Source organism: Nuphar pumila, chromosome 12, assembly GCF_984573655.1.
Source record: "Nuphar pumila chromosome 12, dmNupPumi1.hap1.1, whole genome shotgun sequence".
NCBI lineage: Eukaryota > Viridiplantae > Streptophyta > Magnoliopsida > Nymphaeales > Nymphaeaceae > Nuphar > Nuphar pumila.
This window is the reverse complement of record NC_143260.1, coordinates 7627447-7699535: the sequence shown is the minus strand read 5'-3', so window position 1 is coordinate 7699535 and position 72089 is coordinate 7627447. Positions and strand designations below refer to the sequence as shown.

Here is a 72089-nt window from a genome sequence, read left to right as displayed (position 1 = left end):
GATGTTGGGTACCAAGTTTAACTATAAAGTTGATTGAAAATTTTGGAAAGGAGAGAGAGAGAGAGAGAGAGAGAGTGTTTAGCTATAAAGTTGGATTGAAAATTTTGAAAAGAAGAGAGAGAGAGAGAGAGTTTAGCTATAAAGTTGGATTGAAAATTTTGAAAAGAAGAGAGAGAGAGAGAGTTTAGCTATAAAGTTGGATTGAAAATTTTGAAAAGAAGAGAGAGAGAGAGAGAGAGAAGATGGGTACCAAGTTTAACTATAAAGTCGATTGAAAATTTTGGAAAGGCAAGGTAGAAGTCACTATAGAATTGCCCTGTATAACTATTAAAAGTGAAGTGTGACTAAGTGGCAATAGGGTGGAAAGTGATTAATGGTGCTGCACCCACTATCTAAGCAGTGCCGTTGGGGTGATCAGCTCCGTTCCCATGTTGGTAAAATTTTAAGTTGCTCCCTGGATTCCTTTGTCCTTGATAGCCCCATTTTGTCTGAAGTCTCTCAAGATTTTCTGCATGCATGGAACCATGGATGCCGTGTTACTTATGATAGGTGGACATCCTAATAACTACTAATTTGCCTGCCCTACTTATATATGGTCACTGTCCTGAAAGAGTAAAACTCCATGGGCCTACAAACACGTTACTTGAAATTTGGAAATCCATTCTTTCCTATATCATATATCTTTGTATCTTTGGTTCATTAAAATGTTGAAAATCATACCCTAATTGCAATTCTCCTTTTGTTTTAATATATTTCTTTATAAAAAATGCTAAAATATTTTATAACTGGGTCAGCGGTCCATTGGATGACGACAATACGACCTGATTGAAACATAGAGCTTCATAGACACACCCTTGTTGGGATGTAAACGGATCGGATTTGGGTCTGACATAGCCTTTACTAATTAAGTCTTTATCTAACTGGATTTTGGCTAATTGTATTGGGATTCGAACAAACCAAATCTGACTTATTAGACATAATTGAGTGACGATATCCATTGCATATGAATGGAAAATCCCCAATCAGATCCAAATCCGTGTCTGATTGGATTTTGCTTTACCAAATTTTACTAATGGGAGTCGAATATAGGATAACACCTGATCCATTGACATCTTGCATATTCAAGCTAATATCACAAAATTTCATTGTTGGAGAAAACTAGCAAGGGAAAATCTCATGATATATTGAAAAATTAAAAAAAGAAACATGGTGTGTATAAAAAATTGCATGATATAAAAATCTATAAAAAAATATTATAAATTGTAAAATAAACAGTGTTTAATTGCATTAATTATCATGATAAAATAATATAGGCTTCTCAAAATATCATGATGTATCATTGGCACTTGACACATCTCAAAAGGTGAAAAAGTTTGCAACAAAATTGGGAGTCCCAAATCTCTTTGTGGAAACTCATAGCTGCAAGTAATGTGGATCAAATCTGACCCCATATATTTGTTGGACGTGGTCATTAGATCTGATATTAATCTTAGATCATATTTTTTTTATGTAAAAACATGATTTTTTGAGACAAAATTTTAGTACTTTGTCAATCATGCAAATTTCATGATATTTTGAGAATGGCAATGGACCCAAAAGGAAACGGGTCCCATCCTACCTCGTCCCGTTTGGACCGAGAATGAAGGCAGGGATGAAGGTTAAAATTAAAACCCGAAGATAAAGGAAAGGATTTGGAGACGGGGCTAGCGTGGAGACCTTGTCTCCCACTCTCGCCCTGTCTACTGCCATCCCTAGGGGTGCGGGTAGCTTTCAGAGGTAGATAGGGTAAAGCATGGTGGTAGTTGGGGCTTCTCGGGTAGTTTTTCTAGCTTTGGAGAGGCTTCTTAGTCATAAAAAACAGTTCGAAAAAAAAAATTCTCATATGCTTATTATGTTTAGAAATTGAGACAGTTTATCAACGGAGGCTCGGGTTGTCTGGTAGGTGCATTAAGTGCACATCGGTTGGTTCTTTGCAAGTTCAAATCCCAACGGCTGGTGGTGGGGTCTAAAAAAACTATTTTGAGGCCAGCTTTACTCTTATTTTGAATTTGTGCTGAGGAAAAAACTCATTTGGGTGGGGCCCAGTATGCCACAAATGAATTAATTTTTGTTAGTTGGCAAAATATTAATAGTACTATTTAACACACTAAACAAACAAAGAAAAATACATTTCTCTATTGAAGCCAAATTATAGCCGGATTGGTAACTAGCAAAGCACAAAAAACAAAGCAGAACTCGATTTTTTATCGATTAAAAGATTGCAAAACGGGGCCAAGCTAAATTAAAAATTATTTATTGTTGAAAAAGAAATCGTATAAAATTAGACCATACCCCACGGCAACCCAAGGGGTACAGAAGCCCTCATGAGAGAGAGAGAGAGAGAGAACAAATTAAGCGAGAATGAGAGAGAGAGCAAGTTAGGAGAGGGTTAAAAAACTGCCTTCCATCCGTTTCTTCCCCTGCCGCCATCCATTCGTTTGTTTTCTGTCGTCTCTATCTCTCTCTCTCTTTTCAAGCTTTATTTTTTGTGGGTCGTCCTCTATTTTATCTCCAAAACATTCTGTTGCTCCCTATGATAAATCTGGGGCTGCTTCTGACAGATTTAGAGGTACCCATCTACTGGGATTTGGTGAAGGGGACGAGGGTTCTTCCAAAATCTCCGATTTGGGGTATGTTTCTAGCCCATTCTTTACGCTTCTTTCCATTGATCTCCCTCCTTTTCTTCCTTTCTCTTGTTATTTTCTTTTGTTTCCTACGGATCTGAGGCGTGAATCACACCTGCATTCGTTGATATTTCGTTCATATCTTCGAAACGTATCGCTTTTGATTGTTGTCTAGCGCGTTACATAGTCGTTTCTTACTTGTATGTGGAAAAACAGAGTTGGATAGTTTCCTGTTTTGCACGTTATTGGCATCTCGTTAAGGTTGAAGCTCACCCATTTGGCTGTTTTCTTCTATTTTGCTTCTTTGTTTCACTCTCTCATCCATCTTTCTTTTTTTTTTCTTCCTTTTGGAATGGGGAGGTGGCAGGGTTTTGGTGTCTTGGAAGGGTTTTTTCTTGGGGAGATTGAAGATTGACATTTTTTTTTACATTAGCGTAATAACATCAGCATTACATCTTATGCTTATTTTCCTTTTTGGTTACTGTTTTCATTTTTTCCCGATCTGGATTTTGTTTCGGGGTTTCTTTTTCAATGGAAAATGGATTTATGGGTGGTTTCAGTTGCTCCACTTTGTTGTGATCTGATTAGTTCTTGGTCTTGCTTCTTTCTTTATTTGTGCTGTTCTTAATTAATTTTTGTGATCTGGATTTTTTTTATGATTCTTTTGTATTCTGTTTCTAGGGTTTGTTTCTTAGGATACATAGATGGAGGGGGAGACATCTTGGGAAACTAGCCGTTTCAAGGAAATAGGAAGAGAAGTGTGGGCCAATGAATCATTCTCAGAAAGCAATGATGATGGTGAGGATGATGATTCTCTTGTCTCTCTTAATTTTCTCTTGCCAGATGAGTTACTAGAACGGGTTCTGGCTTGCTTGCCCATAGCTGTCATTTTTAGGGCAGGGTCTGTCTGTAAGAGGTGGAATCAGATAATCAATTCAGACAGGTTCCTGTGGCATTTCTCTAACATTTTGTCACAGAAGCCTTGGTATTTTATGTTCACTAGCAATGATGATCCAACAGGATTTGCCTATGATCCGATTCTTAAGAAATGGTACAATATAGACCTCCCCTGCATCAAAGCACCCAACTGGTTCATTGCTTCTTCGTGCGGGTTAGTCTGTTTCATGGATAACAACAGCAGGAACCAGCTCTACGTCTGTAATCCTGTTACCAAGGTTTCTAGGCAGATAGAGGTATCTCCTGAGCTGAAACAATCAGATTATAGCGCTCTTTCTATATCCGTGAACATTAAATCAAATGCCTACACAGTTGCAGTTGCAAAATCTAAGCAGGTCCCTGATGATTTCCTTCAATGGAATTTGTCAATCCAAGTTTATGATTCCAAGACGAAATCTTGGGCTACATCAGTAAAGGAAGTGTTGAGGGGATGGAGGGGAGGAGACGACAGCGTGATCTGCAATGGGATTTTCTATTGCTTGATTTACTCAACCAGCGTCATGGGGACCTCTGAGAACCGACATGGATTGATAATGTATGATCTTGCAAGTAGATCTTCCCATGTGTCTTTGATAAGGAACTTGATTCCTGTACCTTGTTCTCTAACTTGTGGAAGGCTGATGAATCTCAAGGATAAGTTGGTGATGGTTGGTGGGATTGGTAAACAAGATAGATCTGATATAATCAAGGGGATTGGGATCTGGGTACTAAACAAGACTGAGTGGCAAGAGGTGGCTCGGATGCCCCAGAAGTTCTTTCAAGGATTTGGAGAGTTTGATGATGTTTTCTCCAGCAGTGGAACCGATGACCTTATATACATCCAGAGCTATGGTGCACCTGCCCTGCTTGTTTTTGACATGAGCCAGCAGCAATGGAAGTGGGCGCAGAAGTGTCCGGTGAGTAAGCGTTTCCCTTTGCAGCTTTTCACAGGTTTTTGCTTTGAACCCAGGTTTGAAGTTGTTCCTTGATCCCACTTTGTTTGTTTTTAATCGAGTTCGAAGTTGTTCTTTGGTTGGTGCTATCGATGTCAAAGCAGATGGAATGGAAATTTACAGAGTACTGCACTGAAGTACTGAATCTGTTCAAAATTTTGTGAATGGTGAGACGTCATTCCTTGCTTCATTTTGTAACACAGCTCATCAATATAGAATTGTAAGATCACACGTCAAGCTGCAAAGATGCCTGGCGTTTTTTGGATTCTTATATCTAGAGAGTTTTTTTCCCTTTTCTGCCTAATATGCAATGCTTTGATGTTGTGTATCAAATTTTTTTGTTCCTTTACAAAATATAGTGTTTGTCTGCTTTTACTTTCTATACCTTGTAGTATCAATGTGACTGTCTTTGGTTGCATGTGATGCTTGCTTAATGTATAAGCAATCATGAAAGCTTCTTGTATGCGACCATGAATGTAATGAAAAGCAATACCTTTTTGTTTTGTTTATAGGGATACGAAATAATGTGACTTTTTGGCTTTCCCAACTTGTGCTATAAGACTCTTTGGAGGGGAGAGACATCGCTTCATTGATAAGGCTCTACGCTAGAGAAATGCATCCTAGTGCTCTGCACTAGGCAACTTCTTGCTTTATCCTAGAATGGAGTCTCCAAAATAAGACTCGTTGGAGGGGAGAGACATCGCTTCATTGATAAGGCTCTGCACTAGAGAAATGCATCCTAGTGCTCTGCACTAGGCACTTCTTGCTTTATCCTAGAATGGAATCTCCAAATAACCCACTTCTTGTATCATGGTTGATTGATCCAAGGTCTGGTTATTAACGTGTTTTAACTTTCAAAACATGCATATAATTGCACCTTTTGGTCTGGCTAGCTATTAACTCAGCCCTCCCAAGGTGAGCTCGTGGAGTTGCTTTTGTGTTAATTCAATTAACTGAACATTTATAAAAAAATTGAGGCTGAAAGCGAGCAGCAACACTTTACAGTTTAGGCTGAACAACTACTGCACGTGAGAGAGAGAGAGAGAGAGCTCTGTTGAGCATATCCAGTTCCACTTTTCCTGTTTTTGACGTGTCGAGAGAGAGAGACTGGGCATCTTTGGTCTTTTTGTTTCTAGATATGCATGCCATCACTTGCCTAATCTGTTATGCTCTGCCTTATCCATCCACCTTTAGCTTAACTGTTTCTTCTCTCAGCATTGCGAGCCATCTTGTCTCCTTCAAAAATATTATGTTAGCTCACAGTCTCACCTTTGAGTTTAGCTCACAGTCTCACCTTTTAGTCATCTACCAGTCTGTACTTTAATTCTTCCCTCTTCCCTACCTAAAGCCCACAAATCACCTCTCTCTCTCTCTCTTTGATGTGAAAGTCACAGGCATAATCTCTGTACGTTGTCTTTTTATGACACCAAGTGATTTTTATGGCTTTACTTGTTTTTATCTTTTCTCTTTCTGATAATACAATCCTTCACCGTATTTATAACCCTGATATTCAACTAATCTACATTACAAGTTGAGAGAGCTGACACTTTATTTCATTTATGGGATAACTTGATTCTGAAATTGAGGATTTTGTCTTTTGCTAAAGGGCTATCAGAAATGGTTACATCATATGATGAAGATGGCTAGATGAATTGGTTACTCCACAATGGAAAAATCTGGTTGTTGGAATCCACAGATGGACACAAGCACCAAGTTGGTACTGGATGAATGGGACATGGATATATTTGAAATGGAAACATGATCCTGGAGACTCACCCAATACATGGTGAAGCAGTGGCCTCGTCCTATGATAGTGACACGAGATGGCCACCTGCCCAATAATTCTCTGTACCAGATTTTAATAGAATTTATGATAAGGCCTGCAATGAATGAACCCAAATATGAGAGAGTCAGAGAACATAATTAAAGATATTTGTTTGATGCTTTGTTATAACCTAATCATTTCTCTATTCATAGAAAGACTGCTTTATCTTAAGTGCTGCACGTAACATGGTCAACTTAGGTCCTTTAAGCCAATGATTCCAAGAGCAAATCAGGTCAGGGGTGCGCCTGATGGATCACTGTCAGCGATCTCTCTCATGCCGTTCATCCATGTCACGAACGACATCGGCAACACCATGGCTGTGTTGCTTGTGTCCTAGATGGGCCCCACAATTTTTTTTTCAGAGCCGTTGATGCTCTAGATGATCGGCATCTAAAACAAAGCCAAAACAGAGGTGTCTCTTGCCGTTCATCTCATGGATGAACAGAATCAAAGGGTAGTCCTGACTTGATCTGCTCTCAAGGATTCTGGCATGAGAAAGGGCTACCACTTTCATGGTTATGGATAAGTAGACCTGCCTGTGTGGATTTTTATGTTTTTTGAAAGGCAAGCTGGGGTTAGGCAGACCCCCACCAGTTATTCAATAAGGATGGCAGTGGATTGGGGCGGGGGGCAGGGGTGTCTCCTCCCCTGCCCCAGCCCCGTCTCAAAATCCTGCCCTTCATACCCGCCTCCATCCCCACACAGGTTTTGATTTTAACTTCCATCCCCCGCCTCCATCCTCGTTTCATGTCCTCCATCCCCGGTCCAAATCGGGCGAGATGGGGGTTCCATTTCCCCTTGGTCCACTGCCATCCTTAATGAAGGATCGAGGACGGGGCAGGGCAGGAAAAAGCGTAAGTGCATCTCACACAGGTTTTGATTTTAACCTCCATTCATGTCTTCATCCCCGGTCCAAATGGGATGAGGAGGGGTGGGTCCCCGTTTTCCCCCAGTCCACTGTTGTCTCTATTATTCAATGTACCACTGGGTTTTGAACCTGCAACGTCCCTCTACAAGGAGACTTGCACTAAGGGCTCCTACATGAAATACTAGGTTTAAACTTTAAAGTCAGTTGGACATCACAGAGGAACTTAGTGAGGGGACTTGAATGTGCCATCCAAGTCATTGTGAAAATATGGAGCTTGATAGCAAAACCTAGATTCACATTCTTCGATTTTGAGAGTTTTTCTTTATTATAGTTTTACCTAATTTTCTTTCTTTATTTATATATATATGCCAAGATTCGCATTCTTCCATAAAAACAAATTTCTGAAATTTATCCCAAGGTTCCCCCTTCCCGTGCCCACATTTGTGACTGTGGTGGTCAGTCGTTTGCAGACATCAACTAAGGAATACTTTGCCTGAGAATAGGAGTTCTTGGCATCTGCAAGTTGGTAATGGTTATAGTAAACACATCTTTCTGTTTTTTTGGGATAAAACCTCCTTTCACTGGCTGCACATTGGCAGCTTCCAGTTGGTAAAACCTTTGAAGTCCATCCTCCCTTCCCCTCTCCACCGTGGATTACGCTCAGCTTCAACCTTGCAGCAAAGGACGCTCCTCGTGACATCCTGTATCAAGTTAGTGACATTCACAAGTCGCCTCTACCAGATGAACTGAGCCCATGTGGGCGTTATAGTTGACCACAATGCAGATCTTGTGGCCTGAAGCTTGGTTTAGAACATGTCTTCTCACCACTTCTTTTGTTGAGGTGGACTGAATCCTTGCATACTTATTTGTCCACATAAATATGGGATTGAATGCGACTATTTTGAGGTAAAAGACGGTTTCAATGTGGATGTAGGTGCAACCATCAAATTTTTTGATTTAATGCCTGAGCAAGGGAAGCAAAATTTCAAAGTTTTTTGTGATTTTTTTTCCGAGAAATCTCGGGATAATACTTGTATACCTAAAATACATAAATTATATAAAGTATACATAAAAAAATGAATAATATTAAAGGTAATAGCTATTTTAATTGTGCTAATATCATTCTAAAATGTGATGTTTTCAGAATAAGTGATATTATGAAAAATATCGTTTTTTTTTTCCATTATATCAGCCCATAAAGTATCATGATAAGAACATAATATTTTTAAAATATGTAGAAGAGGCCAGATCTATAAGGGAGAGTTGCCACTTATCTATGAAGACATCTGTTTCAAAATTGATGTACATCTTAAAGTAGACACACTGATTAAGTCCCTATGTTTAGATCCTGATTTGATTAGGGCCAGTGTTGTTAAAAGTGTGCCTTGAGGTGAGGCCTTCTGCGCCTCAAGGCTTCAGCCTAAGAAGAAGAAGAAGAAGAAGAAGAAGAAGAAGTTTTTATAGCTTTACGGTCACGTTGTTTCATCAATAAAGCATTTTTTTTAATTTATATTTTTAGATATTTTTAATAGTTTTTTTAAAGTTTTCAATTTTTTTTTTTGAGGATTATGCCTCACCTCATTTTTTTGGTGGAGCGTCTCTCTACTCCACAACGCTTTTCACAACATTGATTAGGGCTTTCCTTATCCATGGTCATGCTTGGGTCTCAACTCTCAACAGAAAAAGGGATTGCCGTTGTTGCCTGAGTAGGCTGATAAACAGGCTGACCAAACCAAACAGGGGGTGATTGAGCTCGGTTTGTTCTTATGGTGAGCCAAGCCAAGCTTGAGCTAGCTCATTTACAAATAATATATACATATATATTTTTAAAAAACAAAAGAATTTAAACTCTAAACCTACTAAGTCAGGCTCAAACTAGCTCATTTACAAAATAATTAGGTTGTTTCAAAGCTGTAAGCAATAGAATTTGAACTCTAAAACTTATTGCTTGCCAGCCAAACACTTAAACCATCTACACTCTGTGATGTAAAATGTAGATACAAATAAGTTTCTTACTAGTTAAGGAACCCATATGAGCTGAGCCGAGCTGAACACCCCTTGTTCATCGAGCCTGAATAGGCTCTTTATGAGCTGAACACGAGCCCAGTCATTAATAGTTCCTCTCGTTTCTGAGCCCTAAGTCTGAGCCAGGTCAAACTAAACTTAGGCTATGACTGTGTATGCAATTCAGTGATACATGCTTGGTCCAAAGCCAAGTTTGCATCCCAAGATACAAAATTCAAAAGAGTCAGTTCCCTCGTTGTAGTACAAAATTATTTTTTAATATGGTTCATAAAATAGAATCTAAATGTGTTTATGGGCAGCATTTAGACTTGTATGGTTGGGTAAGTTTCTCTTTTCTTTTGATTTTCTGGATCTGCAATTTTTGTTAGATTTATAATATGACAGGAATCAAAATATGATCCCTTCATACATTTTACATGAAAGTACATTCTTCATATTTTTTTTATTAACCGGATCTGGTAGTATGATATGTATAAAGTTTGGATCCAGCATCAGATTAGTCATGATCCAGCCTATATTAAACAAACTGTTTGAGATGGGGAAATATCCTATGCCGCTTCACGTTAATATTTAGGGCAAAATGCCTGCTCCCTTCAGTGTATGGCATCACAAGATCCTACTTGTATACATAGTGATAGATGAACAAAAAGGCAATTAATATACCAACCCCATGTAAGAAATTAAAATATTTTGTTTTTTTTGGATTTTTATTGGCAAAATATCAGCAAAATAATATATATGGAAATTAGGAATTGTGAACAGAAAAAAATGAAAAATAAAAGAGCATGCACAACATGTCAATTTTATCCCCCATATATTGTCAATAAATGGATAATATTGGCTACACTCGTGGGTTCTAAACCCGCGAGTAAAAAGCTCTCTGTTTTTTTTTAACACATCTAACCTTCTAGAATGATCTACATGTGTGGTTTAGTAGAAACCAGCCCTTGGATCATGTTTCTCTGATGTTTATATCAGATTTTCCATGGGTTGGAAAATCAACGGCCTGCAATATGTCAAATTTTCATCTCTCAAAATGAAGGCTTTGCCGGCCCCACTTTTTTTTTTTTTGATCGGCAAGCTGGGATTAATTAAGCAGACCCCTACCAGTTACACTAGAGAAAATTCTTTACATATATCTGGGTTGGGAAACCAATCTGGAGGTTTATCTTTCCAAACCCGATCCCTTCGCACCAAACACAACTTCGCCAGACCTCTAGCTGCGAAATTACTCTCCTTAGGAACAAATCTGCATTGAGCTCACTCATACTTCCAAAGTTTATGAACCACCTCAGATTTCAAGCTGGGGATAGGCAGACCCTTACCAGTTATACAACTATACCATTGGGTTTTGAACCTGCAACATCCCAACACAAGGCATGCACTAGCTGCTCCTACCAGACGTTAACCGGAGCCCCCGTTGGTACCTCAGAATTAATATGACAACTAGAGCCACGTCCTTCTAAAACCTTATTAGAAATTATAAGTACCTTTGATGAAAAATATAGATCTGTCCACCTTTTGTGAATTAGAACTTTAGATGCCGTTCATCTTCGAGATGAACGACACACAAAAACCTCCCGATTGAATGGCCTTCATGTGGTTGGGCTCCACAAAACTTCTCTATAGATGAACGGCGTCCATGGCTACAAAATGAACACCTATGTTGCACCCATCATTTTGTATGTTGTCCTAAGACACGACACTTGTATAGCATGCACTTGTAAGCCTGCTCCACGATTGACCGCAATGATGCCATATCACTGATGAATGGCGATATGGCAAATCACCTGGCCTGTGCTCAGCGGGAATCACCTGCCTTGGTTTTGCAACATTATTATTGGATTACAAACAGGAATTAAGTAATCTCTCAACTTTTTTGAGTTTGAAGCTTCAAAAGTACGTACATAGGGTTCGAAACTCTTAGATTCTATTAGCACGTTACAACGGCCTGTCTATATATCTGGGTTTTAGATAAACAAGTTTATATTAAAAAAAATTGTTATGACAAAAATATAATTAATAAACAATATATAACTCTAAAATGATATATTTTTTGTTAAAAATGTATATAGAAAAAATATTGAAGACAAAATTAACAATTTTATGGCACTTGTAATTGAGTAAAATAAGTTATCACAATTTAATGGCAAATTGACAATTGAAAATATTAAGGGAAGAGAGAGAGAGAGAGAGAGGTTTTGAGTATATACCAACATTCCCTATATGAAAAAGTAACTCCTATTTTTGTGCAAAAAATTACGCAAGTGCCATGTAAGTTTTTTGAAATGGCCAAAGAAATCTATAATTTCATTTAAGAAAGACATGATAAAAATGTCCTTTCAGGAAAAGCTATAAGGTAGACACATTTTGGCCTTCATTACCAATGTTTCAGTTTTTATAATGTTTATGATCAAGAACGATACAAATCTTATGGATGTTTAAGGGATAATATTTGGTAATAGCGGCATGAGGTACAAATGCTTATTTTTTCTTGTAGCTTATAGATGTGAGCTATGTGATCAGAAAGTACGAGGGATCATTCATCATCATCAAGAGAGTGGGCAAACTGGACCTGCCCCCGGACTTCAAGGTGCACCCGGTGTTTCACGTATGCAACCTAAAACTGTTCTATACAGATAAAGAGGATCCAAAATGTAACGTGCCACAACGCGCTCCTATCTTGTAGAGGGTCGTGGCAACACAACGGGCTGACAAGCGCCTCAACAAGATCCTTCGTCACAAGGTCAACTACTTGGGCAAAGTAAAAAAGTATTTTGTGTAATAGGAGGAGACAACTGAACCGACGTGGGAGCCAACATTCTGGATAAAGAGCAACTATCTAGATAAAGTCAGGGCTTACCATGAAACAGAAGGCGCCGAGGGCGACACATGATTTGAAGGGGGGTGCATGTTTCCTTTTGACCTACTTTGTACAGTTGTGTCTAAAGTTTGTTTTGCTTTGGTTGAGTCATGATGTAAGTGTTTAGTCACTTGTAATTTTCAACGAGCTACCTTGGTACTTTGGTTCAGGTTGATCAATACCCTGAAGGATTAGCCCCCGTAGATCTGAACTGTAATTAGTCTGCGTGCAAAATAGTGAATGAATGCAAATGCGTTGACTTTCTTTATTTACCCTCGTTGTGATTACCTTCAAGTGATTGCAATTTTTCTTCTTTTATTCTCTTTCGCTCTCTTGCACTCTCTATACTCAAAGCTTCTGCAGTGGTAAGCGAGTGATCGGATAAGTTTGCGGTGGTAATGGAGGGCCATCACGCCACATTGGCCTGTTGAAGAAATAGCCCTATGACATCAATAAAGGCTTAAAAGTACGGAAAAAAACATGTGATTTCACATTTTTTTAATAAACAGCTTGCCATATTCTCAAAGTCGTGGACACGTGCTAGTTGGAGACCCTGTTTACAAGAGATCTGGTCTGGGGCCTCTGAACTCTCGTGGGTGCCTCCTAGAATGGAGAACCTCATCTGCAAGGGTGGATCAGGTGCAATCACGTTGCACACTTTCGGTGTGCCGCTGCACCTGACTGCCCTTGTTAGCTGTGGAGTCCAACAGCAAAAGGAGGGCGGTCAGTACACTCAAAGTGTGCAATGTGATTATACCTGATTCCCCCTCCTCAACCCCAACGGCTGATTTAGCACTTTCAATATTAGATTAATAGGAAGTTGCTCTGTCAATACCAACGGGGCTCCGCTTGGTTGGTAGGAGCTGTATGTGCACGTCTTCTTGTGGCAGGACGTTGCGGGTTCAAAACCCAATGGTAGGTTGAATAATAACTGGTGGGATCTGGCTAACCCTAACTTGACTTAAAAAAAAACAGTTGCTCTGTCAATGGTTTGTAAAGTTTTTAATAACTTTAGTCCAAAAAACATGTCCATTTTTTTTCCAAAGTTAAATCAACAAAGTTAATTTCTTGCAAGGCTTCTATCCAAGGTTGCCGTATAAATGCAGTTTCATTAATCATTTTCTCTTATTCTCAAAAAAAGAAGAAGAGTTTTCTTTCTCAGACTCTTCTATCAGCTTGGCCCAATGAATCAAACTAGTTGAGTCAAACATGAAGCTTGCCACCCAGAATTAGAAGTTTAAGCTCAATCTAGTACGGGCTAGACTTTAGTGGGCTCGTTCAACATGGTGCAAGTAGGGGCGTCAATGGGTCAGATCTGGTTCAGACCCAGGTAGGCCTAAACCTGGATCTGACTTGAGGTGCTGGTACCAGTTCCAGACCCGACTCCAAATGGGTCTACTATAAGAAAACCATACTCGGGTTCTATAAAGATTACATGAATCAGATCTGGTAAAATAATAATTTTTTAACTCTCTTACATTGAAAAACCACTGATCTTAATCGGAACTTGAGTCAGGCTCAATCTGGTATGAAATTTTCACATGCCACGCCAGGCTCCGTATGCGTATACTAATCGGGACCTCTTTCCTTATTACCAAACCCTGGTCCTATAGTGTTTGATACAGTTCGGGTTCGGGCTATACCCCGACCCATTGACACCCCTAGGCGTAAGCATTACTTGAATGAGTGTTGCTTAGGCCAAACTAAACTAATCAAGCTTGGTTTGGCCATTACCTTCATGTCCTCGTTTGTGGCAACAGGAAAGGCACACCCTTCTAACAAAGGATACCCTTCTAGAAAGAGGGTGCCTGGCTGGTTTTCCTAGGGAACACCTTTTCACAGGAGGAAGGTGTGAATGAACTTTCATATGAGTGATGGAAAAACTGGGGCCCAAAGACGCTGGTGCAGAGGTGAAGACTTTTTTCCCGTCTTTCACGTACGTGGATTGTTGCGCAGATGATGAGAAAAGCTGGGGCTCACTCTGCTAGCTTGAACTTTTCGTATGAAAAGGGGCCATATTCTCGAGCACCAAACGGGCTTTAAGGTGTTTTTCCCCATCAAACCATCATTTGATTGAAAATGTGTTCTTTTTATACTACAATGAAGCAGAAAACGAGCCAGACTAAAAAAGCACAGTAAAATATTTAAATCAACGTCCGACTGTCGGAGAGCAGATTAAGTGATCTAGAAAAGTGATTTGGCATCCTCACCGTCCACAATGTACACATGGTCCTTGCGGGATGAAGCAATGAACGACGAAGATGTCAAATCACTTTCTTAAAGTGATTTGACAGATCACCTGATCTGCTCTGGGCACCAGTCAGTTAGGCTGCAAGGTCAGCCCGCTATGGGCCCGGCATGGGCTTTCATTTTAGACCGAACCTCGGCCTGAACCATGCTTGTGGCCCAGCCCATCTGTATGTGTGAATCTATAGATATACATATATAAGAAAAACACACACATATAATTTCATGAGCTAGGCCTCTCCAGCCCGGCCTAATTAGGCTCACCAGCCTAACAGGCAGGCGGACATTCAGTAACAGGCTGGCCTCAATCGTGCCTAAGCCCGGCCCATTAAATGATGGACTGGGCTTGACCAGGTCCAGCCCGATCAAGGGCAGGTTGCCCACCTCTCGTCACATGAGCCAACTCAACTCTTCTTTCCTGTGGGTATGTTCGCTACATTGTAGAATTGCCCACACTCATCAAATTTTTTTTTTATAAAAAGGATGTCAAAAGCTGAAAAGCATTGCCTTGATTTGCAAGATCAGATGGTCCAAAAAGTTTAAACAGGTTGGGCTCGAGTCGGATCTAGGCAATACCCAGTTCAACCTGACCGGATTCAGAGTCAAATAGAATTAGCTACAACTGAAACATATCCGACTGACTTAAGATCCAACATTTATATTTATATATATATATATATTCAGATTCGGATTCTAGTTGGATTCAAATGCAGAATCCAATACCGAATTCAAATCCAATTATTAATCCAATCTTACTTTACCTAACCGATCCAACTATGGATTCAACTAATCAGATTCAGATTCTGGTCGAATGTCGGATAATATCCGATCCGTTGACATCCTAGTTCCATATCTGTTTAAGCAGCCTTAGGGGTATCAATGGGTCAGGTTTACTCAAACCCGACCTGGGCCAAACCCTATAGGGTCCGGGTATGGTAACAAATAAGAAGACCTGATTAAGACCCGGGTCCAGACCCAAAGATCTGATTAATACATGGACCCAGGTATAATTTGTGAAATTTTATACCAGACTCAGGCTCGACCCGAGTTTCGATTAAGACTCACAATTTTTTAATGTAAAAATGATAAAAAATATTATTTTATTGGATATGATCTGGGTCTGGTTAATGTAGTTCTTATCGGTCCGGGTATGGCTTTTTTTATAGTAGACCCGATTAGATTCACATCCGAACCCGATACTATACCCGAAAATCTGGTTCAAGTATGGTTGTACCTGGGTCTGAATTAAACCCGACCCGTTGACACCCTAGGCAGCTTAGGTGGTCATTATTGCGCATGACCCAATTATGTTATAATTTAAAGCACATAAAACAAGCTTTGACTATGACTAGACCAATATTCCATATCTCAAAATGCCAAAACACCCTTTAATATTTACTCTTTTGTTTTTCTAGTTTTGTTTGGACAATCGCATCACATGAGAAATTACTGGTCCGCTGGACTGCACTCTCGCTTCGTAAAAGCGCTCTCATTAATAATAAAAAGCCCCCAACAACCAACACACACACTCTCTCTCTGCTGAAATTGTGTTTTCTTTTTTGTGCTCTGTGCTGAAATTGTGTTTTCTTTTTGTGCTTTTCTAGAGAGAGAGAGAGAGAGAGTCTAAAAAGGAGTCCACAGAAAGCAAAAGGCCCGGGTTTCCTGAGGAATGGAGGAGGAAGAGGAGGAGTGGGTGAGGAGTGATGGGTTTGGTCAATTAAAGGTGGGTGGTGGGGAAGGCAAAGGGGTGGTTGGGGTGGGATCCGAAAAGCAGGAGTTCTTAGGCATAAAGTTGAGGAAGGGGATCTTATTAGGCAGGAAAGGGGGGCCCTTGACTCCTGTTCCCACATGGAAAATGGAGTTGAATGATGAAAAGATTGGGGGTGAGATTTATTGCGGGGATAACGTGAAGGGCCTCAGAGAGTCTGCTAGGAAACTTGGTGCTAATCTTTGGGATCTCCATAGGATTGTACTCCCACCAACGCCACCACCACCACCTTCAGATTCTACTAAGAAAATGAAGAAGGGTGTCAGGAAAGTTGGGCAGAGTAGGGAGAAAGGCCTTGATCTTCCTCCTCATTTGGCTGGTCCTTCTCACAGTCCACCTCACTATCAGGTAAACTCTCTTCTCTGCTCTTTTCTTCTTTCTTCAATGGTTTTTTATTTTTTTCTTGTATTGATGTTTGGGTTGGTGTTTTCTTTTCTGGGTTTTGTTGGGGCGATGGATTTTGCATTGTGGTCACTCTTGATCTTGTTGTTTTTTTATGTTAATTGTTGTTTTTTGTTGGGTTTATAGAATTTTTGTCTTTTTTCTTTTTTACCATGTTGAGAATTCATACTGATTTTTAGCATATAGTACAATACACGTGCCACCATTGCTTTCTTTGTGTATGTTTTTTATCTTATGCTTAGGTGAATTGTTATTTGCTTCTGTTTTCTCTGTGTTTCTGGCTCGACTTTTCTTTTTTTCTCCAGAAAAGTGTTCTCTCTCTCTCTCTCTCGTTGTGTTTGTTTTGATTACATTAATTTCAGGTCTTTCTGTTTTTTCACCTTGTCCTTTTTTTTTCTGGTTCTTCTGATAATATGATGATCCAATTGTGGTCTTTCGTCTTATTGTACTACTGTTTTCTTTGTGTGGTTACTTTTTATTTCAGGTTCTTCTTATTGTACTGATTTACGATAGTTACTTGTTGATCTATGAGAATGATCTTTTACGTGTAATACACGATTTTTTGTAATATAGCCTTTTATATGTATATGCTATAATTAAATATTTCCCTTCCTTTATGTTTTCTGTATTCTTTTCAAGTAATGCTGTCGCATTCTTGTTGGTAACAGTATTTTTTTTTCAGTCTCTCTCTTTTCTGCGTTCTTGCTTGCTAAATCAATTCATTAACTTTTCCTTAGTTCTTTGAAAAATGCTCGATATGGAGTTGGGACTGAATTTTGTGTATTCATTTCTGTAAGGGTAAGTTCATGGATACAGATATCACTATAACTCTGAAAAGTCTAGCTTTCAAATTGGATGGATGCTAGTTTTAAACTAGTTTTTGCCTAGCGTTTTTAGCTTAATATTCAGCAACTCTGTTCTTTGTCTTGGCATCATTTGCTATCGAACTCAGCCTTTAATATCTGCAGCACTGCATCTTTCTTGGCATTCTTTGTGGCAATATTTAATCCATGTACTGTTTCAGTCTTTAATTTGTGCAGCACTGCATTTGTTTGGCATTCACTGTGGCAATATTTAAACCATTCTTAGGATTTTAGTTTCTCTGAACTGCTTCCTTTTTCTCAGAATTATATTATGTGTTGAAGTCTTGGTGCCTATATTTGTGTACTTTCATTTCTATGTACATCATACTTATGTCTTAGGGGAAAAAAAGTTATCTTGCAATGCTTATTGCACACTTAATACTCACCTCTGATTTGAACATAATGTTTTAATTTTCCTAATATTGGAACCTTGATTCCGTGCAGCCACCAAGTACTGGTAGTTTGAGGAGGCAAGTTTCAGCATCATTGATTGGACATCACAAGTTGGTTGATGGGAATGGCCAGGCTCTGCATCCTGTATCTCCCATGAGTTTTGGTAGTTCAATGGAGGTAGGCATCATGTCTGTTTGTGTTGTTTTCCTTGTGGAGCAACAGAGTTTATTTACTGCTTGAATCTTATGGCTTGCAGAGTTCATAATCCAATTTTCATTCTTTGTTTAGCTTGATAAAATTTCTTCCATTTATGTTTTTTGTTTAACATCCTTGGTGATGAACAAGATCATTGCTGAGAGTTTGTTTCTGGTGCACTGGTTGCTGTTCTTAAGTTCATGGACAGTCCCAACTGCATCATATAGAAAACAAGTTTTAACTTTCTAATGTTTAATCTTTAAAGATTACAGCATATAATCAGGCTATTACTCCAACTAGTTCGTTGGACATCAACGACAGGCCTGGAGAACTGGGTTACAATCTTAAAACATCCACAGAGTTATTGAAAGTATTAAACCGAATTTGGATCCTGGAAGAACAACATGCATCCAATTTATCAAAGATTAAGACACTGAAACTAGAGAGAGATCGTGCACGGGCTCGGGTTCAAGAACTGATACAAATGCAGCAAGAAGATCGTCAAGAAATAGATGACCTCATTAAACAACTTGCAGAGGAAAAGCTATTCAGGAAGAGTAAAGAGCATGAAAGGATTATCACAGCAGTTCAGTCAGTAAGGGAAGAGCTTGATGATGAGAGGAAGTTGAGGAGAAGATCAGAGAGCCTACACCGTAAGCTGGCAAGAGAGTTAGCTGATGTGAAGCTGGCTCTTTCAAAGGCCATAAAAGAGTTGGAAAGAGAGAGAAAAACGAGATTGCTTCTGGAAGATCTTTGTGATGAATTTGCAAGGGGAGTAGGAAATTATGAACAAGAGGTTCGTGGTCTGAAACAGAAGTACGAGAAAGAACGGGCTGAAAGTGCTGACAGATTTATACTGCATATTGCTGAAGCATGGCTGGATGAGAGGGTACAGATGAAGCTGGCAGAGACAAATCATGATCCACTAGAAAATAACACGATAGTGGACAGATTACAGTGTGAAATTGAAGCATTCATTAGAACTAAACAATCCAGTGGCTCAAAGGTTGACACTTATGTCCAGGATGTGAAGGACAATTGTCTCCACCGCCGCTCGGTTGAATCTGTTCCTTTGAATGAGGCTGCTAGCGGGTTTCAATATGCTGGGGATGAAGATTCAATGGCTAGTGACTTGCATTTCTTTAACATAAACAATGATAGTGAAGATGTTGGAAAAAGTGACCAAAAAAATGCTTATGGAAGCAAAACTATTGCTGACCTGGACGTGGAGATTAAACCTAATTGTCCTAAGCCGAAAGTGGTTTCTCGAGAATGGGTCAAGCATCAAAATTCTTGTAGTTTTCAAGTACAATTTGAGGACAAGATAAGTAGTTCCAAATCAGGAAGCAGAGGCTATTTTGTAGATAATATGGTAGTTGCTACTCATACTAACAATGTAGATGAAGATGAAGTCGACAAATCCAACCAGATTGAAATCTCCATTCATCAAAAGTCTGAGAACTGTGAAACACAAGACAGCTCACAAGACTGGAAATTTACACGCAATGCCAACCGGAACACAGACCATGCAAGTGATAACCTGGTCAGAAGCCAGTCACTGCTTTCTGATGGCAGCAGGGTCCGGTCTGAAATCAATCACAGGGAAGACGCTTGTTCATGTAAGGCTCATTCTGTTATGGGTACTAGAGACAAAGCTTTAGGCAGCGTGCATGAGATAGCAAGCCCTGTGCAGAAGTGGGGTTGTCATCAAAAGTCGCCAGATCTGGATTTAACTGAGGGTTCAACAAAGTTGCCATGGACCGTAAAGGAGAACACACTCAAGGCTAAATTGCTTGAAGCAAGGCTAGAAGGACAGCAGTCTCGGTTAAGAAGATTAACAAAAGGCTCATGAATTGCAGGTGCATTTGCCTCATATTTGATGGAGTTAAATAGTTCTTATTTCATCCGCTATAGCTTGTGCAGTGCAGGTTGTAGACCTAGGTATTTTACAATGGCAACAGAGGTTGCACAATCTGTAAAAGCATTTTGTGATGTTTGGAATAAGCTGGAGTTTGTAAATAAGGAGCTGTGAGTTCAATATTTTTGTTTTTGCTTTTTTTTTTATACAAGCATAAAATGATCATAACTGCACGTATTTGCATGTCTATTGCTTTCTTTTTGTTGTTTCCTTCACTGGAATGAGTGTCTTCTGAACCAGTTCTGGAGATTTGTATTCAGGCTGCCACAGGAAGAACTCCAGTGTTTTAGCACCTGAAAGCTGAATTTAGTTTTGGATATATTTCATCCAAGTATGGGTGTATAAGCCTTTCATACCAAACTCTGTCACAACTATCACCATTATTTTGAAAACATTGTGATATTTTCACAAAGACCTTTTAAACCACGAGTGCTCAAGGTTGTCCTGATCCTTTCATATTATGATTAGAAACTAAATTTCTTGTTCTCCCATTTTTATTTTTTGGTGTTCCTTTTTACTTGAACTTCGATGAGAAATTTCCAAGATTTTCTTGAGAGAAACAAACTTTCTGGAATCTCCTGAGCTGTTCAATTCCAAGTTGTATAGGCACAAGTTGATATGGGGCCCTAGATAGATTGAAAGCAATATGATTCCTGGCTCAGGTTACAGGTTTTAAGCAATATTTTCTCTGTTGTCACCATTGTGGATCGGCTGAATCATATTGTATCGGCCAGAAATCGATATGAAACCAAGCTGATTCAGTTTATTTTTAAATGTTTCTTAAAAATGGTTTAAAATATTTTTGTGTCGTGTCGTTTGCTGGTTAAAAATTAGCCCAGAATCGGAATCGGTTGATTCTCCTTAATCGTTTTCAAAACGATTCATTGTCCGGTACAATTCTGACAACATTGAAGCAAACCACCGATACAATTCTGACAACATTAAAGCAAACCACAGAGATATTGAGAAGAGAAACAAAGAGGAGAGAAGCTGCTTTTGGAAGCTCATTGTTTCTGCTCTTTCTCTTGGCTATCTAAACGTCACCAAACTGTAACGAACTCTCTCTAATTTGGCCTTCTAGGTAAAATCTCTTCACAAAAAAAGAAATGTTTAGAAGAAATATTCTCTCATTGTCCAAAAGAAGTGGTCAGCCCATTGAAGCAGCATCCGTCATTTATCTTGGTGTGAAACTTTTGGTGTAAAAATTATCTTCATAAATAAGTCATAGCCATGTGTTACTAGGGGCCAACTTCTTTTCTTTCTCTGCTGGATCAAATCCCGTTAGTGCACGAATGTGTCCATAGCTTTCCGAGATGGGCCATGTAAGGCAGAGTGGTCGTGGGGTCCCACTCAGTTTTTTTCTTGCTACATCCAAGGTTCCTCACTCGTCAAAAAAAAAAAAAAAATCTTTCTCCCGTTGTGATCTATTCATAAGGGCCTGTTTGGAATGATTTTTATTGTATTTATTGCATTTTCCAATCGTAAAAGGTGTAGATTTTAAAGCAAATCCAAATAATCAGAGCCGGGTTAAGGTTGGACTGCTGACATCCCTACCCTGTTTCCTCAAAAGTATGGTTTTACACAATGTTGTCAGTATCGGTGTGTCGGCCTGAATCTGCCGATACTTATCGTAAATCGATAAGATGCTGACTTGAATCGGCTATTTTTTGTTAAATATAAAAAACAGCTTAAGATTAATTTTTAATATTATTTCAATGGCTTTAACATATGTCACGTTCTGATTGACACATAATATTTTTTAATTATGTTTTGGTCGATTCAGAATGATTCACTTGAAAATCGGTATCTGCCGATTCACCTGAATGGTTGGCCAAACGATACAGGTCCGATTCAGAAACTGACAACATTGGTTTTACATGAAAACTATTCAATAATGTATTTTTATAAGTTAAATATTTTAAGACACTTGTGTACCTATGTCTTAGGCCGTGTTTGAAAGCTTCGGATATCAAATCTGAGGATTTGAAGACAGACCCCCCTCCCCTTCCAATCTTAGATAAAAGAATCTGCCCTTTATCTCCTTTTATATTAGGGATCTTAGATTCTTGATATGAGATATCTTGTTTGAATAACCTCTTATCTTGTCATGACTGTGCACCACATCAGTGTGCTCCATGCCACCCCAAATCCTTGGATCTAAAATCCGATTTCTCTTATCCAAATCCATATGGTGTCCCTTTCTACGTCCTCCTTCCAATGGAGCTTGATTGAGTCTGATATGGACCTAGTCTGGGTCTTATTGGACTGTGACATTTGTTTTTTTTATAATCCAAGGGAAAAAAACCCTTATTACTGACCACACATGGGCTGGCCTCTGGTTGGTAAAACCATAATTGCATAGAAACCATATTTCACCCTAACCAATACCTGATACTGGTACAAAACTGGTTTCCAGTTTTAGAAACACCAAGAACCCCATTTCTAAATGCATATGAAACTCGCCCCCTAGAATGTAGGAAATCAGTTTCTTATATAAGTGGAACCAGTACTAAACTTGGTTTCATGTACAAATGCATATGAAACTTGTCCCTAAAAATATATATAGGAAACCAGTTTCTTATATAAGTGAAACCAAAACCAAACTTGATTATTATATAAGTGAAACCAAAACCAAATTTGATTTCATGTATGGTGGTGGCAATAATTGTATCCCTCTCAAAGAAGGTAAGACATGAGATAATAGGATCTCTTGCACCTTTCTTATACGTGTGGATCTAGCTTACTTTCATTAAAGCCATTAGCGGGCTTCTCTCACTTCCATTGAAGTTACCACTGGAGGTTATTTCTTTTTCTTTAATCTAAATATATTTTTTATACTTTTATATTGATTTCATGAATAAGATTTGAGAAGACATTTAAGAAGTCATTCAAATAATTGCATACACTTTTCATAAATTCTTGTAAGAGGCAACCCTTATATCATTAGCTTGAGATTGTTATGTGTTTTTTCTATTTAGTTATTATCTTAAAAATTTTTGCTTTCAATATTTGGACTTTACGTGTTGCTTGAGAGATTGGCTCATTGTTGTAGCTATACATAGTGAAATTAGGTGATCTTTTTATTTTTAGTGCTTTTGCTTTTCTTAGCATTTCTTTTGTCATAATATATATCATGGTATTATTCTTATAACATAAATGATGAGATGTAATTTTCAAAAACTAGTATGGTCATCAAGGAAACCAGGTACCAAAATCTAGTATCAATGTCTATTAGAAACTAGTAACAAAACTTTTAAATACAACGTTTCAATAAAAATGTATCAAAAACTTTTAAGGGCCTTGCGTACCCATACCCGTCTCTGGCAACTATGGGTAAAACCCTTTATATTCTCAATAAGGAGTAAGGGGTGCCACATGTAGGTTTCGAAATTTGTGACATCGTGTCAACTTGGTGACATTCACAAGTTGCCCCAACCAAATGAGTGAAGCCCTTGAGGGCATATATTAGCCGGTGGTACCGAGGTGGTATCCCATGTGGTAAGAAGGGTATTGTGCCAAGCTGAAGGCCTTGGTTCGAATCCCTCAACCACATGAGGCTTAATAAATTTGTGGTAGGGGTCTGCCTAACCCCAGTTAGCCTTTCAAAAAATAAAAATAAAATTTTATATATATATATATATATATATATATATATATATATATATATATATATATATATATATATATATATATATATTAGCTTGGCTCTAGTAATCAATCTAGGGCTTGTAAATGAGTGGAAAAAACTGAACGTGTTAGCCAAGCTTGAGCTCATGAAAAGCCCGAGCTAAACGAGATGAACACAAGCAATTGCTCATTTAAAAAAATATTATATTTTTTAAAAGTTTAAAACAATAAAATTTGGACCCTAAACCTACTAAGCCAAGTTTAAACTAGCTCATTTTACAAAATAAAACTTATAAAGCAATAGGATTTGAACTCCAAACTTATTGCTTGTAGGCCAAACACTTCAACCATCTTCATTCTATAATATAAAATATATTTATTATTGATAAACGAGTCTATACAAGCTGAGCCAAGACAAACATTGGCTGTTCATGCTCGAGCTCATCGAGCTCCGGTTCTGACCTGGTTCAAGAGGTCCTCATTTGTTGGATATGAGACTTAAAGGGCATATCTGATTTTCAAATGGGTTGGACCACGATCAGGTTTGTACTAATATGACAAGATGCATGTTGATTTTTGCTTGATATCTTTTGATACCCAATCCAGCCGGCTTGCCCCGACCCGATACTCATATCAAAATCAACTCGTTATTTATTTATATTTTCTACCAAAAATACAAGTTCGATATAGTTGAAAGTATTTTATTCTCATGTTGATCCAAATTCAAGCTATGATCCAATGTATGGAGTTGTCCAGGTCAGACTCAAACAGACATTCTCCTATCCAGATCAGAAGGGATTGAGTTTGCAATGCAGTTTCAGAAATTCAATATATTTTTAATTTTAAAATTCAGTTTTTCTAAAATATGGTGTTTGGCTGCACTGGGTCAGATTCAACGAGAACATCTAAATTAAATCCAATGAAGTCAAGCTGAATCGGAATCCAAATTTTTAAATGGTAACAATGGATCCAGTAACATGTAAAAGGTTACAAATGGCTTGGGTGTATTCTGGATTTGTACACGCATGATCGGATAAAAAATGCTGATCCAAATCTGGAAAAGTCCGACAGCATACTTTTGGATCTTGTTTTAAGATCCACAACCAAAAAGTGGATATCATATTTGGATTAGAGATCCGATGGAACCCGATCTATTTGCATCCTTTATTACATCAAGATCCTGAAAAAAATGCAGATTAGTGCTTCAGGTAATTCATTATTCTTAAATGCTTTTCTTTGTGTTTTTGTATATTTCTTGGATTTTTCAACATCTTATATATTGGTGTTGATGGCCAAATTGGTGTGGAATTAAGTAGTCTAAATTGGTCGTTTGTCCTATAGTCACAAATCTTATCCCCGGGGAAATGTCACTAAGGAAAAATCTCGTAATCATTGATCATAGGTGGATTGGGCAACTTCATCAATGTCTTCATGATGCAACACATTATTTAAATCTTGCATTTAGATACCTTCCTACTTTTAAAATGGACAGGAAAGTCAACAAGTGACAGTTGGATTTAATTGAAAGGTTGATCCCTAATTATAGTATTTAAGATCAAATTCATAAAAAAATGAAAATTTATGATAATGCATTGTATGATATGGGGAGATTTGCACCCGTGCAAAACTATGCCACAATGTGTTCAAGTAATTTATTTTGTTTATTTTAATTTTAATTTTAATTTTAAATTGCTATTTAGTTATGATGTTTTGCATGATTGTATATTTGTTATTGTCTTATAATTAATTTCTTATTTTCTTGGTTTTTTTTTCAAACTTGCGGTGGGTCAGGGTTATAAGTGATGTTCCAAATTTGAGAGCTTTTGCCATTCGCATTTTAAGTCAAGCATGTAGTGTAAGTTGAAGAGAGATAAATTAGAGTGTCTACGAACAAATCCATACCAAAAGAAGAAACAAATTAGAGCACAAAAAGCTCAATACCTCGTCCTTATTCGGCAAATGCGTAAAGCAAGATTAAAGCCATAGTGTCATGGACGAAGATTATAGAAGGTTATGTCAACTCGGGGAAATTTAGGCTACGTCTGTTCTTGGAACTGCAACAAACTGGGGAGAGTTTAGATATGTATTTTACTGCTGTTTTCAGAGCCTCTGTTAGTCTAAATGCTCTTATGCAAGGAAAAGAAATCCATGCGTACATCATCAAAAGTGGATTTAGCCTTGGAGGTTTTGTTGGTGCTGCTCTCCTATACATGAATGCAAGATGTGGGAACTTAGAGTATGCAAGCAAACTTTTGTCGAAAAAAGATATAGTTTAATGGAACTCACTAATTTCAGGGCATGTGCAAAATGGTTTTGAAGACAAAGCAGTATATCTCTTTCAACAACTACAACTTCAACCAGTGAAACCTGATTTAGTTTCATGGAATGTGATGATCAATTGCCTGGCTGAAAAGGGTGATGTAAATAATGCTTTCGACTTGGTTCACCGCAGGAATAAAACCTGTTTTAGTTACGTGAAACACTCTTCTGAAAGGATATGTGAAGAATGGACAGTTTGATGAAGTAAAGGCACTCCTTAACCAAATCAAGCTCATGGAACACACTGATCTCTGATTATGTAGACCATCAACATGGAGTAGAGGCATTACAAGTTTTCTGTTTGATGCAAAAATGTGGCATTGAACCAGATTTTATCACTGTTACAAGTATTTTGAGGGCATGCATCCTAGTTTATGCTCTGAAAGTTGGAAAATCTTTTCACGGTTTGTGTGTAAAAAATAACATAAAAAATGTTTGTGTGCAGAGTGCACTCATTGAGATATATATAAAGATGGGTGATCTTGCTGCAGCAAGAAGGCTTTTCAACAGAAGCTCTGAGAGGAATATAGTGGTTTGGAACGGACTGATCTCAGGACTCGCCAAAAGTGGAAAGATAGACGAAGCTCATAGGTTTTTTTGCAAAATGGAGGTGGATAACCTGAAACCAGATTTAATTTCATGGATTGCTTTGGTTTTGTCCTATATTAAGAGTGGAAATGCTGATCTAGCATTAAAAGTATGGTGCCAAATGTGTTACTCTGGCATTCATTCCGATCAGTTTTCTCTAACAGCAGCACTAAGAGCTTGTGCAGATCTTGGTGCACTAGCAATAGGAAAATAAATACATGGTTTATCAATTAAAGCAGGGTTACAGAGGGACAGTTCAGTTCAATCTGCCACAATCACGATGTATTCCAAATGTGACAGCATTGAGGAGGCTGTTTGCATATTTGAAAGGGCACATCACAGCAATACTGTGATATGCAATTCAATGATTTCAGGGCTTGTCATCCATGGCCAAGGTGAAAGGGCTGTCTCTCTTTTTCAAAGAATGCAAGATGAAGGAATTCATGCAAATTGGATCTTCCTCAGTGGTCTACTATCAGCATGTCACATGATGATAGGAGATCTTGGATTCAAATCTGATCCAACTACCTGTATGTCCATGATAAATATCACTGAATTGTTCTCGAAGTTGAAATTAGAAACATCACAGGCATTTTCATTTCTTCCTGGAGCCTGTCCTGTTGCTCATAGTTTGGGTGTGGAAATACAACAAAGAGTCAATTGCCTTGGTTGGGAGGTGGAAACCCAGTTGGCTATATGTGAATAATAGAAGGCACATATTTGATGGAATAAAAAATCAGTTATATGATATTGATGGTGTTCACAACCTCTTGCAAGTATTAAATGAGCATGTAGCTGAAGCTGCTGCTGGATGAAGTTAAATGTTCATCATGACTTCATGACTCATTGAGTGTCTTAGAATTCTAGTTTCTGCACATGATCTTGTAATTCTTGAAATTGTAAATAGATTCTTTATGCAGTGTATAGAAATAAAGAAATGTTAAAGTCTCCATTGTAAGCATGGATGTATTTCCATGAAAAGTACATTAATGAATGTATTATTATGACATAAACAGAATTTACAGTGACAATTTTTTGCCACAAGAAAACTTGTGTATGCTGTGGGTATCATTGGTTGTCAAAAATAGGATGTGAATACTAAACCACGTATACAATTGTCTCTGGAATGATGATTTTTCTTGCTCTGAATGAACTAGTTCCCTGCAGTTGATTCAACAATGCATTTATGTGGTCATTGATGCTCTGTCTTCCTTGATGTTTGAGTAATTGGCTCCTGGCAACCGTAGAATCAGATGCATCAAAATCTGGAACTGCCCAATGAAGTCAATTATGTACTCACTAACTTGGAGGTGGAGTTCATTAGCAATTCAAACATGTGTCAATCTATGAGTGATCAGCTCAAGTGCATTATAATTGATGTTCTGGTACATCAAACAAGTTGTGTGAAGTTCATTCATGATGTGCACAAGTGTTGTATTGAGATTTATGCACAGCTACAATTCCAAGTTGGTTTTTAAAAGTAATTCTTAACCATTCAAGTACCACAGAACAAACACTGGAAGTCATTTAGTCCATGGGTATCGGTACAATAAAACAAAGGGCAACGGGAAAAAAGGATGGTTTGGTCTAATGAGTCTCACCATATTCCCGGCCAGCTTTCTAAGTGGATGTTCCTGTTGCATAAAGAGTTGTGAGAGCCTTAGCATTACTATATCAGTCTTTGTATCCGAGACTATGCCAAACCACATGGTCTGCATGAGGCATGTAAAGCTGCTACCTCATGTGGGGCAATTTTTCAAGTTTTTCGCTGGATTACTTTCATGGACTTCGGGTGTGTTTCTAATGTAAAATTTGTCCAAGAACCTCTATTGTTGGTGAGGTTCTGTTAAACCAAAATCGTAAATTTTTTTGTTCCTGCTTTTCAACCTGTCATGATATCGCAAAATCAATTTGGTTTTATGCCTGGAAGATCAACTATGGAAGCTATACATCTTCTTAGACAACTTATTGAGAGAAATAGAGAGTGGAACAAAGATTTGCATATGGTTTTTATTGATTTGGAGAAGGCTTACGATAGAGTACCTAGGGACGTTCTCTGGTGGACAATGATGAAGAAAAGTGTTTATCTCAAGTACATTAGTATAATTAAAGATATGTATGAAGGAGTAGTAACCAATGTCCGCACTTGTGGAGGGGTGACAACCAATTTTCCTATGACGGTTGGGTTACATCAAGGATCTGCTTTAAGCCCTTTCCTATTTGCTATAGTGATGGATGAGCTTACGGGATCAATTCAAGAAAATGTGCCGTGGTGTATGTTGTTTGCTGATGATATTGTTTTGATTGATGAGTCTAGAGCTGGGGTTAATGCTAAGTTAGAATTATGGAGACAGACATTGGAAGCAAGAGGTTTTAAGTTGAGTAAGAGTAAGACAGAATACATGGAATGTCGATTTAGTAAGCAACGAAGTAGTGATGGAAGTGTAGTGAAGCTTGGTGAGCACGAAATACCGGTGGATGATTCTTTCAAATATTTGGGATCTATCATTCAAAAGTATGGAGAAATTGATGGATATGTAAATCATAGGATAAAGGTTGGGTGGATGAAATGAAAGAGTGCAACTGGAGTGTTGTGCGATCGTAGCATGCCATTGCGGTTGAAGGGAAAGTTTTATAGAACGACTATTAGGCCCGCTTTACTATATAGTACGGAATGTTGGGCTGCCAAGAGACATCATATTCAAAAAATGAGTGTAGCTGAGATGCGTATGCTGAGATGGATGTGTGAAAATACAATAAAAGATAAGATTCGGAACGAGGAGATACGTAAGAAGGTAGGCGTTGCACCCATTGAAAATAAGATGAGAGAGAATCGTTTACGGTGGTTTGGACATATTCGACGAAGGCCTAATGATGCTCCAGTTAAAAGGATGGAGAAATGAGAAAATATATTAGTTAAAAGAGGCTAGGGTAGGCCTAGGAAGACATGGATGGAGGTGATAAGAAAGGATATGAATGCTTTGAACCTCACCGAGGACATGGCATTGGATAGAAATGAATGGAGGAGAAGGATTCATGTGGAAGATCCATAATGATTTTCTTTGTTGGTTCATATCGCCGACCCCAATTGTTTTGGGATGAAGGCGTAGTTGTTGTTGTTGTTGTTGTTTCAACCTGTCCTGGTCAGAGTATTTCCATGTGTTTCTAACGAACGATTTTTATTTTCCAAGTACATGAAATATTATTGTTAAACTGTTATATGCTGTCAAAGTGAGATGAGAGCACCCTTCTTGGGCTCAATCAAGGGTGCAGAATCTAGTCTACTTGCCAGGGTCAGAGGTATTGGTCTTTAAATACAATTGTTCAGATCATTTCAGGTGAGGTGCATGGATCCAGGCAAGCTGGGAAGCACAAACCTACATTGCCCAAAGTACTGGCCTGATGCTGAGAGAAGACCATATTACAGCCTAGGAACTGTAAGATGATTTTTTCACTGCTTCCCTGTTTTGGTACAGTAGATACATTCATAGTTCACAATTTTGCATGAAAGTCGTTAAAGCAAATTGTTATTGAAGACCATGGAGTTTATATCTGACTTGATAGTTTTATTTTGTTAGGAGGGATTGGTTGTGATCAATGTCAATTTATAGAATTGGTTTAGTGTGGTTCTTAGGGTTTAACCTAAGTTACTGGAAGCTTCTTAGATACGTGGGAAGCTCGTTTCCCGGAAATTCATTTCGAAAGCGTGATACTCTTCACTTCCGAAACTTGATGAGAATCTTGATTCCCCTATGCTTTTCACACGCTTCATTTATTCTTCTTATATGTTATCTCCCCTACTTTTCATGTTTTTTTATGTATTTTCTCTCATGCTTTTCACTCACTTTCATGTGCTTTTTCTAAATTGACAGTCATCATTTTTAGATTTTGTTAAAAAATTAATTCTTACACTAAAAAATCATGAAATTTAAGCAGTCACTTTTATTTTAGTTTTTATTTGCGTTCCATTTCGATTCTCATTCAATTCTTATATTGTTTTTTTTATTCATCGCTTCTTGCTTCCTATACATTTTAAAATGCATCGCTTCTCGCTTCTTATTGTATTGTTTCACGCTTCCGCTTCTTAGTCAGGCAACCTTGGGTTTAATTTGTTTCAAAGAAGACAAAGACAAATGGGGTGAACTGAATTTTTGCAAATATGAGCAGACAGCATGATGTCATGATTGACTTAATTGGAGTTTATGAATTTTTAGTAAGGTGTTTGTTTGCTTTTGGGTACTAATGCATTGGTCTTGCAATAAAGGTGAGTCAAGGCATGCTCTTTTTAAGCAGCTTGTTGCACAATCTACAGTAAGAACCAATAATTGGACAGCTTCAGATTTGAAGAGATTCCAGCTTGGGCAAGCACTGCCACAGGTCTTCTGTCAGTATTGAAATCCAAGCAGTCTTGTCTTTGGACAACGATATTGGAGAGAAGAATTTTGTAACTTGCTACTGCCATTTTCCCATAGATTCTGCAGTTCAGAGATCCTAATGGGCTTGTTTAGACCAGGTGAGTGTGGCTACTTAGTCAAAAAAGTCACATTCTGTCATTGATTATTCTTCCAATGTTGGACAGTAGAGAAAAGCATTCAGTTTGAAATAAAGCATCTTTCCTATCTCTTCCCCTGACCTTCCTTACCTATTTCTTGAGAACCCAATGGTAATTCCTTGAGGAAGTGTTTGAATACTTGAGACCTCAGATCTAAGGATCTGGGCTGGCATCAGGCATGCTGATGGAGTGTGAGCTCCACACAAAGGTCTGAGGTATTTCAAACTTCAGATTTTAGGCATGTTTGCAATGCCCTGTGATTCATGGATCATGTGACACCAAATCACAATCACAATACTTTTTCAAGGTTATTAGGTTAGTGAAACATGAAATAGTACAAGTTGTGATTGTCAGCTAAGATTGTTTTTGCCTGTTTTTGTTTTGAATCTTGTGAAAGTTGGTCACAAGGTTAACCTTGTTACCAAAAATCATAGCTTCTACTTTCTCACCTCTGACCAAAACAAACATGGCCAGATATGTTAGGGATTTGAAATAATCCCTGAGAGTCTGGATACAAAGAGAAGTGAAGAAGATAAGGCACACATTGACCGCAAGCTATTTTAGTGGTCGTCATCATCATCACGAAGCCTTATCCCAACTACACGGGGTCAGCAAGCTATTTTCGTATCAAGTGTAAAATTCCATGAGTACTGTCCATTGGGGATAGCTTTATATTGGCTTCAAATTTATGGCAATGAACACTGTAGGTGTTCAAGGAGCATGATGTGAGGAGATCTGCCCACTACTATAACAAATTTCGGTGCTAACCCAAGTAGAAAACCTGGCTTCCCCATATTATGAAATGATTACCGTCTTAAGATCAATTGGAAGTTAAGTTGAAGCTCTTTATATATACCCTCCACTTTCTAAAATTTAAAGAGGATCCAATGCAAAACATTGATGTGATACAACAAATATGTTATCTCAAAACAACATTGCTTACATATCAACAAAAAAAGTGCATATGATAAGACATCCTTTACAACTTCCACATAAAGAAGAACGAAGTCTTTCACAATATCATTGTACTGTTCATAACTTCATATTACATCTAACAATAACCAAACATTGAGTCAAGTCACCCTTCAGCCCAGACCTCGATTCAACACCACCATCTACTGAAACAAAAGCTTCTACTATTCATAGCTAGTCATTAGTTCTCCCTTCTGCACAGTAGTTTTTTCAGACAGACGGAACAATAGATAGAGAAATTGTATCAGGGAGCAAGGTGAACTCGTCAAGGATCTAACTGAAAGAATGTTGTCTTCATCCCTTGTCCTTTCCCAATCTGAGAATGGGCTAGCCTCAATATCTTGCCAATCTGACCTGCTTCTTTCTTTTTGACTGAGTGCTCCCTATAGTGCTAACTGCTAAGTCAAGGGGCAGTCCACTGCATCTGCTTACTATATATTTGTCAATGCCCTTAACTCTTTAGCAAGTTTTTATTCTAGATCTCTTCTTCTTGGAGCTTCATAAGACATCGCTCTTTGCTCCTTACCGAGCTGTGAAGAATTGGTAATCAAACTGTTGGTAAATGAGTTTTTCTCCCATAATAAGGAAATTTATGAAGACTACCCTTGCAAAGAAGGTCTACAACAGCCATGACATAAAAAGAACATTTCAAAAAATCCATGTGGGTTTGTGCATCAGAGAAGCCAAATTTGTGAAAAGATCATGGGAGAAACTGCTGGGATGGGTAGCAAGTGTTCATGACAATGGACTGGTTATTTGCATTTAGACAAAATAAGCAGTCGAAGGAAAAAAGATTTATGCTTGTTTTGGATGATATGTGGGATTATAAGCAGTGAAATGAGTTGAATTTAGTCAAGCTCATGGATTAAAATGTGAGGTCCTGATCACAACTAGAAAGTGGAAAGTCTTTGAAAGGACACAAATTGTCTCCATTCTTTATACAACTTTCTCATTTCTAACAGTAATCAAAACCTTACTTCTTGATCCAAATGTCTGACACAGGAGACAATTCAACTTGTTTCACTAATTATAATCCCATACGTCATCCAGAACAAGTTGAAATCCTTTCGCCTTCGATTACTTATTTACTCTAAATGCAAATTGCCTGGTATATTGTCATTAACACTTTTGGCTTCTCTGGTACACAAACCCACATGGGTTTTTTTTGAAATGTTTCTTTTTATATCAGAGTTATTGCAGACCATCTTTGCAAGGATAGTCTCCTTAAATCCCTCCATCCCAACAACTACTATGGTGGTACCATTTTCTTCTGCCCCATTGAGCATCTCACCTACCAACCAAATGATCACCAATTTTTCATCTTCTTCCTCACCAACGGCTTTCAGCTCGTTTCCATAAAACGTATATATGTCGTCCCACCAAGATCTTGTCCCTCTTGCAATGGGAACCAGCCCAAGACCGTCTTTCTCCATGGAGATTCGCCTAAGCTTTTCATTCTCATTAGTACTTGTGCAGAAAGAGAGGTTGAGACAGGAGGAACAACTCAGGGGTCTCTATTGCCCGAAGGAACTCGACACGGGGCTTTCCTCCAAAATGGATCAGTGGCCTTCACCATAAGGCCTTTGATGCGCTTTGACGCCAACTGTTTGTGATGCCAATCTTCTTCAGCAAGAGAGAGAGAGAGAGAGAGAGAGAGAGAGAGAGAGAGACGCTTTGCTTGGGTGCGGAGGAGACAACGGTGTATATATAATGGATGGTAAGAGAAGGAAATTTCCAGGGGGTTTACCTTTAGATACTTTAATCACGTAATTCTTGCACAATTATTGAATACACTTGCGGTGTGAAGGTAGGAAGAAACTTCGCTTTGACGCCAACTGTTTGTCATGACAATCTTCTTCAGCAAAAGAGAGAGAGAGAGAGACGCTTGCATTAGGTGCGGAGGAGACAACAGTGTATATATATATATATATATATAATGGATGGTAAGAGAAGGAAATTTCCGGGGGGTTCCTTTAGATACTTTAATCACATAATTCTTGCACAATTATTGAATACACTTGCGGTGGGTGCAAGAAACTTCGCGGAGAGTGGGTTCAGAAAGATGGGCAACATTTATGATCTGAATGGACGGCACCGAATGATGTAGAATTGATGGCTAACGGAGAACCGTCCAATGGCATGTTTTGGATCTCTCTCTCTCAACTTCCTTTGCTTTCCCTTATTTCAGTCGATATTTGTGTGGGCATCTCATAATAAAAATAAGGGTACGACTCGCCACGCGACTCGGTTTGAAATTCTTTTGAGAAAGAGGGAACGAGGGCACGGATATTGTTAATATTTTAATCAATAAAAAATATTTGTATGGTTTTCATTAAATATATATAAATGAATTTTTAAAACTACTTAAAAAATTAAAATAAAGTGCATCTTTTTTTTTGAAAAAAGTAAGATATTATTAATACTATAGTGGTAAAACCAAGTGATGAGATATTACTTGCTAATGACAGAAATAAAAGCAAAAGCAAAAAATCCACTGTCATAATTTAGTGGGTCCGGATGGTGCTCAAGAGATACCGACGCATACGAAACTCAACAAAGCAGATACAATAGACAATGACGATGTCATGAAAGGCCGGCGCCATCAACTGCAGAAATAGGAGCCCGAACACCTCAACATAATATATAGATAAATTCATTCAGTTCCTACGTACTAGAATCGGCAACAACATGAGAAGTGAAGAGATAACAGCGAGTGTAGTGACGTGAAGTAGCCTGAGGCTGTGATAAGCACATAAGCCACCACAGAACAGAAGAGCCAATGAACTCGTCCAGCTCCCCTTGAACTCCGCTACGAGCTGCATCGCAAAAACAGCAGCAGACTAAGTCCTATTGAGAAGTGGAGCAGAGTGTAGATACTGCATCAGAATCGTGTCAATGTGTCATAGCGTCTCTGATTCGTCTCATCCATGTTGTACACCCTAAATGGCCGAGGAGTAGCTCGAATCCATCGATTTTTTTAGGTCTTTCTTTTGTCTAGTAACTCTAGTCCATAGTTACAAGAATAAATAGTGTTATCAAAAGCAATGTGGGAAGCGTGAAGCGAGAAGAGCATTGGAAAAATGCCTTATCGGGGAAACCCCAAAGCGTGAAGCATTTTGAAAGCACAAGGAGAAGCAAGTAAGAGTAACTTAAAAAAAAAATACATATATAAAAACTTGGTTTTTTTTACTCAAACATGTCTTTAATCTTTTAGCTAAAAAAAACGGGCTATGCATGTTTTACAATAAAAACAATATTTAAAAAAATCTTCTAACATGAAAAGCATGTTGAGAAATAAAGTGTTCCTTCTTATGTGTCTCTTCCCATGGGATATGATGCGTGGTGACCTTTCAGAGGTATCCACCTATATATATCACATGATGGGCAGTGGTATAAGTGTGAAAATTGAAGGTTTACAGAAATTGATCCTTGCTCCCCCACTCCTTAAAGGCCTGTACTCACAGTTGAGGAGATCGTCGATCATCTTTCACATCAGCGCGGCAGAGACATGTACTTTATATATGTGTTACACAATGTATATGCTCCTTTGATTCTCCACAAAGCATTGTTTCGACATCAACTAAAATTGTGATTTTATGTTGAAAGAATTAGGAAGAATGTTCCATGTTCATATTAACATCCAAGTTAGATCATTGTTAAATCTAATCTTCACCCTTGAAATAATACAGATTTTGGGATTATTTCTTAAAAAAAATTATAATACAGAAAAGGAGTTTGGGAAGCCATTGACAATGGCAACTATGGGCTCATGGATCAGTTTAAGGCTCTCAATGATAATCTTCATGAATTGTTGATATTAGAAGAAAGCTTTTGGCGTTAAAAATCAATATCTCGCTGGTTTAAGGATGGTGATAGAAACACTTCCTTCTATCATGCCAAATTCAAGAGGAATGTCAACCAAAATCCTTCATATTTCTCCTAATGGTTCCACTCAATCTGATTACAATGGCATTATCAGAGAAGCTACTCAGTTCTTCTCATCTCTCTTTACAAAACAAGTGGTGCTACAATATACCTTTCATGGCATGACCTCCCCTTCAGCAACTTCATGGGAAAACCAGTCCTTGTTAGCTCTTGTTACAGAAGATGAAGTCATGAAGGCAGTTTTAGAGATGAATGGTGACTGCTTCAGGCCTTCATGGATTTTCAGGATCCTTTTTTCGCACCTATTGAGATATAGTTGGGCTTGAGGTTAGTAAAGCTATCATTAACTTTTTTAAGTCTGATAAAATCCTTAGCGCATTAATTGTAATAATATTGTTTTGATTCCTAAGGCATCTGGTGCATCTAGATTAACTGAATTTTGTCCTATCAGTTTGTACAATTTTATTTTTAAAATCATTTCCAAAATTATGGTGAATAAAATGTGTCCCATTCTACAGGGTATAATCTCTCATAATCATAGAGCCTTTCTTAGAGAATGCAATATTCAAGAAAGTATGTTAATTGCTCATGAAATGGTTGATTCTGTGACCCACTCCAAAAAACCTTTTGCCTTGTTTAAATAAGATTTAACAAAGGCTTATGGCAGTTTGGGAATTTCTTTAGTCATCACTTGGGCTTTTGAATTCCACAGCACATGGATTGATTGTATCATGACGTGTATCTACTGCAAGCTTTTCTGTCATAATTAATGGCCAACCTCATAGTTTTTTTTTTTTACAGTAGACAAGGAGATCCTCTTTCTCATTTACTACTACTTACAACTAGCAAAAGCCAACAGAGAAATTACTTCTTTTTCTATCAAGTCCTTCCACTGGAGCCACAATTTTTATGCAAATGATATCCTATTCTATCATTAGAGATTGTGGTAAATCGATTTTCAACTTCTTATCTATCATCAAGCAATTTGATCAGGTTTTAGGGTTTTGTGTTAGTTTGGAAAAATCAGTATTCATCCCTTTCGATATGCCTACCAGTATTGGGGTTTTATGATTCTTGGATGTTCTGACCTGATTCAGATCCAACTCCCCCATGTATTTAGCTGATTCCAACCGTTTGCATCCCTACAACCCTTCTACGATGGGATTGTCAAACTTGATAATAATTAAGAATTAAGGCTGGGTTGGTAGTCAAGTGGATTGAAGTGAAGTGAGATCCAACCAACCTTTAACTTGACTAAGCCAATTTAGCAAAATAGGCTCTTGTACAGGGAGAAATTGATGGCGACTATGAATATATTGATTGATCTAAACCCAATTCTATTTTAATCCTTATCAAACATTATTTTTTATAGATTATTCGTATTTTCTCAACTTTCTATGATTGCAACTCACAAACACACTTTTTCAAGTCTAGTGAACCACCTGAAAGTGCAAGTTGTGATTGTGATTCTCGCTTGAGAATGCTTTACCTTAGAATCTTGTGAAAGTTGGTCAGACTGACCTTGTGATTGACAACCACAAGTTTTGGATTCTCAGATGTGATTGCTTATCCTACCTATGACCAAAGCAAATAAGCCCCTTGATATGAGGATATTCTGGACCAAAAAAAAAATCCCATGCAGAGAAAGTGTGAAGAGTCGATGCAATAAATCTCAGGATTGGATTTTGTTAGAGAGGGAAGAAAATCATGCAATGCATTTAATTTTTTTTCTCAAGAAAGTCTCCGAAAAAAATCAGCATTACTTGGATAGATGTGATATTCTGAAAATATCGTGTTTTGGGTATTTTGTGGGCTTTTAAAAATACCGGATCGAATTAATTTCAACATATGGATTATATTCGGGAATATGATTGGGGTTTTGCGTAAAATGATCAAAACTCGATATTATCAAAATATTGTCAATATTTGTGAACATGAACAAAGCTTTCATTATCAATCAGATTCGACTCTTCACATTCGGATGTGAAGAAAACTCCAAACCAATTCAACGCATAGGCGAAATTGGATCTTTGTTATAGATTCAGTTGGGATCTGACCTCATATACCCTAAACCCGAGAAGGGTTTATGCAAACTCAACTGTAGAGCTGTCAATGGATCCGTTTTGACCTGGACTAAACCTGTACCGAACCCTATAGAGTCAAGGTTAGTTGATAAAGGAGTTCTGATTAGTGTCGAACTCAAAGAGTCCGGTTAGTATATGGAGCTGGGTATGGTTTGTAAAATTTCGTACTTGACCCTAATCCCACCCGAGTTCCTATTAAGATCCTTCTCCATGTAAAAAAAAAATAATATTTTATCAGGTATGAGCCGGGTTTGATTGATACAATCCTTATAAGAACTAGGTTATTTTTTTACTATGGTTGGTTTGGTCAGACCTGGTACCAACACCCCAAAACCAGATTCAGGTTCGGATCCATCTGGGTATGAATGAGGACAGACCTGTTGACAAGACAACCCTTGGTGCAAACGAGAGAGAGAGAGATGACTTTCTTATTCAACTCTGCAAGCTGGTTCCATGTAGTGTCTCAGGTGGGCAGAAAACACTCACCAAACACACAAGACACGAATTTAAAGAAAGATATACATCCACAACATAACAAGTTTTCTCTCTGTCTTTTTCTTCACAACAACTGAGATGACAGGTTCCATTATACACTTGATTATAACTGGGTTACACGCCCCTCAAGAGGAGTCCTACATGCCCACTGGGTTTATTGATTTGGATTACAAAGTCCCTCTCAAATACTAAGACATCTTGATTAATTACATATTCTCTCTAGCGTGCTTGAACTTAATTACTTTTCAAGGTTCTTATCTTCTTGAAGTCCTGGACGACTTGAGCGATGTCCTTGAGTTTGGATATGCATCTGGTGGATCTGGTTAAGCCTGATCCATTGATTCCTTAACAGCCCCCCTCAAGCTCAACAACCTAGGGAGGGTGTTGAGCTTGGTATGAAGAACAAACCAAGATGTTGAAACTGGCATAAGATCTGCAGATAAAATACTTCACCAAAATGTATCCTTTAGAGACATGATTTTGGGTAAAATGTACATCAATATTGATATACTTAGTGCGATTATGAAAGACCAGATTAGCAGACAAGTAGAATGCACCAATCTTATCACACCACATCATCAAAGGTGGTGGTGAACCAAAGGACCTCAACAACAGTGTTTGATAGGAGCCTGTATTCAACCTCAGTACTGGAATGAGCAACAACTTACTATTTCCAGGCTTACCAGGAAATAAGATAACCTCTCAAAAATACTGAGCTCTCAATTGTTACATCATTATTACATGGGTCAGTCTTATTTCATTTATAGGGTATCCTTTCCTATTGGGTTTTCATTGGCAGAACAAAGGAGAATTTTCCTGTGTGCATTGTGGGATTTCATGCTTAATTTCAGTTTTAACTTTTTTTTTTGTCAAACGTGTGGTTCCATTCCAGAAGTGGGATTTGAATGATTATCAATGGGTGCTTGAGACTGTTGATTGTATGGGAACACGGAATTAGGGGAAGAGATCTTTATGTTAATTAAAGATTGGCATTGACATGCATGGATTGAACCAAGTTCAGTACTTCTAATTGTTGTCATGGTTCTGGCATCATCATCAGTTCTCTGATATTGTTCCTGAGCAGCAAAATTCATTTGTTTAAAATTTTAAATCAATTCCTAGTGTTATCATGACTTTTTTCCTTTTTTAATGACCCCTAGTGTTAGCATAGATGCGTTGGTCTTTTGGTAGTCTTTCATGGGCTACAGTTTTCAATTGCATATCATGGTGTTGTTTAAGGACTGAGACCTAACTCTGGCATTGTAGTGATGTCATCATGTGAAGGATTACTATTCTCTTCTTTCCTTCACTGTGACAGACATAAACAGTGGTCACAAAGCTCATATCTTTAGGAGCAGAGTTGGATGGCCCTATCAAATATAAAGTGCATGGCAAGGTACCGGAGTTTATTATTGAGTTGTGACCTTAGCTGTTTGAAAACCAGGTTGGTGTTTTCATTGTTAACCAGCTGGTTGGTCCTAAATCTATAGCTTGATCCAACTAGAGTTTTGAATTGATTGGTCGACGTCACTTAAGAAACTATTCTGGTGTTTCTGTAGAATGCTTTTTCTTATGCCCAACTTGGTGAATCTATTGTTAATTCATGATCTACTTCAAGCATCTTTAGATTACACATTTCCCTAAATGTCTTGAAGGTGCTTATGTTGTATGTCTATTTTCTGCATTTTCAAACTCTTGTTATGTTGGCTTGGTTCTTTGATGGATGTGCAGGTTGCAGCTAAGCATTGCATTGATTGTCATATGGTGGGTTTATATGAACCAGCATGATAATCTCATGAAAGCGGGAATTTTCGGGACAGAGAGAGAAGCAGCTTAGCAAATTCTACACATCCAATTTGATCTCATCACTGCTCAAATTAAGAATGTTCTTGGCATCCATTCTCTCACAACCTCTCACACTGTCAAAAACATTGCATGTCCATGCATTTGTAATAACATCCGGCTCATCCCACGATCCTTCAGATGCAACCAGACTCGTTCGGCTATACACCATCAACAAAAAACTCTGCTTTGTTCGTCTTGTTTTCAACCAAACATCCATCAAGAATGTCTTTCTGTGGAACTCCGTGATCAGAGCACTTGCCGTTGCCCACCAATTCACTCATCCTTTCTCTCTCTACAGTCTCATGCAGAGGTCTGAAACCAAACCGGACAATTACACTCTTTCTTTCATCGTGTTCAAATGGCAAGAATGACACATACCCATGTTATTGTTTCGGGTTTGGCGCGATTCCATATCGGGAAGTGCCCTTGTTAGTGCGTATGGGAAACTTGGGCAGATTGATCGGGCACATCAAGTGTTTGATGAAATGTCTGAACCAGATGCCATCTTATGGAATGCACTGATATCTGGCTATGGGTCTAATGGGTGTTGGGAGGAAGCATTGGAATTGTTCAATAGGATGGGGAATTCTGGTGTTGGGTCAGATGGGTTTACTTTTGTTGCACTTGTTTCAAGCTTCTCTCATAAGAGTTTGGTGAGGGTTGGTGAAAGTATTCATGGTTTGGTTGTCAAAAATGGGTACGATTCTAACTCCCATAACAGTGGGCTAGTGACCATGTATTCAAGGTGTAATTGTTTGGATTGTGCATATCGTGTCTTTGTTAATTTATTCAACCCTGATTTCATCGTTGGTCTTCTTTAATTTCTGGATATGTTGTGTGGGGATTTCAGTAGTGCTCTCTTTATTCAGGAAGTTTAAACATAATCTAGTATCGATTTCATGCGTGTTGCTAGCATGTGCTAACTTGGCATGCATAGAATACGGAAAAGCGATCCATGGTTGTCCTTCGGTGGCTTTGAGCTCTAAATTGCAGTTTCTTCTTCTTTGGTACATATGTATTCTAGATGCGGGTTGCCAGTGTTGGTGAGACAGGTTTTCAGTGCAGTTCTGAACAAGAGTGTTGTTTACAACGCAATGATTTCTGGTCTGACAGTAAATGGGCATGGTAATGAAGGGATAGTTCCTGATCATTCAACACTTCCTGCTATTCTTTGTGCTTGTTCCCACTGTGGTTTGCTGGGTGAAGGTCTCAAAATTTTCAGAGAAATGGAGGACTTTGGTATTAGGCCAAGCTTGGAGTATTATGCATACATGGTGAACCTTCTTGGGATGGCTGGTAAATTGGAAGATGCTTATGCTTTAATCCATGTCATGCCTATGGAGCCTGATTCTGGCATTTGGGGTGCACTGTTATCAGCTTGCAGATTTCATGGGAACACAGAGATGGGCGAGTATGTGGCCCATCAACTCTTTAAGCTTGAACCAAGAAAAACAGCATATAAGGTTATTTTATCTAATTTATATACTACAAGTGGGAGGTGGAATGATGTTGGGACATTGAGAGATGAGATGACAGGAAATGGGTTGAAGAAAATACCTGTTGTCGGTTGCATCACTACAGCAGGCTGTAATTACTAATCAATGCAGTAGTGTATAAAATTGAGTGTAGCTGCAATAGAAGGCTTTTTCTGGGAGGGATGAACTGGACTCGTTAGGTTAGTCTGAAGGATGAATTTGTTTTTCTCAACCTCTTGCGTTCACTTCCACGTATCTGAATTACTCTGTTCTATCAGAATCACTAGGTCACTCATTAAGAATCCATTTGCCGCAGGTCACAGAATAACATCTTTTGTGTCCACTGCTTCCATGATTTTGGAGTTCTCCAACATGATACAAATTATGCATGTATAAATATCATAAAGAATAGGACTTGGACATACTTTTGAATATTTGCTTTCACATTTTTCAGATGCGTCTATCTTAGAGTACGTGTGTGCAATATATATATATATATATATATATATATATATATATATATGCCCATGTTTCTTCAAGTTGCGAAATTGAAATCAATGTAATTCATGCAAGTTGGTGTTTAATTAAAAAGGAAGAGTTGTATCAGCTTTTACAGCTTAATTCTAAATATTCAAGTTTTACAGCTTTAACAACTTTTACAGTTTGTATAATCCTTTGCTCGATTGCACGAGCACATTACTAGTCATGAAAGTGGGAAATTTTGGGACAGAGAGAAGCTGCTTAACAAATTCTACACATCCAATTTGATATCATAGAAAGAGAAAAAAATGAAACATGGAGCTTTCAGCTGGTCATATTTGAATTGTTTATTCCATGACCTCAATTTTCAAAATGCACTCAGATCATCGTCCAGAACCATCTAGGATATGGTGAAGACATGAGAGACCTTTCTGTTCTTTGGGTTACCCTGCATGATTGATAATGTTCTCTTGTCCAGATCGATCAATACTGTGCATGATGTCTTCAATGTTGGACCTGAAAAGATAAGAGATATTTGGATGAGATCATGCAGATAGGAATTTGGTAAAGTCTGTTTTGGTACAACATTTAGTCAAGTAATATACCTTCCATGTAAATTGGAAATCTTTCATCAGTTGAATCCCCAAGAAGTGAGAGGATGTCAGGTTCCTTCTCTTTGCTGAGTTGAGCTGCTCTTCTTTGTCGGCTAATGGAATTTTCATCTTGCGTCTTCAAACCAAAACAAGTGCTGTGGAGTTAGAACTCGCGAATCTTGTGAATCTCTCTCTCTCTCTCTCTCTCTCTCTCACACACACACACACACACACACACACACACACACGCGCGCGCGCAATGAGACAGACATCTACCTGCTTAATAGGAAGATGAAGGTACATATTTGCATGGAAGAATGGGGTTGGCCCAACCTCATAAACTGATATTCTGTTACTTGATGCAGATTCTACGTTCAATATCTTGCGGCATCTTATGTCAACAAGGTTATAGCAATGTCCAACAGAAATACTTGGTTTCGAAATCCGCTGCATGACAGTTAAATCAGCAATGCATGTGCACATGTTAAAGTGCATGTTGTATGTACACTGAAGTTTCAGTGAGGTTGCGTACCCGTAAAGCATCATCCAGTCCTGTTGCTTCAAGCAAATCCCTTGATACAAAGTTGCGGCTGATACCGCCTGCAACAATTTCTTCTTTCAAAGGTGGCACTGAATTAAGAGTGAAAGCCTGAGAAAAGACATTCATTTGATTTTTATTGTAGATTTTGATCCAGATAAGCCAGTAATCAACTGTTGATTACAAGGTGGGAAAGATTACCAGCCCATGACTGTTGAAGCCAAATGCACAGGTTGGTAGCTCTCCTGCATATGTATAGGCTGTAAAAGAGACTCCGGTCGGCAGTGTTGCTTTTACCAGGTAACTGCATCTCAACAGTGAAAAAGAAAGGTTTTTACTAAAATATGGTTGTGAGCTTCATGTACAGAGATTAAGCAGCCATAAAGGTAATTACAAGTGCCCAATGATCGCAGTTGCAGCATCCTCATTGTGTGCAGCAATGGCAAGCGAATCAGTCAATACAAGAACATCCGAACAGTCACTGTTCATCTCTGTTTGTGCTATTGATTCGGTTGTTGGAATAAATGGGAGGATTTCCTTTCTGAAATTTAGCATTGTGATCTGCATGCACCACACACGCACACAAATTTAAACCAATATATAAACTTAATATAACCTTAAACTCTTTATATTGACATTAACATTGTTCAATTAATTGAAGTGATTAAAACACCCAAAAAAACAGTGGTATTTTTTTTCAATATAAGTTTAAAAAATGAGTTTCAGTGTATAAGTAAAATCACAAAAGTACCCTTCCTTGAAGACAATTGTATGCTCTGATTTTTTTTTCCGTCATCTCATAAATTATATCTGAACTGCTACTATGCATTTGTGAAAGGCAACACCTCATCGATCCTTTCTATTTATGCAATTACCTTGGTGTTATTTTAGGATTTTTTTTTTTAAATTAATACCCTTCTCAAGGTAATTACATAGTTTCAAAATGGCCACTGCTTTGGAGGGTGTTGTCATCATTTCAATCAGTTTAACCCTGTAAAAATTAATAGAAAAGACTACATATATGCATGGAATAATGTGTTTGTTTGTGTGTGGATATTTAACAAACATATGGTGCGTGCGTATGCCCGTGAGCATGATAGCACATGCAGATGAAGAAGGAAATAACATGTAAGTATACATCAAGCATCGGTGCACCACTTCCTTCAGCAGTCCCTAAGAGTTCATCCCAGTAGGTTGGGTACCTATCCCTGCCATGTATCATTCACCATAATCAACTAACTCCATATATATATATATATATATATATATAGATAGATAGATAGATAGATAGATAGATAGAGAGAGAGAGAGAGAGAGAGAGAGAGAGAGAGAGAGAGAGAGAGAGAGAGAGAGACCTGTTTGAAGAAGAGAGGGCTTGAACAAGGGATCGACCCTCAGGGGTGTGTGCAAAAGGGAGGAGTTGACGTTGGAGAAGCTGGTCATTGGCCACCCTACTCCTTATTAGGTTTGAGAATCGTCTGCCTATGCTGAAGCCCAATTCGTAGCCTTGGCACATGCCCACCTCTATGGTTTCTAGCTCAACCTTAGGCTCGCTTTCCACGCTTGCACCCATCTTCACAAGGCTCAACACTATCCCCACACTCTTCGTTATCTTTCTTGCTGTATTTTTTTTTTAACTTATCTCTTTCAAGAGAGACTTGTCTAAATAGTGCAACCAGCCAAGTGGCATATGAATGGGGATGAAAAAAAAAGGAAAATTTTTCATTTGGGGTCAACTCTTTGCCCCGTCACATTTCAGAATTTTCTGATATGAGCCTCTGTTTCTCTAAAAACTGCTAAACAGAGACCTGCTCTTACCGAAGTTAAATGTCAGTTAAACTAAGTCGAGTTATTAAAGTACCTCCCCTTCTCTTTTCTATGATGGTAAACAAGTAATTTTTAACAAATCTCAAAGAGGCCAGCCGGACCTGAGGTTAGGGTCGTATATGTGCTAAATCGGTTTGTGCTTGTATGTCCGAGTCTTATCTTTTCTGTGTTGATTCATTTTTTTTGAAAGGCAAGCTGGGGTTAGTCAGACCTCTACCAGTTATACAACTATACCATTGGGTTTTGAACCTGCACCGTCCCAATACAAGGCGATAGCTGATCCTACCCACCCTTGGTCGTGTCAATTCGTTTTAGTTTCTCTATTGCAGTTTAGAAGTTTATCTAATGGACCTTAGTCACACAAATGCTAAGTTCAATTGCGTACTATAATTGCTGCTCGGTTTGCGATACTTAATGCGCACTTGGTTGAATCTAACTTAGCCTTGGGGACAACCACTAAAGATTATAGTTTGAAGTGGAGCTGATAAACGAGCTGAACGAGATGAGCTTGAAGTGTTCATCAAGCTTGGCTCATTCTTGGGGTGAGCCAAGCCGAATTCGAGTACATAATCAGCTCAAGTTAAACAAGCTGGGTTTGAGCTGGCTTGTTTATAGACAAAATACATTGTTTTCGAGCTAGAAGAAACATGATTACAAAACAATACATGGAAAATATATCAAAAATATTTTTTTACTACCTAACGAGCTTATACAAGTCGAGTAGAGCCGAGTCCCTATTATTCATATTCAGCTTGCCGGGCCTATTTTATGAGCTTTTTATGAGCCGAACATGAACCAAGCCATGAGCGGCTCGGCTTGTTTCCCAACCCTAGTTCCAAGGAACCAAATTCTTGGCCCTAACTCATTCTTAGGAATAACCATTCGAGATCATACAGTTCCAAGGGATTCTAACCAAACAAAGGAAATGGAGTTGGGTATTCTTTGTTTACTTTTGAATCTTGCCAGTTATTCAATCTTTACCAACTAAATCCATATGCAAGTAGAAGAAATTATGCCCAAGGGGGGTGGGGCCTTGGCTGCTAGACGGGCAGTGTTACCCCTTTGTGCAAGCCGATGCATAGCATAGGCCTCAAGGGCAGGGGTCCTAGCTTCAAAGTTTTGCGCTGTAGGGATGACAACCGTAGGTATGGTAGGCTGAGCCAGCGCAACCAGGACTTCGTGCCGCCGAGTATGATTTCTTCAGGTTATAAATAAAAAAAATAGTACAAGAAATTATGAAAATAAGTGAACTGAAGAATTGAAATGATGTAACGAGAGGTGATATAAAGGATTGTAAGATAATCGAAGTTGGAGCTCTAGATAGGAAAGAATGGAGAACAGGACTCATAAAGCCAACCTCATGTTGGGATAAGGCTTGGATATGATATATGATGACATGCTAAAACCATCTAAAGCAGAACATATTCTGTCTTCTACCATGATGGTTCCATGATCATATCTACATTTATTTGGCCACATCTGTGATTATGATTCTTTGGCCTGTGATTTCACATGAATGTTCGCACTTGTGACCAACTTTCACGGCTTAGAAGGTGTATAAAATCACAACTGTGATTCCTCACCTCGTGATTCAACTTTTATCTGTTTGTACAGTAGTTTGGTTGTGATTTATAGTCACAAGGACGTGAGAAAATCCCACTTTTACAGGGCATTGCAAACGTGGTAAAACATGATAAATTTCTAGCCCATAAATTGATTTGCTTAGCTTCCATTCCCTTGAGCAATATGTTCAACCAGCTTTTTTAAAACATATTTTTCATGATTTTTTTACTAACATATATCTTTAAATCTAATCAATTGAGCTTGATTTGATTTTATCATAAAATATTGGTCTATTGTGGGAATTGATTTTTAAATCTTCTCTAAAACCTTCCCAAGCATCAATAATCTTCTTATCTTATACATGTTTTTCATTAAATAAAGTACATCTGTATGGTCTGATCCAGAAGCACTAAACACATTATTAAAAAATCAATGAACTTGCCAAAGTGACAAAAGTTTTAAAAAATGGCAAAATCTCAGCAGCCAAAAAACTCACAATTTTTAAAAAATGTAAATCTCATGTTTTTTCAGCAAAATCTTAGCAATAAAATTAATTTTTTATAAATACATAAAATATAAAATATTTAAAGTTAAAAAATACATATTTTTTTTACAATAAAAACATAAATATCATGTTTAAAATGCGATGAAAAATCATGAGAATTTGAAAATATCGTAAAGAAATTACCGTTTTTAACTTTCAGGTAATTTCTCGCGATATTTTTGCAAGATTTGTCGCTATGGAACCTACTATCGTTAACACACACACCAGTGGGCATGCGCATGCATGAGCTACTCATATTGAGGATTTTTTTTTTATTGGCACTCATATTGGGAGACATTCTTAACATAATTCTGATCTACTAATTGGACACAAAAGTATGAATCAACTGCATGAAATGAATCTTAGATTAGCTGAAATTTTAGCTTTAAGTTAATCTTTTGTTATGAATCAAAGGCTAAGTACAGGCTACATGAAACGAACCTAAAGCTCATTTAGTAGTTAAGTCATCCCATCTGCTTCCACACTGGGGTTGGGATAATGTATTTTAGTGACAAAAGTTTAAAACATGATGATAAAGGCAGCCAAAATTTCATGACAAATACCACAAGGGTAGGGGTGTCAACGGACCTGCTTTACCCGAACCAAACCCTAAAGGGTCCGGGTATGATGATAAATAAGAAGTCTCAATTAAGACCCGGGTCTGGACCCAAAAGCTTAATACATGGACTCGGGTATAGTTTGTGGAATTTTATACCAGACCCAGACCCAGACCCAATCCGAGTTTCGATTAAGACCTGTAATTTTTCAATGTAAAAATGATAAAAAAATATGGTTTTACTGGGTATGGTCTGGGTTTAGTTCTTGAAGTTCTTATTGGGTTTAGGTATAGTTTTTCTTATAGTGGACCTGATTGGACTTGGGTCCGGACTCAATACCATACTCAAAAATCTGGTCCAAGTCGGGTTCCACCTGGGTCCGAACCAAACCTGACCTGTTGAGAACGCTACACAGGGGTAATTGTGAAGGCGTTGAGTTGAGAACGCAATGTCAAACCCCACTGGCACACAGGTGTGTCCGTAGCTTTTTGAGGTGGGACACTTGAGCCAGGGTGATCATGGACCCCAACTGGTGTTTTGCTCGTTGAGTTCCTTGTCATAAAAAAAAGATCATGACAAATTGAAAAACTTATATTTTTTCATGCTCTTATCTAAAAAAATTGCACCTGTAAAATTGAATGAATTAAAAAAAAAAATATGTAAAACCATCAAAACATTAAAAAAAAGTAAATTATCGCAACCTGTTTTTGTGGGCGTCATCCTCTTGCACAACCCAACGCTCAGCATAGGGCCTAAGGTTGAGGGTCCTAGCCATGGAGTTTTCCACCTCCATCCATGAGTGGATCTATGATATACCTGTTACTAGATTCAGTATTTTTTTCATCTAACTAAACCCTTAAAAAAAACTATGCTTTATGAAAATTCAGACTACAAGAGTGGCATCCTATGGAAAACAAAGTGGCTTTCCTGGCTATTAATTGAAAATTTGAAATGCGTTCCTACTTAGAGTCCTGGATTTGGTCACGGTATCAGTCTTTATGTTACTGGATCTCATTCGTTCTTATGGCAAAGGAGTAAGACAAGTTGGATTGATCCAATTATATCCTAAGTCTTAACATATTTGTGTGCCCAAATTTCAACATGGATCTGTCTAGACCGGTATATATTTTTTCAAAGATCAATTTGGATTCTAATAGATACAACCTGGATCTAGCAATATGGGTTGAATCTGGTTCAGAACAAAGTCATGATTTGGTCCCTTTTAATCACAAAATACTTAATCAAAATTAATGCGACCACCACGAATTTTTCACTTTTCAAATAACCCCCAAACTTTTATCTTGAAACTTTCACCAGAGTCGTGTATAGATAAAATTTACAATCTTACCACCCCCAAAACATAAGTACATTTTTTCTTTAATACTTCGTATTTTCCTTTTCGGTTAGGCCAACAAATCAATGTGACAAGAGACTGAATCATATTCGATAATCGCAGCAAAGTCACTCAACCATTACAATATTCCGTCGCGTATTAATATTGTTCGCAAAAAAAATTCAGCCCAAAATATTGAAATTTATTGAATGTCAAAAGGTACTGCAAAGCAGGCCTCTAATTAATTTTAACAAAGCAATCTCACGAGATAATTTGCTTAATCCAAGTGTAAAAGCTAACCACTAATTTGAAAATTAATAAAAAGTTTTGGCGTATATTCACAAAAATAAAAGTTTCATGGTCTTCTAAAAAATTACTCTAGAATAAACCAATTTCGAGTAAAAAAAATCCATCAGTTAACGTATCACAATATCTAACCTCATAATTTCCACAATGACATAAATGCCCTTGCTGACGCAGTCTCGCGCCCCTGACTTCCCACGTACGCACAAAAACAACACGCGTGCTTCACTGTCTTAGTGCGTACGTGGCAGAGAGAGAGTGGCACAGGTAGAGAGAGAAAAAGTTTTGATTGGACCTGAAACTGGAAATTTCCAGCCGAGAGGGTACAAATTTCTGCAGTTTTTTTTTTTTTTTCGCCGCTTAGCTTTTGAGGTGAAAAGACAGCGTGTGCAGAGCGAAGAAGAGACGGGAGAATCTCGACCACGCGCCCAAAAATAATATTAAATTAATAACAAGCTAATTGGTGTTTCATTTTTTCGTGATGTGGAGGATTTTCTACTTTTCTTAAGGGTATAATAGTAAATAGAAAAAATCCAAATGACGCAACCATCCCTGCAACTTGATGACCAAATTATCTTCCATCTTTACCCTTAGATTTATTAACAATTTAATCGCAAGACGATTATACGGCCCTGTACGAACCACAACGTAGATGGCATGTTCGTCATTTCGGTACAAAAGTGGAGTAGAGGTGTCTTTTCAAAAAATTTAGAATGACTAACATACTCCTATTTGGGTTACGAACGAGAAGAGTAATTTGCTGACCTTTCTAAAAAAGATAGAGATATTAGTGTCATTTGACGCAGGAATTTTTTCACCTTGCCAAATGGTAAAGACGATAAGTAGGGTTTTGGGTCAAAAGAATTAAATTCGGACCACCCTTTTTTATCTTCCGTCAGATCAAGACGTGACCGTCGATTGTGCTGCACGTCAAATCGAACGATCCCCATCTACGGGTAGAAATCCAGGTGGCAAAAGTTACCCACGGTAAAAAAGAAAAAGCTTTTTTTGTATTCTAGTTTCGGTTTGGAATTTACTTCAAAATGATAATTTGACTACAATACAATGGTACCCCTGGTTTTCTGGCGGTGCATCCAATGGCATGTTAGTCCAATAATTCTTCACGAAGGTTATTAATGGCATTTCACACTGATTAGAAAATAATAACCTTAGATTCCGGTTCCACAAGAACGATACGCTTTATGGTATGTCTCGGGTACTTGAATCGGTTTGTATGAAACCTTCAAAGAGACTCGGATGATTCACTTACAACCAAAGATGCCAACGGCTCGGATTTCGGATAAAAAAAATACATTAGAGAGTCGGTTCGAATCAAAACCCGAGACAGTCAAAATTCACAAAAGCCCCATCGGCCCATCCCGAATCCAACCCGATTGCAACCCCGAATCACTCATTTGCCAAGAAGTGAAACGAGTTAGTCGTGGCTCAGCTATTAAAGAACCGGTTCAAATGCGTGAAATAGCCGCAGCGAGCTGAACATGAAACTTCCAGCTCGACTTAGCTCGTATAAGTTTATTAATTGGTAAAAAATGTGTTACGTATATTTTATATTATAAAAAGTAGATGCTTGAAATTTTTGACTTGCTAGTGACAAATATCGCGAGGTTTATGAAAATCTTTCAATAATATCGCAAGAAATTGCCTGAAATTTTAAAACAGCAATTTCTGACGAGATTTTCAAAATATCGCGAGATTTATGAAAAAACACAACTACTATGATATAAACGTGATATTTACCGTTAAAAATCCATGTACTTTTATTTTTAAATACATTTTATTACTGTTTTCTTATAACAATAAATTTTATGTTTTTTATTTGTTTTTTTATTGCTTAGATTTTTCAGAAAAAAATGCAAGATTTATGAAAAAATTCAATTTCTTGCAAGTTTTTGAAAAATGAGATTTTGCTGGAAAAAATGTTTGTCACTATGCTTGCGAGTAATAAATATAAGTTCAAACACGACTCATTTAAAATAAATGAGCTGCTCAAGACTCGGCCCGCCACCTATACAAACGAGTTCGTGATCAGCCGAATCGCTAGGTTGGTTTACAGTATTCAGCCCTGAATCGTTTGGCCAACTATTCAGCTGTATCCGCTGATACTGATACTCACGTGAATTATTTTATATCGACTAAAAAATAATAATAATAAAGCATTACGTGTCAATCAAAACGTAACAACTGTTAAAAACCATTAAAATAATATTTAAAATTTTAAAAACAATTAATTTTTAGTTTTTTTTATATATTTATTAAAAATACCCGATTTAGGGTGATGCGTTTCGATTTTCTGCCAATACGATGCATATATGCATTGATACTGACAACATTGTTTTGGAAGCTCGGATTTGGGAGATGAGAGTGAAGATGGCCTTGATCCATTTCCCTTCTCAATTATATCCTCATAAGGATGTATCCCATGTGGTAAGTGGGGTCTTGTGTCGAAGCTAAAGGCCTAGTATCGGATCCTTCCTTCTGCCACATGGGGCGGCTGTTGTTCTGGTAGGGGTCCGCTTAGCTCCTCCTTGCCTTTAAAAAAAAAAAAGGGATACCGTTTAATTGGGATAAGCTCAATTTCAAAGGTGAGTGGGTGAGGGTCATAGTGACAAATATTGCGAGATTTATGAAAAAAACTCGTGGTAATATCACATGAAGTTACCGTTTTAAACTTTCAAGCAATTTCTTTCGAGATTTTCAAAATATCGTGAGATTTATGAAAAAACATAAATACCATGATTTAAACGTGATATTTACGTTTTAAACAGCTATTTATTGTGAAAAATAATGTATTTTTATTTTTAAATAGTGTTTATTAATATTTTTTATAAAAAAATATTTTTTATACTTTTTAATTTATTTTTTTATTACCGAGATTTTGACAAAAAAAAAACGCAAGATTTAGGAAACCTTTTCAAATTCTCGCAGGTTTTTGAAAAACCAGATTTTTGCCGTTTTTAACGTTTGTCACTATGGTGAGGGTAAACATCTATCCCCCAAAAAAGCCAAAAAAAAGAATACCAACGGGGCTCAGCTTGTTTGGTAGGAGCTTTTAATACACGTCATCATATGTGTTGGGAGATCGCAAGTTCAAAACCCAATGGTACCCAGCTTGCCTATCAAAAAAAAGAAGTGAGCTAAACATGTCCGATCCAAATCTTCACAATCGTAACTGCACCGACTCAATGGTTTTACTTTACTCCCGATTCCAAGACGGTCGAGTTGGTGCAAGAAAACCGAGTCGTCATACGATGGCTGCAAAAAGTGAAGGGCGGGAGAGATGAACTTTTTTGTACATGGGGTTAAAATCTCGTGGTTGGGGATTAGACGAGACGAGGGGGAGGAAATAAACCCCATTTCATTTATTTATTTATTTATTTTAACCATTTATTTATTTATCTTTTACATGGACCACTCTCTCTGCCTACATAAATGCCGCCTCCCACCCTTGAATCTTTCTTTGAGATAGAAAGCCTCAGTCTCCATATCCTTCTCTGAATCTTTTACATCGTTTTCTTCATGTTTCTAAAGAGTTGAGTCCCTCCTTCCATAGTCCCCCGATTATCTCTCTGCCCTTCCTGCTTTTTCTAGAGAGAGAGTCGGTTGAGTTCATCAGCGACCGACTCGGGGACCGAGTCAATAACCCAGTCGCGGTGGCTTAGGCTCCATCCCCGTCCCCCGACTCTGTCAGTGGGAACCTTGTTGTTAGTTGGTCGTCTTTCCATTGTTTCTTGCTTTCATTTTTCTTCTTCTTTTCCCACCTTCATTTCTCAGCGAGTTATTTGAAAGACAGTCTGAGAAAAGCGTTTTAGGGTAACGTGTCTCCTCTTTGAGTTCTGTTCGTTTCTCTTTCATGAAGCGCCGCAGCTGTTCCCTCTACAAAATTTTACATGTAATGCCTCTTAAATATATGCTTCAAGTACGTTTCCTCAATTTAGAATACCTTTGTTGTTGGTTCTTTTTCACGTTGGTGTTGTCTTCTTCATTTTTTTTATTAACTTCGTGCAGAGATTTGTTCATCCTTCCTATATGCAATACTTTCCAACTGAAAGTCTTAACCTGTGTGCAGTATTATATTAAGTACGGTCATTATATATATATATATATATATATAGACAGAGAAAGAGAGAGAGCTTTCTTCAGTCCATTACGGGTAGCAGTTGGAATTGAACTATCTGCCGACTCGTTCATTCAAATGGTAAGTAGATAATGGGTACTTATCAAATGTGTGAATGATGCAGGAGATAGATTTGGATTCTAGGCCATCCTTTATTGGACTGAAGGGAGCTCCCTACCCTGTTATTCCACCATCGATAATTTGAGATCCATGATATAGTTTTTTATTGTTTTTCATCTTATCTTCTATCTCCTAATTGATGCAGTAATCTTAGAAAACTATGGATGCTTCTGTGATGTGCTTGCGACTACAGTCTGTGAGTATGAAATGGCGCTTTCTTTTGTTTGTTGTAGTCAGTGATATGGGGTTCTGTATCGACTTGTGTACTTTCTTTTGTAGCTGGACAGTTGTGGTAAGAATGGAGGAGTTTTGTAGTCTTTCTAATGAGTTTGAAGTCCTGCTCTTTTTAACATATCTTTGTTAACTTATGTGGACAGTTTCATTGGGGTGAATCTTCAATGCTTGGAAAATCTTCAATGCTTGGAAAACGTGATCAGGGTATGCATAGTAAAAGACTCTCTCTCTCTCTCTCACAGGAGACGAAGCCAGCATTTGCTACTTATAATAGCTAATTATTGTTAGTGTACCAGTGATCATATAATCTCAATTTAACCAGGTTATTTAACACGTCCCTCTCTGTGTCTATCGATCGGTAAGGAGACAGACAACATCAATTTGCCACTTTTAATAGTTAATTAATTGTTAGTGTACCAGTGATTGATCAAATAATTTCAATTTTTTGTGGTTATTTGTCACATCCTCTCTCTCTCTCTCTCTTTCTGAGAAAACGACAGCCAATACTTAGTAGTTAATTAATTATGGATGTCAGTTGTGATTAATTATAAGTGTAACAGTTGTGATGTGTCATGTAATATCTCATGTTAAGACTTTACTTTAATGCCTTCTCTCTCCCTCTCCCTCTCCCAAAAGGAACAAAACCAACGATTTTTGAACTTTGTTAAATCCTGTTACCACCAGTGTGATTGAGAATCTGAGATATCTCAAATTTGAGCGTTTCTTCGGCAGGGATATTAGCGTTGCACCTTTTACATTTGGAATCTTCCAGAATTATTCTTCTAATGGTATGTTTGGTGTTAGGTAAATAGACCTGGTTCAGCAAGACCAATGGTTTTTCTGCTAACATTTGATCGTCCCAGTATGTCACTAGGGTTTGCCATGGTCATGCGAGTTCATGAACATTTTGAAGTTTCACTTGATGCCAAACAGCTTTCGAGATTTTGAGACTTAAATAATGAATTTTGACAGCTGTGCCTAGAACCTTCCATGTGGAATAGCCTGCAGCTTGCAAGTGGGTTCCTACTGGGTTCTGCTCTAACCCGACTTAGGCGAACTCCGCAATAGTATTTTATAAATCTTTATGCCTAACCCGGGTTCGGGCTGTGTTTTGACAATCTACAAAAAAACAAATTCAATTTTATTTTACTGGGTTATGGACCGTTTTTTGGTTCACCAAATCATGTCAGATTAAGGTATGGCTTTTCCTACGTAAAATGTGGTCAGAGCTATCTGGATCCGATACCATCACCTCTTAGTCAGATCTGGGTTTTTGATACACTCAATTCTGGTGAAGATCTGGTCCCGTTCCCAATCTTACAAAAGTTGTGCGTTTCTAATAAATCGCTTTTTGTATCGATTGGGAAATTTTAAAGTCTACATGCTTTTCATTTTTCCAGTGGGAGGTTGGTGCGTCATTTCTTATTAAATTTTGACTATTTAAAGTTCAGACAAATTGAAAGTTACTATCTGAGTTTAATTTATTCTAGACATTTTTATATCATTAAATAATCCAATTCGTTCTCGTTTCAATGAACAGTAATGTTATATGGGTATGCTTCAAACTCTGCCTACAAGAATCATCCAAAGATATGGAGAGAGAGAGAGAGGCTGAACTCTTATTTTTAATTCACTGTATCACTCATTTTTTTAGAATATAAAGTACAAGGGAACAAACCTTGTCACCAATGAACCCTAAAACATGAAATACAAGGATTTTGCAAGTTAATTAAAAAGGAAAAATCTCCATTCTGACTTTCCTATTTGTATATATATATATATATATATATATATATATATATATATATATATATATATATATATATATATATATATATATATATATATATATACCCCTTGCGTTGGGTCTGCCATGCATACGAATGCCATCACTGTTGGATCTAAGATAATCTCGGGCACGGGACTTTCGTAGGCGTTGATATGATCAAATGTGGTTACAAATAAGATCACAATGATGACTCACAGGCAAGGTTGTTAAATGCGATGAGGCGTTGAGCCTGTGCCCTGTGCGTAAGCTTTAAGATCAAAATAATAAAATATATAATAATATGGTTTAAGCAACACCATTGGCTTGGAATCAGTAATGGAAAAATATTGAAATGCTACACTATCATGTCTTCATGTGTACCTCTAGGAGAGCAGTTTGACTTGACCGAGCTAAGAACAAGTCTCACACTATTATAGCATGGATTTGTCTTTGACAGAGACCAAGAGAATTGATGCTCCAGAATTAATGTTGCTGCTAAGTTGCTCATTCCCTGGTAATCAGTTCAAGTCAACACAAGTGGAAAAAGACAAATATGATAACTCATTGAGTGAATCCACTTGATTAGGTTATAAAAGCACCTCATGTTTCTTCATTACAAGTGATTGTCTAACCTTTTAATGCTCCTCTTGGGCTAAACAACAATTTTTCTTTTTGTATTCATCCAAAAATAGTTACGTGAACTTCAAAGAATTCGGTGACTTGAAAGACAAATATATTTGACACTTGTTCAGTAGCTAGTTTTTTTTAGTGTCAAGAACTTTGATGGGAGCATGTAAGACACTCTATCGCTCAGGTACATTCACAGTGCAGAATGGAATCTTCATAAAATCCTCAACTGGTCTGCTCAACTCAATGATAAAACTTCTTCTTGCAAGAATACATCTTGTTAGGAAATTTTAATAAAGGTCAATCTCTAGAAGGTTCTAATCAATCGTCATTTATTAACCAAACAACATAACCAATGCCCATGCAAAGTTTAAAACAGTAGCGAAGCACAATTCAACACAACAAGCAAATGTTAGTAATCTATCCAATCTACTTAACTCTAATACTAGTAATACCACGAAGAAAATAAAGTAATAAAAAATATAGTGAATATAATCATATACATTGGTATCGAGAAAATAGAATACTTTCAATGATATTAATGTAATGTTAAATTAGAATCTAACCCAATTAAAGCAAAATAGGAAGGTAGACAACCTTTAGTAACAAATCTAAATCGTCGGTTCTACTTTTCTTTTTATATCTTGGTGGTGGGAGTGGAAAGCAGCGAGACATTGCACACGATCCTTGGATCAACAATGGACTATCCTTCCATCGACTAAACAAATGCAATTAACTTCAGATAATGTTGTTCCAAATGAGGAACGAACCTACACTTCTGATCTTGTTCATCCACCATGTCCCTGGTTTCATTTCCAACTTCTGAGAAGCTCCATTTTCACCTCTCTTTTTGATACCCACCTCAGAGCTCAAACCTGTTTGCAGCAACACCGTCTTCAATTGGAGAAACTATACGAACCACCAAAATCAATCAAATACAAACACACGAGAACTACTACAATCAATCTACACTTTGTCGAAGATGATTTGTTTTTGTAAACCCAAAAGGAATCATGAAACACAACGACCCTCAAAAACCTGATCGTTTAACCATCAACCATTTATTTCTGACTAAGCCCACCTTCAACAATCTCAGGTTAAGCATTTCCCAACACCAACACCACAAAGAAGATGATACCGAGCTCCAACCGCAGTATGAACCCCCAATAGGTTTTACTTTCTCTTAGAAAGCAACCACTTTAGAATCCAATAAGCTCAAAGAATCGAATCACCATATTTTATCAGCAAAAACCAAAGCTTTCAGCAACGATCCTAATGTACAGCCTTCTTTCATATCCCAATTTTGAATTCGTTGTTCCACTGCAAGGATTTACAAAACCAGGTCATCGAGCGATGACATACAAAACCCTAATCCCAAAATTTCCCCCTCCACGGTGCTGACTTCCACCAAGATCTCAACCGAAGTTCACCATTGGAACAACCTCGATCTTCAAAAATCTCGAAACCTGAAACTATATGCAGAAACTAATAACCATAGACTGTAATATAATACTTCTTCCCTGTCGTCGCCGCAAGATTTCGATCCCAACCTCAACCTTTCAATGTTGTCTTCCTCTTCCACCAATTTATATCCCCAATTATCAGAAAGCCTAGAAGCCTCCCAAATCAAGAAGTGGGCATAAGCGGAGTGCAGAAAAACAAAGAAGGCGACGATTGGATTCTGGGGTGCCAGAGTAGCAGCAACAAGAAAGGCCAATTGGGGAGGCAGATTTTGGGGAAGATGAATTAAAAATGAATCCCCAACAAGAAGAAATAGATGATCGCCGGAATCAGATGGCGAGAGAAACCAAAATATGTATCTAAAGCGTACGCCTTAGAAGCGAAGCGTGCCTCGACGTGAGGCGTGCGCTTCACCCATGTGAAGAGTGCACTTCGAGCCTGCAAATGCCTCACTACAGCGCCTTACAGCGCCTCAGTTCCTTGAGCTTGTGCTTCACCTATGAGGCATACACTTCAGGTACTGAGGCGTTCGCCTCTCACAACAGTGCTCACGGGTATCAACTGTGGTTACAATTAAGATCATGATAAATTTGGGCACATCAATGAGACTCTCACACATGATTCTGATATAGACAAATGCGCAACTGACAAACACACTGGGATTCCTTAAGATGAGAACACGCATGTGGTAAATGTGGAGGAGATTAAGACTAGCGATAATCTAGTGATTCTCAATAATATTAAACAAGAGGATAATTCAGTTACGACTATCAAATATAAACAAATGCTAAAATTAGATGGTCGACTAAGTGTAGTCAACAATTCTGTAATATCTTTAAATAATGGAAAACTCCACAGGTAAAGTGTTGAGTGGAGTATCGAGGATGTAGGTGATTTTACATCGAATCACGTTAAAAATTGTGTGATTTTTTTTTTTCTTTTATGGTATCTGCATCCTTGTTTATCGAATGTTTATTGAAAAAAAAATTCAAGTTTTCATGTCCCTTCAATCTGAATGTGATAAATTTTGTCACCATCAAACTCAATCACTCGAATTTTCTATTGTAGAAGACACAGTTGCTCGAGCTCATTGAGAGCCAAGACATGATCGACTTTGTTGATGGAGAAACTTCCATTCTTGCGCAAACCATTAATGGAGTCTTGAATTTGGAATTCATTGCTTGAAGAAAATTGGATATGTTGCTACAAGAATGGATCACAGGCACTCTCTCAAAAAAAGTATTGGGTCTCCTCAAGTGAGGTATGAAATATTCTCATTAAGGCCTTCGCTCATCTTTCTAAAGAAATAGAATTTCTCTTAACCCAAAAATTGTAGTCATACCGGAACAAAAACTTCTCAATAAATGAATATGTCAATGGATTAAAAAAAATTTGTGATGAACTTGCAGCCATTGGCAAGCCTGTGCAAGATGAAACCATGATTTTTTGGCTATGAAACCATGGGTTTTTTGCTCTTCAATGGGCTAGGCCATGAATATGATGCTTTTATTACAACTATTCTAAAATCACTTATTCCATCATATGATGATGTGGTTGGTTTCCTTCAAGGGCGAGAAATCATGCGCATCCTTCATGAAGAAGGTGTCAATGAAAACTTTACTTTTTTTGGGCAGAAGTTTACCATTCAAAAAAATCGGTTCCACTCTAAGCAACAATTTAACTCAAAAGGATGAGGCTTTCTCCAGGCTGGCCAGGGTGCTAGTCGATTCAATCAAAACAAACTAAAACCTGGTTTTAATCCACCAAATCCTAAAGGCAATCCGGGAAAGAAAAAATGTGTGTTATGTCAAATATTTGAAAAAATGAATCATAGTGTTCTTATCTATTGGCATCGTTTTAACCATGCCTATCAAGCTGATGACGTTCCACAAGTTCTTGCTGCCATGAAACTGGCAGATAGCCAAGATCAAGAATGGTTTTCTGACACATAAGCTACCTCGCATATCACTTCCAATCCAGGTAATCTCGACACTTACTCCAAGTATTATGGATCCGAAAAAGTTATGGTTGCAATGGTGCCAAACTAAATATTACGCACGTTAGGATCGCAAAAATAGATAATGGTAACTACTCTCTTTCGTTGAGTAATGTTTTGGTTGTTCTTGAGATTAAAAAGAGTTTGATATCCCTAAGTCAGTTAACTTCTGATATGCCATTTTTATTTGAGTTCTCATGATGGTTTTATGATTAAGGACAAGAGGATGGGTAGACAACTGGCGACAATGAGTAGAATGGGAGATCTGTATGCTTTTGACAGCATAAGGAACAAGGTCACTCATCAACAACAAACTTTCTTTTCCTCTCATTTTAGACACTCAAGTTGGGACGTCTGACATCAAAGACTTGGGCATGTGCATGCACAAGTTGTTGGTTTTTTGGACAAAAATAAATTTATTTCAATAACATCGAAATCAACTATAGGTAGTATATGTGCCAGTTGTCAAATGAGAAAAATAAGTAGATTACCTTTTCTTTTAGTTAATGATCATTGCATAAAATTATTTGGCAAAATTCATTGTGATTTATGGGGACCTGGCCTTGTTACTTCTAATCAAGGGTTTTGATTTTATGCAATTTTTATTGCTGAATGCTCCCATTTTTCTTGGATATTTTTTCTACGATACAAATTCAAACTCTTCCAAAAATTCATTGAGTTTTATAAGTATGTTCAAACTCAATTTGAAAAATGTGTCAAGATATTTCAAACCTATGAAGGGGGTGAGTTCAGGAGTAATGAACATAGGACCTATTTAAAGTCCAACGGGGTTGTTCACTATAAAATTTACCCAAAAACTTCATAATAAAATGGCATGGCTGAACGAAAACATTGATTTGTCACTGAACTAGGGTTAACCATGTTTTTTCATGCTAACTTGATTCTGGGTCGAAGCTTTCTTAATTGCATGATGGATCATAAACCGGCTACCTACGCCAACTTTATCTATGACTACCTTGTATGAGAAAGTTTTTCTCAAAAAACTAGATTATACGAGTTTGAGGGTCTTTGGATGTCGGTGTTTTCCCTATCTTCTTGATTATGCAACCAATAAATTTGACCCAAAAACACTATCATGTATTTTTTTGGGATACAGTGATTATCATAAGGGCTACCAATGTCTCTTTCCTCTCACTGGGCGAGTCTATACTTCACGACATGTTTTTGATGAAAGTGTATTTCCCTACTCTAACCCTAAACTCTTGTTTTTTGCTAACAACCATAGCAGTGAGTTCACGAGTTTGGGAGAGTGGTTTGTTCACAACGATCACACGATGACTGACTCTCTTGATTCACGTAATGTGACATGTGACTCTAGCTATGTGGATTCAGTTATGCCGTGTGACCAGACTCTAGCCAATCTGCCCAGTCACTCCACTATGGATCCTCAGCCATGTAACTCTTTTTATCCTAGTACTCATTTGATGGGTGCTACTGCCACGACACTTGATAGCACTCTGGTGTCTCGAATCCATCCCATGGTGACCCATATGCGGGATGGCATACTCAAACCTAATCCCAAATACTTTATTTCTCTCTGTGTCTCTTGAACCCAAGAGTCTCAAGGCTGCCCTCGCTTAAGATGGGTGGTGCGATGCTATGGTTGAGAAAATGTGTTCTCTTCATCTCAATGACACGTGAGAACTTGTGCTCAAGTAGCTCGATATGCATATTATCCGGTGTAAGTGGGTTTATAAAACCAAGCTTAAAAGTGACGGCTTTGTCGAACTCCTCACGACTCATTTTGTTGCTAAAGGTTTCGATCAAATATCAGGCGTTGATTTCTTGAAAACTTTTTCGCCAGTCATTAAGCTAGCCACCATACGCACTGTTCTCACTCTTGCCTTGGCTCTTGGTTGGGATATCCACAGTTGGATGTTAAGAATGTTTTTTTGCATGGTCAGTTGAATGAAACAGTGTTTCTTGAACAACCTCTCGGTTTTCCAGATTCTCAACGACCTGATTTTGTCTGCAAACTTAAGAAAGTCCTTTATGGCCTCAAGCAGGCTCCTCGAGCGTGCATGGTATGATCGGTTCAGCATTTTTCTGCTCTTCCTTGGCTTCTTTTCTAGCGTTGTTGACCTATCGCTATTCATTTGTAAAAGCGGATCTACGATCACAATTGTTCTCCTTTATGTTGATGGTTTTATTTTGACCGACAATGATTCTTAGTTTCTTTGTAAATTCATCCACACGGTGAGTCAAGAGTTTGCTATGGAGGATCTTGGATTCCTGCATTACTTTTTGGGCATTGAAGTTCATCGGTCTGTCGGGGGTCTCTTCTTGAATCAATCACGCTATGCTTGTGAACTTCTTGATAGGGCTCAACTGGTTGGTGTCAAGCCTGTCTCTACTCCCATGGTGGCTCATGCTGGTGGCACGGCGGAAGGAGATTTACCTTTTCGGGATGCCATATTTTATTGAAGTCTTGTTGGAGGGCTTTAATAGCTCACTATGACTCGTCCAAACCTTTCCTTCAGTGTTAATTATGTTAGTCATTTTATGCAACACCCCACCAACAATCATTTTTAAATGGTTAAGCGGATTCTTCAGTTCGTTCATGGTACTATTGATCATGGCATCATACTTCTCTCCAACCAATTCTTATCTTTATATGCATTTTCTGACGTCGATTGGGCTGCTTGTCCCATCACTCACCGCTCTACTTCTGGGTTCTGCACATTTCTTGAAACAAATTGCATTTTCTGGAGTGCTAAGAAGCAACCCACTTTTGCTCGATCGAACTCTGAAGTTGAATATCGGTCAATGGCCTCTACCATTGCAGAACTCATGTGGCTTACGTTTCTTCTCTGTGATCTGGGCATTTTCCTTTGTCACCCGCCTGTTCTTTTTTGTGATCATGTTTCGGCTCTTCAGACTACCATCAAACCAGCCTTCCACTCTCGAATGAAGCATGTTGAGATCGATTGTCATTTTGTTTTAGAGAAAGTTGTTCTCGAAACTTTTATTACTCGTTATGTGCCCTTGTCCAAGCAAATCGATGATCTCTTTACCAAACCTTTGTCGTGTTTTTCTTGATCTTTGAGTCAAACTGGGTCTTTCTGCTCTGCCCTAGACCAGTTTGAGGGGGACTGTTGACAACAAAGATAATATCGGGCACGGGACTCTCATAAGAGATGCCCATATGATCAAATGTGGTTACAAATAAGACCACGATAATGGGACTCTCACAAGTATCAAATGTGGTTACAATCAAGATCATGATAAAATTCGGGCATATCAATGAGACTCTTACACGTGATTATGGTAGAGACAAATGTGCAACCGGCGAGCACACCGAGACTCGAGCAGATGGTTACGATGGAGTCAAATGGAACACTCAAGATGGGAACACGTGTGAGGCAAATGTGGAGGAGATCAAAACTAGCGATAATTAATATAGAGATTATCGATAATATTAAACAAGCGCATAATTCGGTTACGAGTATCAAAATGTAATACCAAATGTAAAAAAATGGTAAAACTAGATGGTTGACTAAGTGTAGTCGACAATTCTGTAATATCTTTAAATAATGAAAAACTCCACAGGTAAAGTGTTGAGTGCAGTATCATGGATGTAGGTGATTTTACATCGAACCACGGGCTTACTCCTTGCCCTTAGGGAGTCGATTGTTTTTAAGACTTATTTGGCATAATGTTTCACAATACCACTTTTTAGTGCATCCAATTTGGTTGGACGTGGTGCACAAACACTCGTTGCTGGCAACATTCATTTGTATCACTTCAAGTTAATATGCTATTTCACCAAGGGCATATGATGTTGGTTCGACTTGCAAGTTCAAAACCTTTTTTTTTTTTTTCGAAAAATACGATAGGTAGACACAGATTTTTTTATTATTTAATCAATAAAAATGAGTTTTTATATTTTAATAATAAAAGTATATTTTTATTGAAAAATATTAAGAAATACTAAATATTATTAAAATAATGTCCATGCATGTTCTTGTAGGGTGTCTGGTCCTGTTGTCAGGGGCTCACATCTAAACTGGTGTCCCTATGACATAACTAATATGTGATAATCTTCTAAATTGGTCGATTCAATTCTCATCATATCCAGGAAACATATTCCCATATACCAGAATTTGGTGTAGTTCACTTAAGAAAAGGCCTTCCTACATTAACTCATCAGGGGATCAGCTAATAACTTGAGGGTAATTCTATGGTTGTACCTCAATTTCGTATGAAAGTATGTTCCAATCCAAAAGCGTCTTAGACCGTAGATTCCCAAGATTTCCCAAACATGTTTCTCTACATCTTAGGTTTGGAATATGGAATCAGGGACATATAGTCTATTTATTGGCAAAGACACAAAACACCTTTTTATTCATTTTAATATGCATTTCTGTTTTAGGATATAGAACTAAAAAAAAAGTGATAGAGACTCACTTTTCTAAAAAGAGTCTTATGTTCTCTGAAAATACATTTTGGGGCATAATTTTTCACGGATTGTCAAATAGAGACCTTGGAGTAAACTCAGTTTAACCGTCAGTTACATATAATAAAATGGCTAAACCTGCCCACATTGCATTCTAAATTAGTTAAAATGTACCTTTTCCAAACAATGGTTAAAAATGATATTTAATGTGGATCTTAACCATGAAATTAAGTCAGGTCTTTATTTGAGAGTTTTAGTGAAAAGTTGGTAACTGAAATGTCAGAACAAATGGAACTCTTTTCGGAATATCAGTCAAATGGTGGGTCTTTAAATATAAAATTCTGTCTTTTTTTTGTAGTGCATGTGAATCTGAGCTGCTTTTACTTCTCTCCCGTGGAATCCGAATCCTATTTAGGGCTGGTGAACGAGCCGAACGAACCGATTAGGGCATGTTAATTGAGCTCGTAACTCAGCTTGATCTCGGCTCATCACTTAGTAGTGAGACGAGCTTTTTCATGCAGAAACATTACATGTTATTTGTACTTGGAATATAAAATTTTATATGTTTCACTATGATTACTTTAGATATAAAAATATATGCTTAAATTGCTGAAGACGATTGAACGCATCAATGTTCCAATGACGATAACGCAACAATGAATCATCGAACGAGCTATAACCTTAACCAAAGTCACTGAAACATGATAACATATAAAGATTGTAGTATAAACTTGCTGATGAAAAGAAAATTAAAGACTTCAAATTGGTAAAGACGAATCTTATCATGCTTTGATACCATGTAAGAAATGAAATCAGAGAAAAATAGATCTGCCATGAAAAATGCAATATGATAATATATAAGATAATCATGTTGCATTGTAATCTCCTATGATGTGAGATCTTCCATGATAATAGCTGTCCTGCTACATTTCAATAAACGTTGCCTTCCTAATTTACACATAACCCATGTCTTATCATATTTACAACAAATGAAACAAAAAGAAAGATAAGATAAAGAGAAAATGTGAATGGTAGCTGGATGGTAACTTCCAATAGATCAAAGGGAAAAGGGAATAACATTTGCTATCTTAGTGGTTAAGGAAATTCCTGGTTGGAACTCAAAAGGAAAGGTTATTTTGATTAAATCTGACCTCATGAATATGTTCAATATGGTCAAAATAGTAAGAACTGGATCATAGTTTTTCAGCATAAAATTATGTTTTTATAAGGTTTGAAAAATGTACATTGCAGTCCATTGATTTTTCAACCCTCATAGAATTTGACTTATATATCACAAAAATATGATCTAAAGTTCAGTTTCTACCAAACTTAACATGTGGGTCACATCTGAAGGTAAGATGAGTAAAAAAACATCTAAAAAAATAAAAATATTTTCTTTTTTCAAGGGGTCGAAGGAGGGGTCTTCCTTACCCACGGGGTAGCGAACATTACCCAGGGGAAAAGCCCATCTTGTTTACTCAAATTAAATTAATGATTACAAATGTTTCATGTCAACCCTAACCATATTAAATTTTATACCCCTTTTTGAAGACATCAAAATCATTTTTTTTTAAATGGATAAAGGAATATTATTAACAAGAGATCAGAAATGACGAATAGAAGTCATTATATATACAAGAAGTTTACAGCAGATGGATCAGTAGCCTGTTGGGATACATTAGCAAGAAAGTCAAGAAGGGATGGTCTTTCGAAAATCCATACCGCCCATGCAGCAAAATACATAGGCGATTGGATGAGCTGCACAACTGCATGATAATCAAGCTTGCTGTTATTGAAGAGCCGGTTATTGGCTCCCTCCAAACTTCCCACCAAGCCCAAGTCAAGCAACATTGCCAGGCCCATTTCCTTTTCTTAGAAAACTTAACAAAAGAAGGCCCAAAAACTAATGACCTAAGGCACGATATCTCATCAGGTTTTGTTCGGATATGATGCCAAGCAAGATTAAAGAGGTTCTGAAAAAAATGTGCAAGACCAAAAGATATGATCAGCAGATTCCAAATCCTCTTAGCATAGACAACATCTATTAGCAAAGCTGAAAGCCGCACCTCTAAATCTGATCAAGTATGTTAACATGCCCAGCTAACAACAACAATGCTAAGAACTGTGCATGAGAGGAGATGGGCCTTTACCCCAAATAAGACCCTTCGGCAACCAGTCCATACCAACTTCATCACAAGCCATATAACATGACATGATCGAAAAAAAATCATCCGACTCTAACGCCCATTTAAATGAGTCATCATTTTAAAAAAGAACCAGAAATTCTGAAAAAACTTGAAAATAGTCTTCCAAATCTAAGAACCCTTCTTCCAAGTATGGTTGGCATTAGGAGGACGACCATTGAAGCGGTATTTGCGCACCAAGAAAACAGTCCAAGGAAACTCCCCTTATGTGATTCTCCACCACCATCAACATAAAAAAGCCATCTAAAAAGTAAAAAAAAAAAAAAATTATAGCCAACACCCCCACCCCCTGCTCCTCCTTTGCAAAGGACGCGTAACGCCATTCCAGATGACAAGAACCTTGTGGGCCCATAACCCAATGTTGGCATTTATAAAAACCATAACCTAGAATGTAAAAGCAGAAACACATACCGGTAGACGTCATGGATGAGATGAGAGTTGGCATAGGCACACGGCATTCTCCTCCGCCTATCGATGCCCACGATGAGCCCATGCCATCAAGTCGATGGAGATATAAGACACCTTAGTTGCTATGATCAAACAACCATGCCTTAATTTATAGCGGGGGAGTATGGTGGGCTAAGTACATGGCATTCATGTGAACCTTTCATATGCCATATTGAATGTGAACTAATTAATCCCCTCTCCACTATTTTTCCACTAATGCCCCCACTAAAGCCTTCATTAGTGTCTTGTGTCAAGAAATTCTCCTTTTGCGATTCTCCACCACCATCAACATAAAAAAGCTTTATAAAAAGTAAAAACTATTCCAGTTGGCAAGAACCTTGGTGGGACCCTTGCCATGCCAAAGAAATTTTGAAAATATCATATTTAATCTCGATTCAAAATTCTTTGGTCGATGAAAGATGGCGATATGATGTAATGCAAGGCTACTCAATACAGGTCGAATGAGCAATTACTTTTGCCAGATTTGAAAGATAAATCCCATGCCAAGACTCAATTCTACCACGAACCTTTTCTTCAAGAGCAATCCACAATCATGTGATACTGTCTTTAATTTGTGCAGAATTTTTAGACCCAAATAATCCATTGAGAGAGATGAGTTTTGGCATTCAAATAAAATCTCCGCAAGACAAACATGTTGGGGAGGCGCGTTGAGAACAACAAGCTTACACTTATTTTCACTAATGGCTGTCCCAAAAACGGTTTCAAACGTTTTTAAAAGCTACCACACTCTAACCAACTGTGATGGATTGGCCAAACCAAATAGTAGAACATCATCCGCTTATTGTAGAAGGAGGCCATCAAAATCAGTTAGGTTTTTTTAGTACATACCAGGCTAAGAGGCTCAAACTAGATTCTTGCATCCTTTGGGATGACAGAGAACCTGGTTTTGATAAAGTAGCATTTAAAAGAAACCTGATTTATGGAAAAATTAGCTTTCCTCAGGTTTTTTACTTTAAAAAACTTGATTTATTGGGGCTGCCAGCTTCACACGCTTATCCCTTCCTATCCCTTTTCATCACCTGCCACTAAAAATTATATGGTTCTGCCATTTTCTAGCCATCCACCAGCAGCAAAATGATTGAGTTGATATTGTTTACAAGATTTGTACTAGTCCAGTCATTTTTCGATCTATAAATGACTGAAAAGTAAGAAATCTTATAAAACTATAGGTAGGAGCATGCAGAGACGGACCTACATTAGGACTGCCCCCACCCCGCCCTCCCTAAGAATTTAAAACTTATATTGGAGCCTTTATCTGGCTGCTCCCAACATAGGTAAAAAAAAAATTCTGCCCCCCCCCCTGAGAACAAAACGGGGAAGCTCGAGGGGAAAACCTCAATTATTCATCATGATTCACAAATTAAATAGAATTCATGCTTAGCATTTGAGCTTCATTTCTCTCGGTCTAAGCAACTTCTTTGAGCTCTGAAACAAGGTTTTCAATCATCTATTGGCCATCCCTAGGGGCAAGCGGTAAGCCCACGGACTTTTTTGTTGTCAGGACAATGATCGTAAGTGTGGCAGATAGAGTTACCGCAGTTAGGTCTCTGATCCTGGGAGCAATTTCTCTGTTTAAATATAAAAATAACATCTATTGGCCAGAGTGGTAGTGTTTCTCTCCTTTATCCAAATGTGACCTTCAAAAGTTCAGCTATGCATGCTGAGAGCAGATTGTTTGATAGAAATCGACTCTTAGATCATGTTTTTTTTTTTTGACAAAAAACATGATTAAATCATAAAATTTTAGTATTTTTATGGCCATTGATTTTTTATTCATTGGAAAATCCTATACACTGGAGAGATTCTACTGATTCAAATGCTGATGTTCACTAAACGGACCATGTAGATCACATATACAGAGACAAATTTGATCAAAACGACTAGAAACAGTGCAATCGGGTATGAATTTATGGATAACTAGTTCATCTCATTTCTGGCTAGCAGTCCTCCGTTGCCAACCTGATCTTATTGGGCACACTAGGTAGATCCAATACCATTTTCTATCATGAAATGTTCTATTGGTGTTTGATTAAAGGGCCACTAGAATATGAGAACTAGAGCATGAATCATGATTTTCATGTTTTCTTTTTTTCTTATATACATGTTTAGTTTTAAAGGGACCAGCTCTTGAATCATCCGATTGCGATGCACAAGCTGAAATTTTTAAAGCTTAAAGATCAACAACTCAGAATATTCAAGCATAAAAAAAATCATGTTTTTGTGTCTAGAAAAGAATGATCTGATTCCTAACAAATAGACCATGTTGAATGCATTTGCAGGGTCAGATTTGCTAAAAGAACATTGAAAATGCCTATTTCACATTCTTGTTCTCATATTTTCAGTCCTCATATTCAAGATCTGACCAATTAAGATACAGCATCCAGCACATGCCATAGAGAACAGAAAACATGGCGGAGCAAGAGAGAGAGAGAGAGAGATTTACATGTTTAGATAATAGCTAATGTTTACTTCTTAGCATTTCTTAGTTGCTCTCCAGATCATGAATACATTTAAAAGCCTTTCTCTAGCAACACCACCTGTCACTAAGATTCTCTCTATCAGTTATACCAAGAAAGGGGTGGTTAGAGAGAGAATTTTTTTTTGTTTGACAGCATTGATGCATGGGAATCTAGGTACCATATGTGAGGGAAATAACAACAATTGGATCTTTTTTTTTGGAACGTCCAGATTATAAGCCAAGTTGCATTTAAGAAAGTGGAGAAATGCATTTTCCTCAAATAAGGAGCAAATGCTCCAACCAGTGAGAGAGGAAAGGAGATTGAATCGACATGTTGGAACTTGGAACTACGTTGTCCCAATATTAAAGTAGACAAAGCCTAAACCCTAGACCCTAAACCATAAACCCTAATTCAAAGAGAGTTTGAACGACAACTTCGACAAGTCCTCTTGACCAACTTGTTTTATCAACTTGTGAGACTTGGGCATTACTGCCCAATCTACTCTTAGCAGAATAATCACATTTTAAACCACCTAGAAAAAACAAGAAAATAATCACAGAAGGAAATCTACTAATATTAGAAATTACAAAAAAAATCAATAAGGGTAGGAGATTAGCATAGCAAACGACTAGTTAATATGATGGGCTACCAAACATTATCATACAAATTGAACTTGAATTGCTACCATATAATTATGAGATTTTAGCCAAATGATTAATAATTCACTAAGCATTTCATTTTCCATTTTTAGAACATAACAAACCTTGCTTCAACAATCTATGGATACTTAATACCAAATTCTCCGCTTACTATGCACGAGGCATTCAACACCAACAAGGGAGAATTAACTGGTAGCTTGTTGCTAATTAGAAGCAGATTAATTCATATTCAACATATATAGCTACAACTACTAAATAAAAACAAACTCATTCTTCCTTACATCACATCATTGAGCGCACTAGAGATGCACACTTAACTATGTATTAACACTGAATCTTATTTTATTAACCCTTGTATCCAAAGATGGTCCACAAAGTATAGATTAAGGACATGGTAACAGATTGTTTATGTCATAATTTCCAACATTAAGGAATTGTCTCAGCCACTTGCTAACCTCCATTAGCCTATGTAATATAATATGACTATAATCATGACAAGATTAAGGAAAAAGAAAGGTTTGTTGTGTAATTAATAACGTAATCTCGTTTGTGGATTTTTTTTTTTTGTCCTTGGCAGGATGCTCTGCTCGCCATTAGCTCTTCAAAATCCAAAGGTCGAGTCACTCCCCATTAGGAGAAGTAAAAGTACACTCCACTTTGAGCCCTCCCATTAGAAATCCTAATTTTCTCTCTCTAAAATCTAGTGATCATCCATTATTTCCTATTTTATGGTCCCATGCCATCATCCAACGGTCAGAGTTGAATTTAGGGTTTTACCACTTTCCCTTGTCCGAGCTCTATATAAAGAGTCGACACTCTCCAACCTCTTCTCAGTTCTCAAGTATCTCTTGGTTGTTATTGTTCCACTTTCCTCTTATTTTCTACTTTGTTGTTAGGGTCTTTACAGAAGCAGATGCTGGTTTCATTCAAATGTCTGACTTTTGTTTTATGTGATGTTCAATTTTCGGGTGAACCTACACCCACCTAGTATAAACCATCAACTTTTGATGCATCTTTTCACTTAGACTTCATTGATGTATTCGTCGTAGCTTTTTTTTTGTTTACAAGAATCAGGCAATGTTTCTTGATGTAAAAATATGATTTTTTAAGTCTTTTAAGTTTTTTATGTTATGGGCCATTTATTTTTGAAGATCCTAAAAACCTACATGCATGTCACAATCACATGATCCAAAATTTATCTTCTACTAAGAAATATTTATAGATCATATCTATAGCATTTGATTGACAAAAGAACTCAAACATTACCAAAATGATGGTTTCCACTGGGTGAGTGTAGGTGCACCCGTTGCACGCCCTATCATTACTCTCTCTCTCTCTCTCTCTCTCTCTCTCTCTCTCTCTATATATATATATATATATATATATATATATATATATATATATATATATCATCCCTGCCCGACCCTGTACCTGATGGTCTTTTTTTTTTAAATCTCACCTTATGGATGTGTTCTGCATGATCGATTCACTAGGAATCGACTCATGGATCATGCATTTTGGATGAAAAATGGTTTTAGAGCCTCGAAAGTTTTAAAAAATTGTAAACCATTGATTTTAAAACCTTATAAAAAATTATCCACACATCGGAAACATGATCCAAGACTAGATTCCTATGAAAACAGACACGTAGAACACATCTGTAAGGTTATAATTTTGAAAAAACACAAAAAAATTCAAAAAAAAACCATCTCATACGGATCGGGTAGCTTCCCATTTTCCTATATATATAGGAAAAGTGGTAGCGAAATGATCACTTCTCAAACATGACCAAAACGAACTCGTGCGGAGCGCCCATAGTGCGTGTGATGGATGCTCCGCGTGAGGTTCCGCCAACCAACACCTAGGCGACTTTTGTTGCCGCTAAAGGTACTGTAACGAGAGTTTTAGCAGTGACAAAAGTCGCTGCTAAAGGTCTGAGATCTTTAGCGCGACTTTTGTTGCCGCTAAAAGTCTTAGCGCAGAAAGCGGAAGTTTGTTTTGGTCATGTTCAAAAGTGATCGTGTACCTACCACTCATATATA

The 72089-nt window shown here is 37.8% G+C and overlaps 2 protein-coding genes and 2 pseudogenes across 5 annotated transcripts; 3 read left to right on the top strand and 1 right to left on the bottom strand.

Moving 5' to 3' along the window:
* The first annotated feature begins 2387 nt into the window (after positions 1-2387).
* Positions 2388-6452, top strand: LOC149819853 (F-box/kelch-repeat protein At3g61590 pseudogene; annotated as a pseudogene). Of its 3 annotated transcripts, none has more exons than XR_016426410.1 (3): positions 2401-2669; positions 3345-4719; positions 6159-6452. The product of XR_016426410.1 is annotated as an F-box/kelch-repeat protein At3g61590 pseudogene, transcript variant X1 (transcript). The 3 variants fall into 3 exon arrangements; XR_016426412.1 differs by lacking the exon at positions 2401-2669 and adding an exon at positions 2716-2924; XR_016426411.1 differs by lacking the exon at positions 6159-6452 and having other exon boundaries at positions 2388-2669; positions 3345-4934.
* Positions 6453-16035: 9583 nt separating this feature from the next.
* On the top strand, positions 16036-20023 carry LOC149819852 (uncharacterized protein At5g41620-like). Its single transcript, XM_089982444.1, has 3 exons — positions 16036-16496; positions 17858-17983; positions 18267-20023. The coding sequence occupies exons 1-3, from the start codon at positions 16050-16052 to the stop codon at positions 19851-19853; spliced, it is 2160 nt and encodes a 719-aa protein (XP_089838570.1). The 5' UTR covers positions 16036-16049; the 3' UTR covers positions 19854-20023.
* Positions 20024-40771: 20748 nt separating this feature from the next.
* Positions 40772-41884, top strand: LOC149819851 (pentatricopeptide repeat-containing protein At4g33990 pseudogene; annotated as a pseudogene).
* Positions 41885-42397: 513 nt separating this feature from the next.
* On the bottom strand, positions 42398-44948 carry LOC149819850 (uncharacterized). The gene is made up of 8 exons (XM_089982972.1): positions 44728-44948; positions 44511-44580; positions 43767-43933; positions 43574-43676; positions 43367-43483; positions 43111-43281; positions 42847-42970; positions 42398-42757 (listed from the first exon to the last, which is right to left on the bottom strand). The coding sequence occupies exons 1-8, from the start codon at positions 44943-44945 to the stop codon at positions 42642-42644; spliced, it is 1086 nt and encodes a 361-aa protein (XP_089839098.1). The 5' UTR covers positions 44946-44948; the 3' UTR covers positions 42398-42641.
* Between the last annotated feature and the right edge of the window lie 27141 nt (positions 44949-72089).

Bases quoted from the DNA above. Each gene is read 5' to 3' on its own strand.
- LOC149819850 (XM_089982972.1), bottom strand. From the start codon at position 44,945: ATGGGTGCAAGCGTGGAAAGCGAGCCTAAGGTTGAGCTAGAAACCATA. The intron at 43,934-44,510 runs GTATACTTACAT...TGGTGCATGCAG, and splicing joins GTGGTGCACCGATGCTTGAT to ATCACAATGCTAAATTTCAG. The intron at 42,971-43,110 runs GTAGATGTCTGT...TTTGGTTTGAAG, and splicing joins TTCATCTTCCTATTAAGCAG to ACGCAAGATGAAAATTCCAT.
- LOC149819852 (XM_089982444.1), top strand. From the start codon at position 16,050: ATGGAGGAGGAAGAGGAGGAGTGGGTGAGGAGTGATGGGTTTGGTCAA. The intron at 16,497-17,857 runs GTAAACTCTCTT...GATTCCGTGCAG, and splicing joins ACAGTCCACCTCACTATCAG to CCACCAAGTACTGGTAGTTT. The intron at 17,984-18,266 runs GTAGGCATCATG...TAATCTTTAAAG, and splicing joins GTTTTGGTAGTTCAATGGAG to ATTACAGCATATAATCAGGC.